Source organism: Setaria viridis, chromosome 2 (assembly GCF_005286985.2).
Source record: "Setaria viridis chromosome 2, Setaria_viridis_v4.0, whole genome shotgun sequence".
Taxonomy (NCBI): domain Eukaryota; kingdom Viridiplantae; phylum Streptophyta; class Magnoliopsida; order Poales; family Poaceae; genus Setaria; species Setaria viridis.
This window is the reverse complement of record NC_048264.2, coordinates 40973700-41042024: the sequence shown is the minus strand read 5'-3', so window position 1 is coordinate 41042024 and position 68325 is coordinate 40973700. Positions and strand designations below refer to the sequence as shown.

General features: G+C 46.2%; 9 protein-coding genes, 1 long non-coding RNA gene and 1 other non-coding gene across 21 annotated transcripts; 7 read left to right on the top strand and 4 right to left on the bottom strand.

Annotated features, from left to right (window-relative positions):
- Positions 1 to 12007: 12007 nt before the first annotated feature.
- On the bottom strand, positions 12008 to 15556 carry LOC117842881 (cysteine-rich receptor-like protein kinase 10). Of its 2 annotated transcripts, XM_034723406.1 has the most exons (8): positions 15401 to 15532; positions 14672 to 15298; positions 14200 to 14301; positions 13930 to 14111; positions 13370 to 13583; positions 13035 to 13272; positions 12652 to 12805; positions 12008 to 12555 (listed from the first exon to the last, which is right to left on the bottom strand). In XM_034723406.1, the coding sequence occupies exons 1-8, from the start codon at positions 15453 to 15455 to the stop codon at positions 12280 to 12282; spliced, it is 1848 nt and encodes a 615-aa protein (XP_034579297.1). In that variant the 5' UTR covers positions 15456 to 15532; the 3' UTR covers positions 12008 to 12279. The 2 variants fall into 2 exon arrangements, with proteins under 2 accessions (XP_034579297.1, XP_034579296.1); XM_034723405.2 differs by having other exon boundaries at positions 14672 to 15556.
- A 3663-nt stretch (positions 15557 to 19219) lies between these two features.
- LOC117843763 (uncharacterized) lies at positions 19220 to 25643 on the top strand. Its single transcript, XR_004637820.2, has 4 exons — positions 19220 to 20000; positions 20153 to 22747; positions 22840 to 22962; positions 25143 to 25643. It is a non-coding gene; the product is annotated as an uncharacterized lncRNA (long non-coding RNA).
- LOC140221725 (cysteine-rich receptor-like protein kinase 19) lies at positions 20469 to 22682 on the bottom strand. 3 transcript variants are annotated; one of them, XM_072291565.1, is made up of 7 exons: positions 22541 to 22682; positions 22307 to 22408; positions 22030 to 22214; positions 21603 to 21816; positions 21287 to 21524; positions 20975 to 21128; positions 20469 to 20878 (listed from the first exon to the last, which is right to left on the bottom strand). In XM_072291565.1, the coding sequence occupies exons 1-7, from the start codon at positions 22548 to 22550 to the stop codon at positions 20603 to 20605; spliced, it is 1179 nt and encodes a 392-aa protein (XP_072147666.1). In that variant the 5' UTR covers positions 22551 to 22682; the 3' UTR covers positions 20469 to 20602. The 3 variants fall into 3 exon arrangements, with proteins under 3 accessions (XP_072147666.1, XP_072147665.1, XP_072147667.1); XM_072291564.1 differs by having other exon boundaries at positions 21287 to 21816; XM_072291566.1 differs by having other exon boundaries at positions 21287 to 21816; positions 22118 to 22214.
- LOC117843762 (putative cysteine-rich receptor-like protein kinase 20) lies at positions 23381 to 25478 on the bottom strand. Of its 6 annotated transcripts, none has more exons than XM_034724461.2 (8): positions 25340 to 25478; positions 25123 to 25233; positions 24856 to 25031; positions 24559 to 24769; positions 24415 to 24468; positions 24231 to 24284; positions 24001 to 24098; positions 23381 to 23724 (listed from the first exon to the last, which is right to left on the bottom strand). In XM_034724461.2, the coding sequence occupies exons 1-8, from the start codon at positions 25347 to 25349 to the stop codon at positions 23428 to 23430; spliced, it is 1011 nt and encodes a 336-aa protein (XP_034580352.1). In that variant the 5' UTR covers positions 25350 to 25478; the 3' UTR covers positions 23381 to 23427. The 6 variants fall into 6 exon arrangements, with proteins under 6 accessions (XP_034580352.1, XP_034580350.1, XP_034580351.1 ...); XM_072291567.1 differs by having other exon boundaries at positions 23397 to 23724; positions 24005 to 24098; XM_034724459.2 differs by having other exon boundaries at positions 24001 to 24151; positions 24231 to 24468.
- A 3834-nt stretch (positions 25644 to 29477) lies between the features above and the next one.
- Positions 29478 to 29614, top strand: LOC117846647 (small nucleolar RNA Z247). Its single transcript, XR_004638376.1, has one exon. It is a non-coding gene; the product is annotated as a small nucleolar RNA Z247 (small nucleolar RNA).
- Positions 29615 to 33730: 4116 nt separating this feature from the next.
- Positions 33731 to 35445, top strand: LOC117843279 (aspartic proteinase nepenthesin-1). The gene has a single exon (XM_034723846.2). It carries the CDS (start codon positions 33776 to 33778, stop codon positions 35084 to 35086), a length of 1311 nt encoding a protein of 436 aa, XP_034579737.1. The 5' UTR covers positions 33731 to 33775; the 3' UTR covers positions 35087 to 35445.
- Positions 35446 to 36832: 1387 nt separating this feature from the next.
- Positions 36833 to 38525, top strand: LOC117845415 (aspartic proteinase nepenthesin-1). The gene has a single exon (XM_034726453.2). It carries the CDS (start codon positions 36941 to 36943, stop codon positions 38243 to 38245), a length of 1305 nt encoding a protein of 434 aa, XP_034582344.1. The 5' UTR covers positions 36833 to 36940; the 3' UTR covers positions 38246 to 38525.
- A 4359-nt stretch (positions 38526 to 42884) lies between these two features.
- LOC117843274 (aspartic proteinase nepenthesin-1) lies at positions 42885 to 44584 on the top strand. The gene has a single exon (XM_034723842.2). It carries the CDS (start codon positions 43093 to 43095, stop codon positions 44431 to 44433), a length of 1341 nt encoding a protein of 446 aa, XP_034579733.1. The 5' UTR covers positions 42885 to 43092; the 3' UTR covers positions 44434 to 44584.
- A 3429-nt stretch (positions 44585 to 48013) lies between these two features.
- On the top strand, positions 48014 to 50200 carry LOC117846517 (aspartic proteinase nepenthesin-1). The gene has a single exon (XM_034727720.2). The coding sequence runs from the start codon at positions 48030 to 48032 to the stop codon at positions 49383 to 49385; it is 1356 nt and encodes a 451-aa protein (XP_034583611.1). The 5' UTR covers positions 48014 to 48029; the 3' UTR covers positions 49386 to 50200.
- Positions 50201 to 51837: 1637 nt separating this feature from the next.
- On the top strand, positions 51838 to 53298 carry LOC117842180 (aspartic proteinase nepenthesin-1). Its single transcript, XM_034722550.2, has one exon. It carries the CDS (start codon positions 51863 to 51865, stop codon positions 53201 to 53203), a length of 1341 nt encoding a protein of 446 aa, XP_034578441.1. The 5' UTR covers positions 51838 to 51862; the 3' UTR covers positions 53204 to 53298.
- Positions 53299 to 53575: 277 nt separating this feature from the next.
- Positions 53576 to 59030, bottom strand: LOC117842178 (protein ACCELERATED CELL DEATH 6). Of its 3 annotated transcripts, none has more exons than XR_004637474.2 (4): positions 58228 to 59030; positions 57278 to 57903; positions 53921 to 54732; positions 53576 to 53830 (listed from the first exon to the last, which is right to left on the bottom strand). XR_004637474.2 is itself a non-coding variant. In XM_034722548.2 (3 exons), the coding sequence occupies exons 1-3, from the start codon at positions 58931 to 58933 to the stop codon at positions 53971 to 53973; spliced, it is 2094 nt and encodes a 697-aa protein (XP_034578439.1). In that variant the 5' UTR covers positions 58934 to 59030; the 3' UTR covers positions 53859 to 53970. The 3 variants fall into 3 exon arrangements, 1 of the variants encoding a protein (XP_034578439.1); XR_004637475.2 differs by having other exon boundaries at positions 53576 to 53773; XM_034722548.2 differs by lacking the exon at positions 53576 to 53830 and having other exon boundaries at positions 53859 to 54732.
- Positions 59031 to 68325: the final 9295 nt, after the last annotated feature.

Sequence of the window (68325 nt, the reverse complement as noted above, 5' to 3'; positions counted from 1 at the left end):
GTCATTTTTTTATGTACCAAGTACAAGATGATCCAACAAACTGAACCTTTTTGTTTGGCATTGTCTCATTGCAAGGCGTTTGCTAATACACATTTAGTCAAGTGACCAACCAGTCCAGCATAATCTCAGTGGATTAAGATAGGTTTTTTTTGCGACGATTAAGGTAGGCCTTTTAGTATTAAACAAACTCCGGGGGTCAGTGCAACATAAACAAATCAAGAACAGAAGGTGGTTAGAACGTTTAATTTATCCCCAAATTAATCCCAGCACACTTTTATAGATGCATGTTTGTTGAGTGGCCTCGTGTGTAGCAAAAATTCTTGTATATAGGAACGAACTTTTTACTTGCAAGAATGCTAGTATAACCGAGTGCCATCACGTCGAAAAAGACTGCCCAGCAGCCGCATATTTGATCTGTCACGCATGCAGACACAGATATGCACGAGGGCAGAGCAGCGTGTTGGCAGCATTCTGTATGCTGAAAACTATGGGTTCATATGGAAAGTTTGACTTTGTGTTTGAAATAAACAGCTCAAACATTTTCGTAATACAATAATACATGTGGGTTTATATGCTAAAGAACTGCTACATTAATTAGTGGTTGGAAACTCTGCTTGGACCTCGTAGCATCAACCATGCAGCTCACAAGGAGCTGTGCGGACGCTTGGCTTTCTTCACGGTGTTTTTTTTCTTTTGAAAAGCTTGCAGAGCACTGCATTGTCATTTAAGAAGAGAAGTAGAGTGCGAGTTCTCTTCACGAGGTTTCAACTCAAAATTTAACTATATCAACTTGAAATTGATGGGGAATTTGAAATTTTACCCTGACCTTCTGAACTCGATTAGAATTTGAATTAACAAACAGATAATAAGACGTTTTACACAATTTTCTCGACTATATTTTCAGGATCAGGTAACCTTGCATTTTGGCAAGGTCATTGGCAGTCGTACAAGACAAAACAATTACCCAACTCAAACTGAACCCCAAAAGGCGATTTGAGTCTCTAAACTAGCATCTTAACCTGCCCCACTAAACTCATAATTATTTGCTCATTAGATCAATGTGGCCTTGCTTCATACGATGTCCAATTTCTAGGTTCCAGCTTGAGAGCCTTCGCAGAAACCAACCTCTCTCTGAAACGTGAAAAGGATAGCTTTGAAAGCAAACGTTACATGCTGAATTGGGTCCTACTGCGCGCAAGCAAAGTGAGGCTCGTCGCTCGTTACCCACGCGCAGGTATTTGCCCAATTAGATGCTTACCGGCCAATTGGCCAAAAGTTGCCCGAATTCAAAGTCAAACTCACTTTCGAGTATTTTGTTTCTTAGGCTAAATGTCCCTCCACATGAAGAAACAGTAAGCTCAAAGTCCAATTCAGCCTGCAGTGTGTGAGCCGTTGATTGCCACCTTGATGGACAGTGGGCATGGGTTTAAGAGGAAACCCTAGCCTCTTATATACCTTACTCACGTGTGTGAGAGAGGTGCTGGAGAGCCAAGAGAGCAGCAGCCACGTTCAGCCCATAGAACAACGAAGGAGAGACTAGAGAAGAGAGGAGAAAAAGCTTGTCTAGATTGATGCGTCCTGAGTAACCATTGGTCAAGCTTGTAATTGGAAGTGCAAACGGAGTTGGATTGGTGCCAAATTTTATGAGCTTGTTCCACACTTGTATATCTCTTATCTGTATGGTCGGTTTGAGGATTTGGTTAGTGGAGCATCAGATTTGAGAGGGAGTTCGTCAGTTTTGTTAGCAACAGATTTAGTAGTGTGCGGTTTTGGTAGAAATAATAATTTGAGGTGTCAAACAGGGTCTGATTTGGCTAAAACTTTGTCAGCTCATGGGAGACTTGTTGAACTTCAGTTATACCAATTTTGAGGGTATTTGAATTTTTGGTTTGCTTGGTGTGAGCAGAACTATGAAGGTGACATAGCAGTTTTTCAGCAAAGCTGAAAGTGATATCTCTTGCTGTAATCTCATTTTGGTGTTGTTGCTAGTTACAATTGCCTTGTTGGTATTGGTACTGCTGAGATGTACCTCTAGATGTGTCGGGGATAGATCCCCAGTACCCGCAAGGAATGAAGAAGGTGGACTCCTACTATAATTTCCATGTAATCCTACTAGAACTTCTCCTTGTAACCGACTAGTAATCCAACCCCCTAAAGTATATAAAGGAGGGCAGGGTCCCTATATCGGTAGGTCAAGACCTCATAGAACTAGAACAGAGGACTAAATTCTCAATACCAAACAACACTAAGAGTAGGACGCAATATACAACATCTCAAACAGGACGAAGGGTATTATGCTACTCTGGCGGCCCGAACCTGTATAAACCTATGTCTTGTGTCCTCGCTTTTACCTTCAAGTTCCAGGTCCGACGATTCCCCACCAACCAATCTACTATCTCAAGATACCCCTCGATAGGTTCTAGAGAAGACTCCTTGTGGAAGAGGTTGGGAGTGGGCTAGTTGCCCCGTGGTTTTTACTCCTCTTGATTGGACGAGGTTTTCCACGTAAATCATTTTATCACTTGTGCATTGTGTGTTGATTATTCCGCTGCAAGTTGCTGGTTGCAATTGTCCTCAAGTTCAATCACAAGATGAGGGAGTAATTGTGCATTAGTGTTGCTTGTTATTCCCAACACAGTGGTATCACAGCCTGCAAAAAACTCAATTCACAGCACCACTGCCATCACCATGGCAACACACATCAAGCTTTTCGTGATTAACCTTCTTGACCCACTTGCTCCTCAGAGCCTTCTTCTTACCCTTAGGCAACTTTATCAACTCATCATGCGTGTGATTACCTATCCACTTCTTCTTCACTTCAACTACATCTGCAAAGCCTGTAGGTTTCCAACAATCAGATAGCACCACAAACATATCTAACGAATACCTAGTACAAGAACTTTGTTCATATTCCTCAAGATGAAAGGTTGAAACTTGATGCTAAGACATGGCAGTGTATCTTCCTTGGCTATGGATTGGATGAGTTTGGCTATAAACTATTAGATCCAATTGCAAAGAAGATTGTGAGAAGCCGTGATGTTGTGTTTGTTGAAGATCAAACATTGAGGATATTGTGAAGACAAAGGTGCAGGTGTAACAACCTGGGTGCTTAAGCGGTGTTTTAATCGTAAGAACAAGTCCTTTGTGCTTAAAGAAGAGCTTTGGCAACTTTCAGGCAAAGTCCAAGCTTTGGGGCTCTCTATTTCGAGGTTTCCAATGTCAACTTGAGCTGAGCCCTATACCAAAGTTTTAGAGCTTTGAAACCTTAACAACTTTGCTTTAAGGAGCAAGTTTGAAATCTGCCCCGAAAGCCTTCAAATCCAGGTCAAAGTCCCTTAGTTTGGTCAACTCAGCTTCCTTCAGCAATTCCGGCTAAGTCTGGAAATCAGCCCGACCTAGCGCCTTAGGGAGGGTTTATCTTTTGAAAGTTGAGTAGAACATCAGAAAATACCTTCTTAAAAGTTGGAGAACTAAGTTCCTACAACAACTTTGTTAATTGGACCTTGGTCCAATTCACCTCCGAAGCTTCCCAAATCTGCAGCTCAAGTCAGCCCCGAACCCTGAAAACCAGCCAAACCGTTGTTTTTCTCTAAGTCTCGGAAATCGGTGTTCCTCCAAACTTTGGAGCTTTGAATCTCCAAATCCACCATGTTTTTTAACTCAGTCAAATTACAAAAGTTGGACCTTGGTCTGTGTACTACAACTCTTGTAAAGGGAGTCAACATGGCGCAGTTTGAAAATCGGGAGATCAAGAGGCTTGAAGATGGGCTCGGCAAAGGATCTCGCGGATCCGTCGGCCAGACAGCGCCAGAGCGCGCGTGCGCCGCGCTCCAGAGCGCCGCCGCCACGTGGCGTGACCTCGCTGGTGAGCGTCGCCTTGCCCAGTCGCTGGTCATGACAAGATGGGTTGACGCGCCTCGCTCCCTAGTCGCGCGCGACAACAACCCGCGGTCCTCCGTTCTGTCCCGTCTCGTCCCACCCGAGGCCTCGCCGACCGCGCCAGGCGCACTGCCTGCAGCTCCGCCGTCGCCCCGGCCACTCTACGACCGAATATCGGCAGCTGCCGCACCGGTACCGCCTCGCCTCCCGCGCGCATCCGCCCCACCCGGATCCTCGACCGTGCGCCGCAACGCCTTCCGGCCCTCCCGTCACACCCCGGTCGCGCTGCCCGTGCGCGTGCCCTGCTACGCTGCCGTCTTCGCCAACCGCCGCGTAGGCAGTGATAGCCTTCCTCCGCCTCGCCAGTAGCGTGCTCCGGCAGAGCCACTAGTCCCGCGCATGCTCGCGTCACACCGCTCGCCCTGTCACCTCGCCTGCAGCGCCCTCGCCTGTAGTGCCCTTCCCTCCCTCTTGTTCGCTAATGGTGCCGCCGCCATTAATGGCCGCGACCACACACGCGCGCAGACCTAGCAGATTCGTGTGCCCAGCAAACCCACTTTGCCCCAGCTCCCAAATCCTTGCTGCCCAACCAGGGCAAGATTGCGTCCGAGCTCGCCAATGGAGGTGCCGACCAATCGCCGTTGCGACAGAGCACTTCCTTCTCCCTCGATCTTACCCTCTCACCCGCTTGAGCTCGCTTCCTTCCTCCGAACACTTCCACGTATCTATAAAAAGGTACTGAAGCCTCTTACCGGAGTTCCCTTCGCCACCACCGCCATCACCGCACTACCTGCTCTGTTCTTCTCCACCGCACTCGCCGCCGTACACTCCTCTGCTTCGTGCTCAAGCGCCGCTGCTTGAGCTCGTCGTGGAGCTCCCCCTTCCGTCCGACCCCGCACCTTGCCGACCCCACCAGCCACTCTGCTATCCTCTCGCGCAGCTCTAGAGCTTGCTTGTTGTCCACGAGAAACACCACCGCCGTCGGAGCACTGCCGAACCTCACCGCCGCACTTGGAGCTGCCACTACGGCCAGCCCCGCGTAGCGACTCCTTCACCGTCAGCTTCGCCTTGGTCACCTGGAGCTCGCCGACCCAATCGAAGAGCTCGCCGACCCGCACAAGGAGCCTCCGAGGCCCTTGTCTCGCCGGATCGCCGCCGCCTGAAGCATACCGCCTTCCATTGTTCCACCTCGGCTTGTTTCTTCCCGACCCCGAGACCTTGTCAGTAGGACTAGAGGTGAGCTGCCGACCCCTTTCCAGCTCTTCCCGACCCTGAATCGTCCACTGCCTCGCCCGAGTGCTGTCCGCCTCGCCCGAGGGCTCGGTTGTGTCCTTTTCTTTTGACCGAGGGTATCTGTGTAAAATTCTGAGGACTTCTCTGTGTTAAATCTGAGGATCCTGGTACAGTTATTCCTTAAGTCTAAGGGTCAGATCGTAAGTTTTCCCCGATCCGACGCCTTTAACTCAAATGGAATCGGCAGAAACTTGGAAATTACATCTTAAATCAAGGAAAAATCAGAAAAATGTGAAATCACTTTGGTTGGAATCCTTGTTTTGAGTAGAATCCAATAAAGTAGGTTTTGTACCTTTTTCTGTAGTTTTTCTACAATTTTGGTTTTAATTCCTTGCAAATACTGTTGAAATCACCGTCTAAGTGTCTTACCCTTGCATTGCATTTCGTGTAGAGCTGAACCTCGCAGACGGAACATCCGAACTTCACCCGGCGCCAGAAGAAGAAGTCGTAGCTGAGCCGTCGCCTGCAGGAGTCGAGCCCGTGCACATCGAGGACCAGTTCGCTACCGCCCTGCTTGAAGGCAAGCCCCGGAGCATAAAGTTCTATGTTTTAATCACTTGCAATACAATTGCTTGCCTTGTTTGTGGATTTATGTTCCAGGAGTTGATTGAAACCGTAGATGCATGACTTAGTACCTTTTGATCTGAATACTAGTATGATAAGCCGAGTAGTTGCAATGCTTAAATAGGACTCGGTAAAAGTCGAGTGATTTCCTATCACTCGCAAGTTATAGGAGTTGCTTGCTTTCTTTTGCAACAACTATAAGGATGATGGACGGGGTAGGGCTCTGTGAACTATTTTGGTGGTCAGTGGATTGCCCCGTCTGTCTACATGAAATTGGATTAAGGTCGAAAGGTGATGGTGTTCGTGATCAAAAGGTGATGGTGTTCGTGATCAAGTGGTCGAAAGTACTAATCTCATACCTAGTATGGGATGGGGAAGCCTAGTACCTGATTGACCCAGGACGTGAGCGGTTCGATCCACTGTCTCTGGAATGAAGTTCCCTTGCGGCCGCATGTGGTGACAAGTGCGATCATAGAACGGCAGAGGCTGTGTCTGTGGAGCCTTGTACCAAGGGAAGTGGGCTCGACACGGGTCTGGGAATTGATGGGGACGGCCGACAAGTGAAGCGACCCTTTGTGGTGCGTGGATGTCGTGAGATTAGGTTCGCCATGCATGGTTAAGAAAATTCGAATCGATTCGTCTGCCTCTCACAGTTTGGGGCTACTTGATCGCTATGCTACACTAAGTAAGAATGAAAGATGGTGATGATCTAATGTGATTTCCTGCATTAATTGTTTGGAAACTATGCTTGTTTAGTATAGTTGCTAACTTAGACAAGTAAATGAACTTAGAACCTATGGCTAAAATGTTGAAAGTAAGGACCTACTGTAGTCGCTTTTGGCAAAAACAAACCTCTCAGCCAAAAAGCCTTGCATGTCTAGAAGTTGGTGGATTCAGTGGCGGAGGGAGGGGGGCAGGGGGGCCTGGCACCCCCTGACCCTGTCGGGCATCGAGTGGCCCTAGTCCCCTGGCACCCCTTGGGAAGCGCAGGACGGCAAGTTCGCGCGTAGGCCATTAGGCTTGCCTGGCACCCCTTGCTTGCCGGCCTCAGACTTGGGCATGGCTGTGCACCTGTGCTGGCCCATTAGGCCATTAAAAAATAGGTCTGACAACAAGACACAAGTGACACCCCCATGCGCCAGGCGAGATGCATCGCGACGGGTGACAGCCTCTACCCCCCTCCATTCGTGAGTCGTGTTTTCCTGCCGCCGCCGGCCGCCGCCAGTAAAAAGGACGAGGAATCAAGGTGCGCACGTCTCGATCACTCCTTGGTTCTATCGACTGTCAACTATAGTTCGTTTGCACAGCTTGTTTTCTCCCCTCTTCATTTTTTAGGTTATAGATCTTGAGGATTTTTTTATGTGTTTCATGATGCATGTACAGATAATCAATATGAAGAAGATAAAGACCATCAATAGTTTTTTTAAGCCGATTGGTTCAAGTGCTCCTAATCTGGAAGGGGAAACTCATAATGATCATGTATAAAATCCTAATAATTAGAGTAATATTCCTGCTACCGCTAAACCAATTGAAGCCGAGGTTGCCGAGCATCCACCAGTTATTTTGCTACTAGATTTGATAGATATGTAATTTTATTTTAGTTAAGACTTGTGAAATATACTATTATTGTATCATTATATGTGACTGCAATCAGCTCACGTGGCTATCGGTTCTACGTTGCTTTATCCATTGCCCTCCTTACCTCAAATCCTGGCTCCGCCCCTGGGTGGATTAGTACCACCGGTCGGTTAAGTCTTGTTGAGCGTAGTCGCTCAGCCTTGTTGTGACATATCTCTTTCAGGTGATGTCAACGTCTCTGAGTTTGCTACAAGTGGCAGTTGGCCTCCCCAACTTCCTCCTGGGTGGACGGTTGAGTGGGATCCCTCCTCGGATGGCGAGGACAGGGACCATTGATGTCATGATCGGCCTCGTCGTGACGTCTGACATCGGCGCTAGCTTCTGTTCGTTTATTTTCGCTGCTTAAGAACTCTGCAAACTATTCTTGAATTTCGAACCTGATGTTGTAATAAATTAATGCACTGGTTCAAATTGGATGATCTGTTGTATTCTCTGGAACCACTCACTTTCGTGTGAGCTATGCTTTCTCGGTCCTGTGGAGTGGTTTATCGGATGTAATCCGACAGACTGCTGAGTTAACTTGATTAAAGCACATGATCGTGTGTGAGGCGACTTAATCGTGCTTTAGCTAAAGTTAATTAGGGTGGTTCCGCCATAGCAGGTTCCTCAGCAAGATTCATTGGTTGATTTAGATCCAATTTCTACAGCTCCAGCACATGCTGAAATTGATGTTGCAGATGATGCACAAGATGATGTGCATGGTATAGGTGATGAAAATGTTCCCCAACAGCATGAGTTTGATGCTGAAATTGATGATCCAGATCAGCAGTAATACTCGAAGATCCACCAACACTACCACTCAGAAGATCTAACAGAGATCGAGTTCCTTCCACCAGGTACCTATCGATATTTTAGACCGGCAACCCGCCTAGGGAGTACCCAAGGTGGTCTTTTGTGCGGTGGGTGTCGTCGGGAATCAAGGAGTTGATGGTGACGCAATGAACACGATTTAGACAGGTTCGGGTCGCTAGATCGCGTAATACCCTACATCCTCCATGTTGATTGTATTGAGCTTGTGTCGAGTTGTTCTTTCGTTGTCTGGAGGGAGTCCCTGCCCGCCCTTATATAGTCAGGGGAGTAGGGTTATAGGGTGGATTGTGTATGAGTCCTAGTCGAGTACGTTATAGAGTCCTACTCTAACTCGGTAGAGTAGTTTCCTTTTGACTTGACTAGTCTTCAGGGAGTCCATGAATCCTACGCGCCCTGCAGAGTAGTCTTCATGTTCGAGTAGGTTTCAGGTACGTTCCCTTGAGTGGGTCCATATAAGTCTTCTGGTGGGTCCGGGGGTGCCTAGCCGATAGTATCCTTCAGATCAGTATGTGGTGTTACTATCCGATGGTTCAGAACCTAAGTGTTTTGCAGATGTAATGGAAGATGAGCATAAGAAGGAGTGGATGAAAGTTATGCAAGAAGAAATGGATTCCTTCATAAGAATCATACTTATGAGTTAGTGAAATTTCCCAAGGGCAAGAAAGTTTTTAAAAACAAGTGGGTCTATAGAATCAAGCAAGAAGAGAACATGTCACATCCAAGGTACAAGGCTAGGCTTGTTGTGAAAGGATTCAGCCAGAAGAAAGGCATTGATTTTGGTGAAATCTTTTCTCCTGTGGTGAAAATGACATCAATTAGAGTGATTCTTAGCTTGGCAGCTAGCCTCAATTTGGAGGTTGAGCAAATGGATGTGAAGCCTTCGTGGTGATTTGGAGGAAGAGATCTACATGGAGCAGCCTGAGTTAATGGTATTTGAACTTTGATTCAGTTATGGGGGAGCAAGGCTACAATAGAAGTAGATCAAACCATTGTGTTTTCTTTCAGAGGTTCTCAGGTGATGATTTTATCATCTTGTTGCTCTATGTTGATGATATCTTGATTGTTGGCAGGAATGTCTCTAGGATTGCAACGCTGAAGAAATAGTTGAGAAAGTCTTTTTCCATGAAAGACTTGGGGCCAGCAAAACAAATTCTCAGGGTGAGAATTGAGAGAGATAGAATCTCCAACAGATTGTACTTATCTCAAGAGAAGTATATTGAGAAAGTACTTTGCAGATTTAAGATGGACAATGCAAAAGCTGAGAGCTGTCCACTTGCAGCTCATTTCAAGTTAAGTACTAAGCAATGCCCTTCTATTGATGAGATGAAGAAGAAAAATGCAGCATGTTCCTTATGCATCAGCAGTTGGAAGTCTGCTGTATGCTATGGTGTGTACAAGGCTTGACATTGCTCATGTAGTTAGTACTGTGAGCAGATTTATGTTTAATCCAGGAAGACCACATTGGGAAGCTGTGAAGTGGATTTTGAGATACCTCTGGGGCAGCACTAATCTGAAACTTTATTTTGGGAGAAATGAGTCTGTATTAGTTGCATACATAGAAGCAGATATGGTTGGGGATGTTGATAGTAGGAAGTCTACTTCAGGGCATTTGATTACCTATGCAGAGAGAGTTGTGTCATGGTAAAGCAAGTTGCAAAAATGTGTTGCATTGTCTACAACTGAAGCTGAGTTCATTGCAGCGACAAAGGCAAGTAAAGAGCTATTGTGGCTGAAAAAAATTGTTAGTGAACTTGGGTTTGATCAAGGCAAGTATGTGCTGTTTTTGTGACAACCAAACTGCTATACACTTGAGTAAGAATTAAAGTTTTCAGTCAAGGTCAAAGCATATTGATGCGCATTATCATTGGATTCGAAATGTGTTGAATTCTAAGCAAATACAGCTTGAGAAAGTCCACACCAATGATAATGGGGCTGATATGTTGACTAAGGTGGTGACGAAGGAGAAGCTCAAAGTTTGCTGCCAGATTGCTAGCATGGCTACCAGAAGGCAGTGAGACCCTCCATGATGTCGGGAGGGGGAGTTTGTTGGGCTATCCCTCCACATGGAAGATATTTTGGAGCTCATGAACTCAAAGAAAACAACCCACAAACCCAATATTTGTTGATTTGGTGCTTGAATCAATAGTGGAGACCACTCCAAAGGGAGTGCAAAGCATAAGAAAATCCTAACCCCAACTTCTCCTAGGTCAGGTCATCACTTAAGGTGAGAGAGAGAGAGAGAGCAGAACACACACAACACAACCACGAGAGAAGAGGAAGAAGAAGGAGAAGCAAATATGTCCAGATTTGGTGGCTCCGGGCAGATCGACTTTAAACTCGTGATTGGAAGCTCAAACGTGCTTGGATTTGTGCCAAACTTGGTAAGCTTGTGCTACACTTAGAGTACCTCGATCTGGTTAGTTGGTTTGAGGTTTGGTTCAGCAGAGCATCAGATTTCTAAGTGGTTTTTTCAGTTCGGGTGACTGCAGTTTTAACACTGAGCAGTTTTGGTTGATGATCAGTTTGGATGGTGAAATGGTGTCCGATTGAGCTGAAACTTTGTCAGTGGTTTGGGGACTTGTGGAATCACAATCCTATCAAAATTTGTGCACAATGGACTTGTAGTTTGTGAGATATGAATTGATTACCAAAGGGGATAGAATCTGTACATTCTCTTGTTAGTGGTGGTTGTTGTTGCTGCAAATGCCAAGTTGCATTACGGTGAATGTGTTGCTGCTGGTGTAATCCTCTAGAGATTGTAGAGAAAACTCCTTGTAACCATTTGTTGATTATAGTGGAAGCTTGGAGTGAACCGATTGGGGGGTTTTACTCCTCATCTTGAGAAGGTTTTTCCATGTAAATCGTTGTATCTTTGTACATGTGATTGTTATTATTCCGCTCCATATCTCTTGGTAGATGTTCTCTTATTGTTCATCACAAAATGAGGGATTAATTAGTATATTGCTGCTACCAGTTATCCCATCATCTCGATGAATTCAGACACTAGGGAAGCTTTGTTTTTAGAGTAGTACAAATTATGAGGATCAATACTATCAAAAAAATTATGAGGATCAATAGGCTCGGCCCGTTAGAATTCGGCCCATTTGGTCTCCTTTCGGTGTCCCGCAGCCGCAAGGGCCCCTCCCTTGCTCTCCCCCGCGCCGCTCCCTGCAGGGCTACCGGCTCCCGCCGGTCAGCATTCGGCGGTCGCCGCTCGCAGCGACCACCCACGCGAACGTGGGGGCAAAGCCAATCCAATGGCGTGGCGACCCGCACAAGCGCGGTAGTCACTGATCCACTGGCTGCTTCCGCGCATCTCACTGGCTCTCAACTGGCCTCGCAGGTTAGTGTCCTGATACTTTTACCACCGCAACTCTCGATTCCATTTCACAGCTCTCGATGACACTGCGCTGGTCGTTCTGGACCCTGGTAATGATGCAGAATGTAGAAAATTATTTCGAGACTTTGCGTTGGGGGCTTCGATTTAGGACGAAGTTGAAATCGACGAAATGTGGTTTCTCCTACTACTCACGAGTCGTTAGTGGTGACTGTCAATTTTTTATCCTTGCAACCCTAACTTTAGCCCAATTTGAATATGGCACTGAGGTGTTGTAGCACTTGCGCGTACTTCTCGGTGATAGCCTACTAGGATTTTGCAAATACAGTCATACAGACATGCCTAGTGTTCTAAACAGAAAGAAGTGCCTGATAAGCTGATGCGGCAATTTGTTACAAAAAAATAAGACATTAAGCTGGAATACTTGTTTGCGCTATTTATTGTCTTCTTATAATATGTTAGAATCTGGGCATAAAATATTGTGCATGAGCATTTGAAGTAGCTTGCATACTGTTTCTAGCTGTTGTCATGTTACATTCAATACAAGTATACAACTTACAGCACCCCAATGGCCCTTTTAGTTAGGACCATGTATTGTGGATACAGAGAAAATCATATACAATACAAGGACAGAGTTATATAACACATCAACACTAGTCAACCAAAGATCATATATACAGACAAACCACTACATTAGACTTGGAGCTCTCTTAGAACCACAGAAACATGGTTGTTTCACATTCTTTTGGATTGCTAGTCTACCTTGCTAATGTAATACTGATATTAATGTCGCACGACGAAGCTTCTGTCTTGCTAGAGCGCACAAAGAAGTAGGCTGGTTGCTTTGGCTTGGGCAGGCTCACATGCTCACTGTTTAGCATGCTAACCACAAGATCCATAGTAGGTCTGTCCTCTGCACTCTCTTGAACGCATAAAAGCGCCACCTGAATGCACCTTTCTATTGCTTCACAATTTTCTCCTATACGGCAACAAACCAGCTGGCGCCATTCTCCAACTTTCCAAAGTTTCCAAGCCTATCAGAAAAATAATGTACTTTTGTCAAGCACACAATGCTCTAAGAGCATTTACCAAGCAAGTGGGCATGCAGTGTTAGAGTAACTTCTACTTACATATGAAATGAGGTTGTATAATTTTCCATCATATGGATAGAAACCAGTAGTCCTCTTTCCACTTATAACTTCCAAGACCAAGACTCCAAAGCTAAAGACGTCCGACTTGATTGAGCAAACTCCATCAAAGGCATACTCTGGAGATATGTAGCCACTGAGTGGAAGAAGTGAAATTGTTATATAGTATTTACCAAGAAGCATATAAACTAAAATATATGTTAAATTGATAATATGCTTATCCAAGGAACTCTGCATTTACCAATGTGGCAGCTTGTAGCTTTACTTAAAGAACTGTCATATTTATATGCATTATTCTCATTATAACGTATAACAGAACTTCTCGATGTGATATGATCTTAAAAGCCAAGTGCATTTGTTCTTACTGTGTGCCTACTATTCTTGTTGTATTTGATTCCGTCATGTTTGAGCTGAATATTCTTGCCATCCCAAAATCAGAAATTTTTGGAGTCATGTCGCTATCTAAGAGAATGTTACTTGCTTTCAGATCCCTATGAACAACACATAATCGTGAGTGCTCGTGAAGATATAAGAGCCCCTGCGCTACACCATCAATTATGTGTAGACGCATGGACCAGCTTAATTGCACTCCTTTGTTAATATCTGCAAAATGTGAACAAAATTATTGAAAACGTTTAAAAAATTGTAAGCACTCCAAATTGCAGCATGTGAAAACAAGGAAAAGTTATGGCAGGCTTGCCGAATATGAACATGTCCAGGCTTTTGTTTTGCATATATTCGTAGACAAGCATCTTTTCTTGATCTCCTTGGATACAGCAGCCAAGCAACTTCACGAGATTTTTGTGTTGAAGTTTTGCTATCAGCTGAATTTCATTTTTGAACTCTAATAAACCTTGTACTGAACAAGCTGCAAGTCTTTTGACTGCTACTTCAAGACCACCAGGCAATAGACCCTGAAATTAATGATATTAGAAAGATCATATCTACTTCAAGACCACCAGGTTTGTTTTTTCTCTAATCAGTAATCACTTTATAACTTGGCCTACTTGGGAGAGTCACAACAAGATCATATCTACTAGAAGATATTTGGTTTTGTTTTTTTTCCTTATGAAGTATATGGGAATTAGTTTTACAAAATATCTTTTCTTTGTGTGGATGTTTTAACCAATAAAAAGAAAAATAAATGAGATACTCGTGAACTAAAACAAAAAATAGTTGATCTGGAAGCAACCGAAATGTAGCAAATATACAACAGGAAGAATTGGCTTAATGCCAATTCAACTATGCAGGTATATTTACCTTATAAACTGATCCAAAACCACCTTGTCCAAGTTTATTTTCACTAGAGAAGTTGCCTGTGGCTTCTTTTATCTGAGAGAAATCATAAAGTGAAAATCCTGAGTTGCCTTCTTCAATCCTCCACAGATTCATTACATTTTGTATTGCCATTGATAACAATTGTAGTTCGAATCTTGCTCGTTCTGAAAACAATGACAAAGTTCTTTCTTGTACTCATTGTTTACCATAAGATCAAATGCAAGGGTTAAATGCTGCGAGTTTAGTATTTACCTCTTTTCCTCTCTGTTTTGATCCAAATATGAACAAGCAGCCAAGAAATTGAAACCACGACTGAAAATGATCCAAGCGTGAGCCAGATCCAAAATTTGCTTGCTGCACGTCCGTGTATGTGAGTTATAACCGATGGCAATAATCTAGTGGTTAGTCAATGTTGGATTTGGAAAAGGTACTAATAAAGTAATAAGAGGCAACATGGTTGACAATTCTATAAACTATACACATTTTATTTATTCCACAATTGGTTTGGTTGATTTTTTTTACATGCAGTAGTATATGTATACCAGGAATTAATCTAAACCCTTCTGCAAAACAAATAAAGGAATATGCGATTTATCTTTTTGATGCCAGCAATCCTATTCTGTATTTGCCTCTGTTGCTTAGCTTTATTCTGATGGTTAAGTGGATGTGGAGATGAAAGATTATTCTAACCAAGTCATTCAAGCAATATTAGAGATCAACTTACGTGTGGGCATATTTAACGACACCAATGGTGTGCCAGCAAAAAACCGAACTTCTGTTTGGTACCAAAAGCTGCAGTGCACTCCGAGTATTGCACCACCCATCTGGCCACTTTTAACCATCTTCTCCCTCTTTGTGATGGCATTATTCAGGCAAGCCCGGCAAGCATCTGGCAGCATATCTGCTGTGCACTGCACAAGGCCATATACTGTCTGGCTCTTCTCAGTGAGCCAGCCCTGGCCTGTTTCGTATCTGTCTGTTTTCTTCACTGCAGCTTCTGTGAGCTTCATCATGAGCCTGGAAACAAGACTATCGAACTGCTCTGAAACATGACCTGATGGTGGAGGGTTCAGATTAGCTCTCACTATGCATTCCCGAGAGTTGCTGAGGTTGGAGATGAAATCCTGGTCAGAGAATCTTAGCTGGACCAGGTACCCATCATCGAATAAGGTTATGTCCTTCTGGGAAGAGTAAGAACTATTAGCCAAGTTGTTCATTGCTGCATCAAGGACCTCCTTGAGACGGTATGCACAGTCACTGCCGGGGGCTGTGTCTCCTCGGCATACCACTGCTCCATAGACCATGTCAGGACCTGTCCCAGCTGTGTCATGAGCTGAGTGCGAGTTTGAATCTGTAACGTTAGCAAATAGTGCTTCAGCAAGGGACTTCAAGTTGGACATGTAGGTACTGCTTTGCATGTACACGATGTTAGCATTGCTGCAGATGGATCGACCTTCAGCTAATAGCTTCGGGGAAGAAAGAAGTAGGAGAAGGGCAGCAAGTAGCATGATGTGTGATATTGGTACAGTGGTGGCAGTTGCAGAGAAACTTGTGTTTCTGTATGGGACATGTGGGTATGGATATATGGAGCATGGACGGGTGCATCTTAACTAATCTAGGCATTATCTTGACTTTTGGTCAGAAGAAATGTTTAGTTTAACCAGGAAAGAAATGTACAGCAGCCCTAGCTTAGACTTTGAGTAAGTTGTTTGACTAGTCCGAATGGAACAAGATAAGAATTGCAACAAACTTCCACAGGATACTGGATGTTTTCACTAATTTGGTCCATTCCTGTCACAATTAATTTATGACTTGGTTGATCTTCAATCCTGGGTGTTGAATCCGTCTGCTATGTCTTCAAAGAATATTATACACTGCAAGTCACTAGTCTATAGTCCATAGGATTCCCTTTCATTGAATTGTTGACATTTTCATTTAAGTATCAACAAGTCCATTGTATGTCTTGGTACTCATGTTGGAGCTTTGAGAACTAATACTTTGATGCTAATTCTTTGATTCCTTTTGCTAATTTTTTTAGTTAGAATGATTCAATGAACATAAGAATATCAGATATGTGGTAAAGCATTTTGATAATTTTAATTTCATTGAGTTCTGCCGGAAAAATTATGGAGCTAATATTGCAGATTTAAAATCAGGGGACATGAACATGCTTGAGCTAATGCTCACTATCCTTGCACTCTATGCCACCATACCACGTGATAAAATCAGAGAAAATTTGCTTGAGGTAACAATACTCCATCCTTTTTCTAATGGAAAACACCATGCCACTATAAAATCAGGGGAAGTTGCTTGAGGTGACAATACTCCATCCCCTGTTCTAATGAAAGCACCATCCCTTGTTACTTTTTTCCTTACACTTTATGCCGCTCACTGTTGATTTTTCTGTATATGCATCATAAATCTTAATTCACGAAATTGAGCCCTAGTTGATGTCTATCCATATTATAATTGAGAATCCTACTTTTAGTATTTTATTTAATATATATATATATATATATATATATATATAGAGAGAGAGAGAGAGAGAGAGAGAGAAGGCCAAATTGTCAGTTTCATAAAAAGTCAAAACAGAAAAGTCCTAGCATTCAGTTTCATGCTACAAGTAGCAGATTATCTCAAGTATTATGGTACATTGAATTGTATTTATTAATTTTTTGTTATTCTTCGAACCCAAGACCACATGAGTCAACCTTGGCAATGTAGAAGAATAGAAGATTTCTTGCACGGTTACACCATTACTGTTAGTTTTTTGAGCTGCATATGTAGACCCCCAGTATGTTATGTATGAACTGTAGAGGAAAATTACAAAATGAGATGTAGAATTAATTCCTAAATGCGTTGTATGTTCAGTTTTTGAATGCTCTTGCGGTTGCATGTGCATAAGGTGACAAATTCAAAGAAAGAAAAACGAGAAAACTATGTGATGCACATAGGTAGAATTCTTGGGAGGAGGGAGCTCACAAGTTCTTGCTCATGTCACACGCTTGAACGTCATGGTGATTGACCATGTAATGCCAGCTTTCACGGAACAGAGCATTTATTGAGATTTCCTAGCCACTGACCTTTGAGAGCCTATGCATTTATTAATTTCCTGCAGATGTTGATCTTTTATTGTGTCACAATCTCGAGACTTATTTTGATGAATTGATGTGGCACGATGATCACGACTCATCGCCATCAAGGAAAACAAAAAGAAGTTGGCTTACCGAGGGTCTGTTTGGATACCCTGTGTTAAAATTTAACAAGTGTTAAAGTTTTAACACTCTCAAATAGAGTGCTAAAGTTTAACACATTAGGGTGTTTGGATGATGTGTTAAACTTTAACACCTTTGGTGGGAAATGACTCCATTGCCCCCTCATTTATTGCCGGCGGAGAGAGAGGGAGGAGAGAGAAGGGGTAACCTGGGAAAAAGTGGAGAGGGGACCACTTTTAACACCTTTAGCAAGTTTTAACACCCCCTCCATGTGTTTATGAAAAATGATGTGTTAAACTTTGGGCCTGTTTGGATACCCTTTATTAAAATTTAACAAGTGTTAAAGTTTTAACACTCTCAAATAGAGTGCTAAAGTTTAACACATTGGGGTGTTTGGATGATGTGTTAAACTTTAACACCTTTGGTAGGAAATGACTCCATTGCCCCCTCATTTATGGCCGGCGGAGAGAGAGGGAGGAGAGAGAAGGGGTAACCTGGGAAAAAGTGGAGAGGGGGACCACTTTTAACACCTTTAGCAAGTTTTAACGCCCACTCCATGTGTTTATGAAAAATGGGGTGTTAAACTTTAACACCCCACTTTTAACACAAGTCTTTGGATAGGAAAGTGTTAAAAAGTGTTAAAAGTGGGGTGTTAAACTTTAACACCCCCTCCCAAACAGGACCTTTAACACTCCACTTTTAACACAAGTGTTTGGATAGGAAAGTGTTAAAAAGTGTTAAAAGTGGGGTGTTAAACTTTAACACCCCCTTCCCAAACAGGACCTGAGAAGGATTCACCAATCACCATATCCTCTGCAGTCTGCAGTTCACCATATCCTTTTTCTTTTGGCGCGGTATTGTGTGTCCGAAAAATATCCAGCCTGTTCGCTTCAGCTTATCAGCTGGCTTATCAGTCACTAATTATTTTTCTCTCACAACTAATCAGCTATTTCAATTTTTCAGCTGGCTTGTCACGTGTTTCAGGTCAAGAGCTGGAATACCGGTTGGTTGCGCTGTCATTTCGTTTTCCTTGGGTGGTATTTGTCAATGCTACCTTACAGCTCCCGTTTCGCAGGCAGGTCCCAAAGAGTTTCTCCCCTTGTTTACTTCCCTCCAAACTCCCAACTTTGACACTATGCAAAAAGAAGATTCCCCATCACATCAAACTTGCGATACATGCATGGAGTACTAAATGTAGACGAAATCAAAAACTAATTGCACAGTTTTGTTGTACTTTGCGAGACAAATCTTTTGAGCCTAATTAGTCAATATTTGGACAATAATTCACAAATATAAACGAAACGCTACAGTGTCGCATTTATGGCAAAATACCAATTTGGCACCTCCCAACTTGGGAAGTAAACAAGGGCTATCGTCTTGGTGAACCCTTTGATGTGACAAACAGGGTGCATGTTTTCACGGCAGAATATTCAACAGGAAGCTCTCAAACTGATGGTGAGATGCCTAGTCAGCAACTCTGAATTCACCTCACCTGTTCCATTCATCACAAGTCTCCCGCACGCGTAAGTACTTGAATTTTTTTTCCCCGGTGCCAGTGCAAGTGGCAGTAATACCAGTAGGAGCCACGCCCGGCACTGCACATGCAGATGGCTGCAAGGCAGTAGTAGCTGTTAGAGACTGCAAGAGTAACCGGGAAAGTCCTTGGTCCCTACCGGAGAGGATGAAACAGCGATGGTCAAGGCTGGATAGGTGGTTACCACGAGGGAAGATTTTTGACAATGTACAGACCGTGTGATGCCAGTATCACTTGCAGAGTTGAGTTCAGAGCTTTTGGCGCGCGATGCAAGAAAAGGTACCCCAACCAGTCATTTTGGGTTACTTTCAGCCTGCACCTTTAAACTTTTGAATGTTTTAAATAAATTTGAAAGTGAAAGGATTAGGTCTGTCTTCAAAAGTAGTTTCAAAATATCGTAAAATTTGCTGTGTTTGATACTATTGGTCAATGGCCAAACAAGGTACTGCTATGTCACTATGAGCCCTTCAGCTCCCAGGTTACAGGCAGCTTCCAAGAACGAGTCTTCTGGAGCTTACGCTGAAACATCCTTGATGCGGCGGGCAGGGTCACAATATTCTCACTGCACGCAGAATGTTCAGTTGGAAGGTCTCAAAACTGACGGTGAGATCTCTAGTCTGAACTGAACCCCTACATGTTCCAGCCGCCAACAAGAACCCCTACCTGTTCCAGAGCCACCAGGTCAGTCAGTGACGCGTAAATATTTCTCCAGCCAGTCCCGGGCGCCAATGCAAGTGGTGGCAAACTGGTAGTTCCAGCAGGAGCCGCAACCTTTCAGGCAGTCCACACGAAGCTACATGAGCATGAGCCTAGCAGGCACAGGCAGTCTTGTTGATCCCCAATGGCTGGTTGGTGCCTTGCAGTCTTGGCACCGGTTCCCACTCCATCCTGGTGGAAAATGTGTCCACGGCGATGGCTTTCTGTATCAACCAATGCATGGGCAGCGTCACGCATACCCGTCGCACGATGTTGGCATGTTGCCGTCGGCGCGTCGCACCGAGAGAGAAGGGAGATCGTGCCATTTATTTTCTGCTCAGTCCACTCAAGAAGACTAAAAAAGATTGAACATGCCCGGCCCATATTGCGTTCGGCTCCGCTCCATGAGCCCACCACAGCCAAGAGGTGCCCGGGGCAGCAGGAGGCCGACGGCGAGTCGGCGTTCAGCTTCAGTCCCTTGCGCGGTTGCGTTGCGCCGACGACCGCCAGGCGAGCGCCCTGTCCACGACGCGGGGTAGGGTAGCGGCTTCAGGGCCGCGCGCCTGGTGACCTTGCTTGCTCCAAGGGGAAGGGGAACCCAGACCCAGGTTCGGCTCCACGAGTCCTCTCTTTTCGCTTCTGCTTTCGAGTCAGAGCTAGCATTGGCTTCGGGATTCGTAGGCATTCACCAGTGGGCGGTGCCGTCTGTTGCTCAAATAATCTGTATCCCCATTATGTGATTCCCAATTCCCAATTGCAGTTTGTTTGTTTTTTTGAATCGAGGCTTCCCCCATTTCCATTGCGAAGAACGGAAATACCAGAGTCTGATTACAGAGTTAGGAGAGAAGGAGGGGGGAAGAGAAGCAAGTTCGTGCCCATGAATTTCGTCTAATCCAAGAGGACATCATTGTCATGTAGTATTACTTGTTGTGAAGTTCCTTCTAGGAATAAAGTAGCTCAAGAACACAAACCGGTGCTGTTGTTTCATGCTCAGGACGCCCTCATTTTGTTGTTTAAGACACAAGGTTGAAATTTCAAAGATTCAGCCCAGCAATGGTTTTACATATCCGAACAAATTGGTAAAAAATGTCTGTTCTATTAAAGAAATATCCATAACAATCAAGCTTACTCATATGATTATCAACGCAAATATGTTCATCTTGATGAAGATAATACCAGCATTTCTGTCAGAATTGATGACAATGTGGTTCTACCTTTCTAGCGTGATACTCATAGTAGCGCTGCATGACAAAACTTCTTCCTCACTAGGATTTACATGGAAGTAAGCTGGTTGCGCAGGATTGGGTAAGCTCACATCCTTAGTGTTTAGCATTGTGATAACTCGCTCCATATCAGGTCGATGCTCTGCACTTTCTTGGACGCATAAAAGTGCCACATGAATGCATCTTTCTATCTCATGGTGTCCATTGCCTGAAGGAGAATAAATCAACTCACCCAATTTTTCATCACTCCAAAGTTGCCAAGCCTGCCAAAGTAGCGTGTTTTGTGAAACAAGTAAAATGAGGCAAATGGGTCTGCATAGGTAAAAGTTCTGGATGGTGTTGAGATCAATTACACTCACATATGAGATGAGATTATATAGCTTTCCATCGTATTCATAGAATCGCGCTGTCCTCTTTGAACTTATTATTTCCAACGTCAATACGCCAAAGCTAAAAACATCCGATTTGATAGAGCAAATCCCATGAAAAGCATACTCAGGAGGTATGTAGCCACTGAGTGTCAGAATTTAAATTTGTGTCAGTAATGCAAAAAGGGAGGAATTTATAAATTAAGTTGATGATATGCTATCATACAATGTCCATTTTTTCCAAAAGAAGCGCCTCTATGAATATTTCGTGTACTTAAAATGCATAGATCCATATGTTCTTACCGTGTGCCCACTATTCTGGTTGTATTTGATTCTTTCACATTTGAGCAGAATATTCTAGCCATCCCAAAATCAGATATTCTTGGATTCATTTCACTGTCCAAGAGAATATTACTTGCTTTCAAATCCCTATGAACAACACATATTCGTGAATAGTTGTGAAGGTAAAGAAGCCCATGAGCTATCCCATCAATTATGTGCAGACGTTTTGACCAGTTTAGTTGTGCTCCCTTCACGTTTTCTGCAAAATATGTATAATTCATCAAAGCTGTTGACATACTATAAACAACATTACGCATGTAGAAGCGACGAGTCTTGCCAAATATGAAGCAGTCTAGACTTTTATTTTCCATGTATTCATATACAAGCATCTTTTCTTGATCTCCTTTAGTGCAGTAACCCAGCAGCTTAACGAGATTTTTGTGTTGAAGCTTTGATATAAGCTGAATTTCATTTTGGAATTCCAGTAAACCTTGTAAAGAACATGTTTCTAGCCTCTTGACTGCTATTTTAATTCCACTGCTCAATCGGCCCTGGGATTGATTGAAAGGAAAACAAGTTATTTTTCATAACTTCATAACTTATTCTACTGGAAATTGATATTCATTTTGTTTAGTCACAAAAAATAACTTATGCACCATCGCAGAAGATATCTCTACAACAATATAGAAGAGGCATTATATTTGTATCAACAATGTAATGTTAATTCATTTTAGGGGTCCATTTGCAATATAAGGACATAATACCTTGTATACAGGGCCAAAGCCACCTTGCCCCAATTTGTTATCAATCGAAAAGTTATTTGTAGCTTCTTTTATGTAAGAGTAATCATACTTTGAAAATTCCAAGTTGTTGCTGCCTTCCATCCTCCATAAATTTGTCACACTTTGTATTGCCAAAGACAGTTGTCGTAATTTTAATATTGCTTGTTCTGAAAAACAATATTGAAACTTTATGCTGTCGATACATGTAAGAGAACAATAATGGTTTATGCTGTTGATCTGCTGTTATGTTAATTCATACCTCTCTGTTGCTGTGTTTTGATCCATAGATGAAAAACCAAGCAAGAAATAAATATTACCATTAGGAACACTCCAACTCCAACCAAGATATTAGCTGTGTTGTCTGTACATCAATGCATAAGTCCAATGAGTTGTAGTTTGAGAAGACAACTAAAAGTGCATCTCTACAGTGCGGGCAATCAGTGTTTCAGCATGGGAGATCAGTTTGGATTTGTAGGTGTTGTATGGTATGTACCTGGCACCATTATGATTACTGCAGAAGGTTTGGCCAGCCAATGGTGCTGGGCAGGAGAGGAAGAGGAAGAGGAGAGATAACGGTAGCATATTGATTGGTAAGTGAAACTGAAGTACCATGGCCTTTGGTCTTATCCATATTGCAGGATTGCTCGTCAAGAAGTCACACATGAGTGCCAAGCATCATTTTGGCTTCATCTACCAAGAGGTAAAGGAATTCAAAAGTCAAGCGTAGGTTCCATTGAATCTGTTAGTGGAAAATGATTGCTAAGACTCATTCTTTGCTATATATATTGATAGATGGTGACATGCCCATATTTTCCACAGAAGACTGGTCCAGAGAGCTGTCTCGTGCGTTGGAAGCCAGAGGTAGACTAGTGGACCTGTCTACATTCCCTAGTGAACAGCAGACTCCATTTCATCGTGAGCATTGGACTTGACTACATTTTTTTTTGAAAACTTGGACTTGACTACATTCCAGGTGCTTTCATACTTCTTGATTACGCCTTCTAAAATTGCTCATGCTTAAAATATGTCTGACACTGAAAAAAAGAAAGAAAGAAAGACTGAAAAAGACCATGCACAGATTTATGATATATCCTAACAAATGCTATCTATTGTGTGGAATTGTGATTCATTGTAACAACAGAACGTGGCTTATGTGCTAGCGGTAGGCAGTTTGGAACTGAAATATAAATTAATTCAGTCTCACGCTGTTTGTACGGTATAATAAGAAAAATCTTGTTAGACACATAAAACCACTAGTCAAATCAGCCTAACAGGTTAACTGGTGAGAAACTGCGGAACCCAATGCCTTTACAGTTAATTAACACAAGGAGGATGGCCAAGACCTGTAGTTCACACTTCATGAACAGTACCCACATTCTACTATCTGCCATTTATAGTAGTGATGGTTACATCGTTTCTGCTACTCAATACAGTGACATTTACCGACTCATCTAATTTAGCATAGGAGTAAGCTGGTTGCTTTGGTTCTGGCATTGTGATGCCATCACTGCTAAGAAGTGCAACAACATCACGCATTGTGGGACGATCCATTGCTTTTTCTTGAACACAAATCAATGCCACAGCAAGATATTTCACCAGCTCTTCCATTTCATATTCATCACCAAATGATTTATCAATGAACTCACTCCATCTCCTACCTTTCCACAGTTGCCAGGCCTGAATAGAAAAAAAGATTTTTACATGCATAGCAGTGTATTATGGTATATCTTTATGCTGTTAGATCTAGCTACAAATGTAAGGGAATACAACAGGGAGATAGAGGAAACTGCACTATACTTGATGCCCTATACTTTATGGAAAGAAATAATGTAGGATGCAATATAACCACAGTATTAATGGTAACTGATATGTTTATATGTATACAATCTTATTATAAGGGAAAACAATAAATGTTCCACTGATTTTGCAGATTGTTAGTTCTTAGCTGCTTACATACTCAAGGAGGTTGTAGAATTCTCCATTGTACTGAAAACCCGAACTCCTCTTTCCACTTATAATCTCAAGAAGCAGGACCCCAAAACTGAAAACATCTGATTTGATTGAGAGAAGGCCATCAGATGCATATTCAGGGGCCATGTATCCACTAGAACAAGGTGGCATGTGAGAAGTCAGAAAGCAAACGCATAGAAACATTAGTAACAAAACTACTTTAATGCCCTTACAATGTGCCCACAAGTCTGCTTGCTGTTGCTTGAGTGGCATCTGACGGGAATATCCTTGCCATTCCAAAATCAGAAATCTTAGGGTTTAGTTCAGAATCTAACAGAATATTGCTTGCTTTCAAGTCCCTATGGATTATGCGTAGTCGTGAGTGATTGTGAAGGTACAGAAGCCCTTGGGATATACCTTCAACTATTTTAATTCGCATCTTCCATTTAAGTGATGCTCGTCTGATTGGATCTACAAGCAATGTGACAGAAGACCAAGTGTTAGTTCTGCATACCAGAACAAATGCAATTATGGAATAAGCATTTTAGAGTAAGCTCATGCCAAAAATGAAGTGGTCCAAGCTTTTGTTGGTCAGGTATTCGTAGACCAGCATCTTCTCTTCTCCATGGATGCAACAGCCAAGCAGCCTAACAAGGTTTCTGTGTTGAAGTTTTGTTATAACCTGGATCTCATTCTTGAATTCTATTAGACCTTGCTGTGACCGAGCAGACAGTCTTTTTATTGCTAGCTCTTGTCCATCAGGAAATACTCCCTGCAAAGTTCATCGCTCCATGTTTATATGTAGCCATCTAAATTTCATGATATTGGTGCCTGACCGTAGTAATTGCAAGGAAATACCTTGTAAACTGGGCCAAATCCACCCTCTCCTAGTTTACTTTTGGGTGAGAAGTTGTCTGTAGCATCAGCAATCTGAGAGAAATCATACAATGAGAACTCTGAACTAGTGTCTTCGGTCCTCCATAGCCTAAGTACTTCATCCATGTTCTCAGGCTCCTCTATTGTGTTTATTTTTCCTAAATATCATCTCTCCATTAATTTTTACATATAGTTGGAAATTTAGAAGAAGAAAACATTTGATTTTTCCTGTAAGGCTAGTATGCTTACTTCTTTTTTCTTTCCTCCAGACACTTAGAAGCCAGAAAAACAGCCTTGTACAGAGGACCGCGGAAGAGTAAACTGTTGCAATGATGAAGAATGCACGGTCTTGCTTTTGCCCTGAACATGATACATGAAATAATCAGTGACGGGGCTTAACAATTTCTCAATCAGTGTTTATGCAAGGGAGATCAGGTTGGATCTGTAGGTGTTGTTTGGCATGTACCTGGCACCATTATGATTGCTGCAGAAGGTCTGGCCAGCCAATGTTCCTGGGCAGGAGAGGAAGAGGAATAGGGGAGATAACAGTAGCGTAATGATCGTAACTAGAATCTCATGGCCTTTGGTCTATCTATATTGCAGAATTGCTTGTCAAGAAGTCAGATGCGAGTGCCAAATATCATGTTTGCTTCATCTACCAAGAGGTAAAGGAATTCAAAGGTCAAGCAAGCTTTGGTTCCATTCAATCTGTTTGTGGAAAGTGATTGCTAAGACTCATTCTTTGCAATAGAAATTAATTGATGGTGACATGCCCATCTTTGCAATAGAAATTGACCGGAACCGGATCCTCTAACATAGTTGGATTTTTGTAAGTGGGACGTTCCATGCACATCAACCATCCATTCAAGATCATATGCGTCGGACGACCGCACGCTCTCGTCAACGCTGAGTCCGATACTCCAAGCGCGAGTCCTCCGGACTCAGCGTACACGGACTCACCAACGCTCATGTACACGGCGGGGCCGCGGGCGCCTCCTCCGGCGAGGCGAAGGTCCTGCGCCACCTCTCGCACCTCACCTCTACAGTTTGTGTGGTTGACAGAAGCAGGGTCGCAGGGATAGCTGAAAACAATGCCCATGAGGTTGAAGAAAGGCTGGGTGCTGTAGATTGACGGAAATTACTAATCCATATCTTTACATAACAGAAAGATGCTGAGTTGAGGGAAATTATCGGATCTTGGGAGCCTGGTAGGCAAGTCGTTCGCCTCGTTGGTCCAAAGCCGGCTGGTGTGGATACGATAAGACTGTGAGTCTGTGACCAGCAAAGCTTGACCCACGGACTCGACGTTGCCAACACGGCGCACAACGACGACCGCCGCACGTCGTTGTCATCAGCCTGTGTGCAGTGCCTGACCGTACCCAGACGCGCTATTCGTGCGGTCCGTGTCAGCCGGGACTCATATGCCCCCAAGCTAAGGCCTCCCAATTTGGGAGTGGTCAAATTAGCATTTTACCATAAATGCGTAACTGTAGCATTTCGTTTGTATTTGTAAATTATTGTCTAAATATTGACTAATTAGACTCAAAAGATTCGTCTCGCAAAGTACAACAAAACCGTGCAATTAGTTTTTTATTTCGTCTACATTTAGTATTCCATGCATGTACCGCAAGTTTGATGTGATGGGGAATCTTCTTTTTGCATAGTGCCAAAGTTAGGAATTTGGGGGTAACTAAACATGGCCTAAAGATAAGTAACTCATCTTTAAAATCCAAAATAAATGCATGTAAAACAATTTTTTAACATACGTCAATATTTGCTTATATTCATTAATATTTTTTTAAAAAAGTTTGGTTTAATTGTTACCAACATTTCTTGACATTAGCCAACATTTCTTACGTGAAAAATATTAAGATAATTTGTTGACCGTTGTGGGCTAGTTATTGGAATACTGCTGCGCTATTGTTGTTTAGTTACCGATCTACGGAAGATAGATAGGAAAACTGGCTCATTTTTGGCTTGCACCTTCTCAGACCTGATCAGACTTGGGCTTACTATAATGTGTGATCTGGCCCACTCAAGAAGAAGGCCCGGAGAGAAAGAGATTTAAGGAACATGCCCGGCCCACATTGCGTCCGGCTCAACTGATGAGCCCACGGGCTGGCAGGAAGGGGTGGAGAGGAGGAGAATTGCTATCGCTAGAAAGATTTGGTGAGCATCATCATTCAACATTAGTTTGTCTTGGTTCCCTCACGTGCGAATTCAATTCAAAATGTTTGGCGCAGCATTAGTGCATTACAGAAATCCTAGCTATCAGATTCCCGCATTTAGACGACCCATCACTTACAAATATAGCAGAGCACACTTTACATATTATTGACAGGTACGTAGCAGAACTAGCTTAGTAGCTTAGCTGATCCGGGGCTACCGGTTGGCTGGCCAAGTTCGCCCGCCCCGTGCGTCCAAACCAGGTGGGCGCGTGTCCGATGCAAGTGCATCCACAGCTGCAAAGCTTGAGCCCACGGAACCTGCTGGGTAGAAGGCGCCCTGTGCAACTGCCAACACGGCACTAGCACACAAACCAACGGCCTCCTATATAGCAACCAGAAGCCAGATAAGCTCATAGCTTTAAAATCCAATACCTTTGTGCGGAAGTCCAAAACAGACATGCATATAGCACATTAGGTCCAAAATTAGATGTCTAAATTCAACATTTCAACATTTTTTTAGAAATGCATCAACATTTTGAAAAATATTAACTTAACATTTGGCATGAGCTGTCTCAACATTTTGAGGGAATTATTTCAAAATCTTCTAGAACCTAGCTCAACATTTTGAAAAAAAAAGTCTAGCCTTCTTTTCCGACCACAGCGAGTACGAGCCTCGATGGCCAGCGCGGGAACCAAGCCACCAACAGCCACGCGGGGCGGCGCTAGCCCTGGAGCGGCGGCGCACGTGACTGGAGCACGCGGCCGGTGGCGGAGCTCCCGTGGGGGCAGTGGTAAAGCTCGGTCGTGGAGGCAGTGGCGGAGCTCGGCTACAGGGCAGCAGCACCCGCCGCCGGAGTGCAGCACCGCGGGGCCAGCGGCGCGCGCGGCCGGAGCTCACGTCTGCAGGGACCGGCAGCGGAGCTCCTTGGCCGGGGTGCCGGTGGCGGACGCAGGTGGTAGATGGCAGCGACGGGCGTAGTGGCAACCAACGGTGGCTCCAGGTGGAGAAGAATGGAGGTTAGGGTCGAGAAAGATGAGGGTGCATCCAACGGATGGGGACATATGCACGAATCTCAAATTTTTTTTTCGGAACACAGGTAGGATAGGCGCAAACCACCGTCATACGTCGTCAGCCTGCCTGGCTTTGATAGAGGAGTGCTTTATTTGGCCCCGGACGCGCTCCTCAATCAATTCCTATGGAGGAACGAAGCTGAGACTGGACGCGCCGGGCCGTGGCAGATGTCGCAGCCGGAGGAGGATGACTCAAGTGCGACGACTGACCGAACAAGACTGACCGTGCGCGTGCAGTGTGATTTTTCATGCCCAACATGTTCAAAAAATCATATTTTTTAACCAACTCAAATAAGTATAACTTTACATGAAAATATATATTTCGAGAAGATCTGCAACTCATTGGATTCATATAATTCGTGCCTCTGATGTTCTCAAGTGATCCAATGACAATAAGTTCCGTTCAATGGGAATGCAGGCTTGAATGCTTTTTTTCGCCTCCACGTCGACCAAATACCCCCCTAAAATTCAGCGCCCATAAAATCATAGACACCAGCGTGTTGATGTGAACGTGACAACGGTGGCAGGATATACTTGTTAGAACGTGGCTAGAACTACAATTGTATTAGGATAGGACTTATCCTGTAAATGAGATTCTTATGCTGTAATCTATTAGGTCTTGGTATTGTAATCGTGTATCACACGATCTGTTGTATGAGCTGAATATATAATGAAAGGTGCGGCCCCTTGAGGGTTAATGCTTCCAAATATTTCTTTCATGGTATCAGAGCCACCTTCCTCCGATCAAGTTGTCATTGGGAGATTGTTCTGGTTTGATTCAAGAAGTCGTCGAGTTGTTCTGAAGCATTGCCGAAGTATTCTTGCAGATTGATTGTTGCTGTCTTTTTCACCAACAAAAGCTGTCGAATTCTTTTGCAAGCAATGGCTTCAACCTTGTCGTTTGCTTCGTTATCTGGCTCGCTTGGCGGCGTGGTGTCAGAGAAGCTCATCAGAGAAAATTTTTTGGTCTGGAAGGCTTAAGTCCTTCCTGCTGTGCGTGGAGCATAGCTTACTGGTTTTCTGGATGGTTCAGCTGTCAAGCCGGCATAAACTATTGCTAAAGCAGCGGACAAGCCTGATGAACGGATTGAAAATCCAGAATATGTGATTTGGATTGCAAAGGATCAGCAAATCTTGGGACATCTTATGTCCTCTCCCTCTAAAGAAGTATTGGTTCAGGTAGCACACTTGGACACTGCTGCGAGCGTTTGGCACGCAATTTCAGAGATGTTTTCCTCTCAATCTCGGTCTCGTATTGTTTAGCTTCGGGCCCAACTGTCTAGAGAACAGAAGGGTGATCTATCCGCTACTGCATACTTTACAAAGATGAAGAGCTTAGTGGATGAGATGGCAGCTGCCAGCAAGAAATTGGAAGATGATGATATTTTTGCTTCCATCCTCAATGGCCTTGATTCAAGATTACAATGCCTTTGTCTCTTCTTTTATGAGCAGGGATCAAATTACGTTGTTTGATTTATACGCTCAGCTGCTTGCCTATGAGGCACGCTTGGAGCAACAGAACAATGGATGGTTCCGTTCTTCAGCAAATACAGCTTATCAAGGCGGCCGTGGTCATGGAGATTTTGGCCGAGGTGGTGCTTCTGGTCGCAACGGTTGTGGAGGTCGGAACAGTGAAGGAGATCGATATCAACCTACATGCAATTATGTGGTAGAGAAGGCCACATGGTTCAGACATGTTACAAGCGGTTTGATAGACGCTTCACTGGTGAAGAGATAGTACAAAGATTGGCTGCTGCATCGACTAATTCCTATAACTCATACGGAGTGGATACTAATTGGTATATCGACATCAGGTCTACTGATCATATCACGAGAGAGTTAGAGAAATTAACCACAAAAGAGAAGTATCGTGGGCAGGATCAAGTTCACACGGCTAGTGGTGCAAGTATGAGCATTAATCATATTGGTCATGCTATTTTACATACCCCCTCTCGTGGTCTTCAACTCAATCGTGTTTTACACGTTCCTAATACTAAGAAAAACCTTGTTTCCGTTCATCGCTTTACTCGAGATAATAATGCTTTCTTTGAATTTTATCCCAATTCCTTTTTTGTTAAGGATCAAGCCACGAAGAAAATTCTTCTTCAAGGTAGATGTAAAGATGGTCTTTATCCAATTCCCAAGACAAGTCAAGCTCTCGGTGCTGTCAAGCCTTCCTCGTCCAGATGGCATAGTCTCTTAGGTCATCCTTCATCAGTTATTGTTCAAAAAGTCCTTGAGTCTCATAGTCTTCCTTTTGTTGATGAGTCCAATAAAGATTATGTGTGTGATGCTTGTCAAAAGGGCCAAAAGCTATCAGCTTCCTTATCATAAATCAAATAGTGTGTCTTCTGTCCTTTTGGAGCTTGTTTGCTCAGATGTTTGGGGCCCTGCTCGTCAGTCAGTTGGAAGATTTAAATACTATGTGAGTTTTATTGATGACTATAGTCGCTTTACTTGGATCTATTTACTTAAGAACAAGTCCTATGTTTTTCAAGTTTTCTTAAATTTTCAAAAATTGGTAGAGTGTCAGTTCATCAGGAAAATTATCACACTTCAAATTGACTGGGGAGGTGAATATCAAAAGTTAAATTCTTTCTTTCAAAAGGTTGGAATAACTCATCATGTTTCTTACCCTCATTCGCATCAACAAAACGGAATTGCCGAACGTAAACATCGGCATATTATTGAAGTAGGTCTTACTCTTCTTGCTCAAGCCTCTATACCTCTTAAATTTTGGGATGAAGCCTTCTCTACAGCTGCCTACCTTATTAATCGTCTACCTAGTCGTGTCCTGAATTTTGATTCTCCCTTGAAGAAGCTGTTTGGTGAGGAACCAGATTATCTTTTTCTTAAAACTTTCGGTTGCGCTTGTTGGCCTAATTTAAGGCCTTATAATACACGCAAGCTTGAGTATAGATCCAAACAGTGTGTTTTTCTTGGCTATAGTAATATGCATAAAGGGTACAAGTGCTTGGATGTACAAACTGGCCGTGTCTATCTTTCCCGAGAGGTCATCTTCGATGAGTCTATGTTTCCGTTTGCTAATCTCCATCCTAATGCTGGTGCTCAGCTAAGAGCCGAGATACATCCTAATGCTGGTGCTAAGCTAAGAGCCGAGATTTCATTGTTGCCTGATTCTTTACTCAATTCTTCCACTTCTGTTCCGGGGGTTATGTTTAACCATGACCAAGATGGTTCTAATGCTTGTGCTGATACAACACGTGAGAATTTTGTTCCTAGTTCACAGGTTTCAGGAGGTGTCGTGGAGCATACTGAAGCAATTTCACCCAATCTTGGTGCAACTTCAGATCACGGTGTCGATGCTTTCTTGCAATCAGAAGCGGGAAACTCCAGTACTGATCATCTGGCGATTAATATTGATACTAGTATTGGTCCGAGGATTCCTGATGTGCGGGCAGGCATCTCCTCCTTGGTGTATGAAGCAGATCCTGCCATGTCTCGAACAACTTCTCATTTATTACCTCCTCTACTATTTCCGCATGCATCGGAAACTGATGTGTCCCCTGCAACTCCGCCTCCTGCTTCATTGCCTTCTGGTTCACCTACTGTTTCTCCTGAAGCCTCAACTCCTATGCAAATTTCTCGGCCACGGACAAGATTACAGAACAATGTTTGTAAGCCCAAGCAGTACACAGATGGTAGTGTTCGATATGGAATGCTCACGGCTATAGGACAACCCTCTACTTTCCAGGAAGTTCTTGGCAATGCTGATTGGAAAATAGCCATGGATGAGGAGTTCTCGGCACTAACAAAAAACAAAACATGGCATCTTGTGCCACCATCTCAAGGTACTAATATAATCGATTGCAAGTGGGTATACAAGATCAAACAAAAGTCGGATGGTTCGATTGAAAGGCACAAAGCTCGCTTGGTGACCAAAGGGTTCAAGGAATGCTATGGAATTGATTATGAAGAAACTTTCAATCCAGTAGTGAAAGCCGCGACAATTCGACTGATCTTGTCTATTGGTGTGTCAAAACATTGGAGTATACGTCAACTAGATGTGAAGAATGCATTCCTATATGGTGTTCTGGAGGAGGAGGTTTATATGAAACAACCCCAGGCTACGAAGATCCTGATTGTCCCAATTACATTTGCAAGCTTGATAAAGCGTTATATGGACTAAAGCAGGCCCCTCGAGCATGGTATGCTCGGTTAAGCAGTAAGTTGCAGCAACTCGGTTTTATGCCTTCACGAGCTGATACATCTCTATTTTATTATTCACGAGATGGTGTGGTTATCTACCTTCTCATATATGTTGACGACATTGTGGTAGTAAGCTCAAGTGAGCAGGCAACAAAGGCCTTGTTGTGCGATCTTCAAACTGAGTTTGCATTAAAAGATCTAGGGGATTTGCACTATTTTCTTGGTATTCAGGTTGTGCCCCATAAAGATGGTCTCCATTTATCCCAGACAAAGTATGCTTTGGACCTTTTAGTCAAGGCTGGTATGAAGGGATGTAAACCAATGACCACACCTTTACCTATCTCGATAAACATGTCAATGCAAGATGGTGTACTATTAGGTTCAGAAGAAGCTACGAAATATAGAAGCATAGTGGGAGCCCTACAATATTTGACTTTAACAAGGCCTGATCATGCATTTGCAGCTAATAATTGCATTTGTAGTTAATAAAGCTTGTCAGTTCTTGCACTCACCAACAATTATTCATTGGGGCAGTGGTAAAATGAATATTGAGATATATTAGTGGTACTCTTGATATTGGACTTGTGTTCACCGTCACAGTCTTCAACTATTGGTGCCTTTTCGGATGCCAATTGGGCAGGCAATCCAGACGATAGGAGATCCACAGGAGGTTTTGCGGTGTTTTATGGAAGTAATCTGATATCATGGAGTGCTTGAAAGCAAGCAACAGTTTCAAGGTCTAGTACTGAAGCTGAATATAAATCATTAGCCAATGCAACCGCAAAAGTGATTTGGGTGCAAACCTTGCTGAAGGAGTTGAATATTCTACAGCCAAGAGCCGCTATACTTTGGTGTGATAATATAGGAGCTACATATTTATCCTCTAATCCTATTTTCCATGCTCAAACTAAACATATTGAAGTCGATTATCATTTTGTTTGAGAACGAGTTGCTGACAAGACATTGGATATTCGGCTCATATCATCATCTGACCAGGTAGCAGGTGGCTTCACAAAAGTACGAGCCATACGACATTTCAGGAAGTTCAGATTCGATCTAAACTTACAGAGTTTAGATCGAGGGGGAGTGTTAGAACGTGGCTAGAACTACAATTGTATTAGGATAGGACTTATCATGTAAACGAGATTCCTATGTTGTGATCTATTAGGTCTTGATCTTGTAATCGTGTATCACACGGTCTGTTGTATGAGCTGAATATATAAAGAAAGGTGCGGTCCCTTGAGGGTTAATGCTTCCAAATATTTCTTTCAATACCACTTGCAGACTGTATCGGCTCTTCCAGGCAATTCACCAAATAAGACCGGCACAGGATGCCGTCGTGCTCTGACCAGCAGGTCAACATTACCGTGTTTGGAGCTAGCCTGACACAGCACAGGGGGACAAGATCACCAGCTTATATAATGAAAGCATTCCATGATTCCAATCCCTCATCCTGCAGCTTGCTTACTTGCTAATTGCCATCGACGACACAAATGGCGTCGCTCACCGTTCTCACTGCCCTCGTCTGCGCGACGCTGGCCGCCGGCGGTGCCGCGGGCGTCCGCGTCGAGCTCACGCGCATCCACTCCCACCCAGGCCTCACCGCGTCCCAGTTCGTCCGCGACGCCCTCCGCCGCGATATGCACCGGCACAACGCCCGGCGGCTAGCCATGTCTGGTACGGTTTCCGCACCGACCAGGAAGAGCTCGCCCGGCGGCGGGGAGTACCTGATGACGCTGGCCATCGGCACGCCGCCGCTGTCCTACCCGGCCATCGCCGACACGGGCAGCGACCTCATCTGGACGCAGTGCGCGCCCTGCGGCGGCCAGTGCTTCAAGCAGCCGACGCCGCTGTACAACCCGGCGAGCTCCACCACGTTCGGCGTGCTCCCGTGCAATAGCTCCCTGAGCATGTGCGCGGGGGCTCTGGCCGGGGCGTCGCCGCCGCAGGGTTGCGCGTGCACGTATAACTACCCGTACGGCACCGGGTGGACGGCGGGCGTCCAGGGGTCCGAGACGTTCACGTTTGGCTTGTCGCCGGCTGACCAGACCCGTGTCTCCGGCATCGCCTTCGGGTGCAGCAACGCGAGCAGCGACGACTTTAGCGGCTCGTCGGGGCTCGTCGGGCTTAGCAGGGGGTCCCTGTCGCTCGTCTCGCAGCTCGACGCCGGCAGGTTCTCCTACTGTCTCACGCCGTTCCAAGACACAAGGAGCACCAGCACGCTCTTCCTCGGCCCGTCGGCGTCGCTCGACGGCACCGGCGTCCACTCCACGCCGTTCGTCGCCAGCCCGGCCATGGCGCCCATGAGCAACTACTACTACCTCAACCTGAAGGGCATATCTCTTGGCACGACGGCGCTGTCCATCCCGCCCAACGCCTTCTCCCTGAACGCCGACGGCACCGGCGGGCTCATCATCGACTCCGGCACGACGATCACATCACTGGTGGACGCGGCGTACCAGCAGGTTCGTGACGCTGTCGTCTCGCTGGTGACGCTGCCCACGACGACGGACGGGTCGGCGGCGACGGGGCTCGACCTGTGCTTCGCGCTGCCGTCCCCGACGTCGGCGCCGCCGGCCATGCCGAGCATGACGCTCCACTTCGACGGCGCCGACATGGTGCTCCCGCCGGACAGCTACATGATCACGGTCACCGACGACAGCCTGTGGTGCCTGATGATGGGAAGCCGGAGGAACGGCGAGATGAGCACGCTCGGAAACTACCAGCAGCAGAACATGCACATACTCTACGACGTCGGGAAGGAGACATTGTCCTTTGCTCCGGCCAACTGCAGCATGCTCTGACCAGAGCTTTACAGAACTACAAATTAAATACATGCGTGCATAGGCGGGATCATTATTCGAATTTAGTGGTCCGTCGAAGAAAATTTCAAATTCAAAGATAGTACATACGTTATACGTACATAGCATTGCCCCGTGGCATTGCTATGTATCTTGTCCTTGTGATTGCAGTCTAGCTGTCGTTCCATGTTTGCTCTTCCCATCCGTGGGTTATACATAGTCTGTGTTGTTGTATGCTTATATGTGGGGTAGAGGTGTTTACCTTTGAGGTCGGTGTATACTCATTACGTGGTGACGCGTGGCATTGTCGTTTATTGCCACCACGCCAGCCTGGCTTGGGAGAAACAAAAATGTTCTGCATCCATCCGCGTCTAGGTTATGGTCGATTTTGCATCTCGTTGGCTTTACTAATGGGTTTGACCAGGCAACCAAACATGTGGCCCACGTGAAAATCTTGCCCTAGCCGCGCGGGTTGAGGGTCACCCACTTTACCAATCACGAGCATATTAAATTATTATATATATATATATGCTTTTCTAATATACCGTGCTAGCTCATTGATAAAAAAATCATTCATTTTACCAAATTCCTTCGGTATTTGATTCTTTCTTTTTTTATAAAAATGTGTTTGACTCAATAACCTAGGAGGAAAGTTTATGAACACTGTCATCAAGATTGGTATGTGTGCATTTCAATAAATGACAACAAGAGAAAGGCTACCAAGACTCCAAGAGAACACTAGCGTTATGCGTTTTGCTAATTATTAAGATGGACCGGCTTGCTTTGTTTTGGTGCTGCATAAGGATTCTAGATGATGAATTACACAAACCTTAGTATGAAGTACTCCCTCTATCCTAAATTATAAGTTGTTTTGGCTTTCTAAATTCGTAACTTTGCTATGCACATATATATAGTTTTTGTTGAGCACATTATGCATTTCTTCCTTTTCTATAATTGCTTTCAAACTATTTTTCTGATGGTACTATGGGAGTAAGCATTTTATTGATTATGCCTCACTATTTTAGTTATTGTAACTTGCTAGTTTCTTCATCTATCTTTTAGACCTTTCTGTTATTCAAAACATATTGGCTGAGTTCAAACTAGCATTCAAAAAATCGGAAGTTAGGCAAGCTCGGCCCTGAGCCCCCCGATCTCAACGACGGATGCCTATATGGAAGCGACAGAGCAGAGGAGGAAGACTTGAGTCTGGAGTGTGAGTGTGTGCGGCGGAGGAGGATAAGGAACTAGCATGTAGGGTATACTTTTTTTTTCGCGAACTAGCAGGAAAGCTGCTCGCTATATTAAAATGGAGGATGAGGTACGACGATCCAAAATTTTTATGTAAAAAAAAAGAAGATAGCCCGTCGCGTCGTCAAAACTCACATTCTACCTACTAGACGTGTTCTCACCTTTGCTGATTGGATTCAAACAGTTCGTTCATCTCTGAACGGGACTTCTGGAAGCTGAACTGCTTTTGGACCAAGACCGCGACGCAAGTTCGTCACAGTGATCCAACGACCACAAGTTCGGTCCGTTCAATTTAGTACTCAACGAAGACAAATACCTTGCCTAATCCCTTTTTTCAGCGCTCATAAAATCGTCGTAGACGCCGCCGTGTTGATGTGAACGTGGCAACAACGAGAGATACTGCTTGGGCTCTTCCGGGTTCCGCAATTCACCAAATAAGACCGGCACATGCCGTCGTGCTCTGACCAGCAGGTCAACATTACCGTGTTTGGAGCTAGCCTGACACAGCACAGGGGGACAAGATCACCAGCTTATATAATGAAAGCATTCCATGATTCCAATCCTTCATCCTGCAGCTTGCTTACTTGTTAATTGCCATCGACGACACAAATGGCGTCGCTCACCGTTCTCACTGCCCTCGTCTGCGCGACGCTGGCCGCCGGCGGTGCCGCGGGCGTCCGCGTCGAGCTCACGCGCATCCACTCCCACCCAGGCCTCACCGCGTCCCAGTTCGTCCGCGACGCCCTCCGCCGCGATATGCACCGGCACAACGCCCGGGGGCTAGCCATGTCTGGTACGGTTTCCGCACCGACCAGGAAGAGCTCGCCCGGCGGCGGGGAGTACCTGATGACGCTGGCCATCGGCACGCCGCCGCTGTCCTACCCGGCCATCGCCGACACGGGCAGCGACCTCATCTGGACGCAGTGCGCGCCCTGCGGCGGCCAGTGCTTCAAGCAGCCGACGCCGCTGTACAAGCCGGCGAACTCCACCACGTTCGGCGTGCTCCCGTGCAATAGCTCCCTGAGCATGTGCGCGGGGGCGCTGGCCGGGGCGCCGCCGCCGCAGGGTTGCGCGTGCACGTATAACTACACCTACGGCACCGGGTGGACGGCGGGCGTCCAGGGGTCCGAGACGTTCACGTTTGGCTCGTCGCCGGCTGACCAGACCCGTGTCTCCGGCATCGCCTTCGGGTGCAGCAACTCGAGCAGCGACGACTTTAGCGGCTCGTCGGGGCTCGTCGGGCTTGGCAGGGGGTCCCTGTCGCTCGTCTCGCAGCTCGACGCCGGCAGGTTCTCCTACTGCCTCACGCCGTTCCAAGACACAAGGAGCACCAGCACGCTCTTCCTCGGCCCGTCGGCGTCGCTCGACGGCACCGGCGTCCACTCCACGCCGTTCGTCGCCAGCCCGGCCATGGCGCCCATGAGCACCTACTACTACCTCAACCTGAAGGGCATATCTCTTGGCACGACGGCGCTGTCCATCCCGCCCAACGCCTTCTCCCTGAACGCCGACGGCACCGGCGGGCTCATCATCGACTCCGGCACGACGATCACATCACTGGTGGACGCGGCGTACCAGCAGGTTCGTGCCGCTGTCGTCTCGCTGGTGACGCTGCCCACGACGACGGACGGGTCGGCGGCGACGGGGCTCGACCTGTGCTTCGCGCTGCCGTCCCCGACGTCGGCGCCGCCGGCCATGCCGAGCATGACGCTCCACTTCGATGGCGCGGACATGGTGCTCCCCGCTGACAACTACATGATCCTGGACTCCGGCGTGTGGTGCCTGGCCATGCAGAACCAAACCAATGGCGCGATGAGCACTCTCGGCAACTACCAGCAGCAGAACATCCACATCCTCTACGACGTTGGCCGAGAGACATTGTCGTTTGCTCCGACCAAATGCAGCACGCTCTGACCACAGCTAACTACACAAGCTATTTAGTTTATTTTTTTAATTAACTGGCTTCTTCTAAACATCATTAAAACACACGGAGTATATGCGTGAATATATAGATAGGTTCATCATTTTTATATAGTGGCCCGTCGAAGAAATGAAATATTCTAATTCAGAGATGCATAGAACTGGCCTGTGGCATTGCTACGTGTCTTGTCCTTTTGATTGTCTAGTGTACGTATGGTCTTGTTGAGTTGTTGTTGTATACTTATACGTGGATTGTGGAGGTGTTTCCCTTTTACATCGGTGTACTTTATTCTTCGTGTTGAAATGAATGCCAAAGCTCTTGCGCTTGGTTTCAAAATAAAAACGAAAATCCAAACATGTTCAAAAGTTGAGTTGTCTTATAGTACCAAGAATTTCAAACGTTGGTTACATATTATGTGTTAAATTTGGATATTTGAAAACAGTACAATCAGTTTTGTCTCGAAATGTAGTTTCATAAAAGCGCACTTGTACTAATATTTTGTAAATATTTTATAACAGAAACACTACTAGAAATATGGATATTCATCCTCAACCTTAGTATCGGTTGGTTTTTGATCCGGTATTAATACTCACATTAGTACCAGGTCTAACATGGAGCCCCCCGTGACCCCCTTTAGGTCCTGTTTGGCATGACTCCAACTTTGGGTGGAGCTGCTCCACTCCAGAACTCCAGGTGGAGCCAGCTCTGGGTGGAGTTGGAGCTGTCTGGTGAGGGTGTTTGGCTGGGAGGGTGTCCCTAGCTCCAGAAAAGAGGAGTTTGAGGGTAGATTGACTTTCTTGCCCCTGGTTCGACTTGAACTACTTATCACAAATATAAAATGAAACTACATGCATTGAAGTCCAAAATAATAATAAAAATTACATGTTCCAAAAATTTAAAATTTCGAAATAAATTCATAGTTCCAAAATAAGGTCGTTACAATAATCATTGCACTAATTCCATGCTAGGGCAATTGATGTAGCCATACTATCACGAAAGGTGTCCATAGTCACAAAGCTTGATTCCGAAGTTGATCCATCGGAGGCATGTTGAGACACAACATACTTGTTGTATCTTTCCGGAATAGTAGGCATGTAGGTAGGATCTCTATACTAAAGGTCACCCATTAGTAACGGGTGGAGGCTCCACCCCTCCACCCCGTACTAATGTGCATGAGGCTCTTTAGTACCGGGTGAACTTCCCACCCGGTACTAAAAAGCTCCATCCACCTTTTCCGTCAGTCCCCCGGCCCATTGGCCCGCTTCCCTCTCTCCTTATCCACTCCCCTCCCTCCCTCCTTCTCATTTTGGCCCAGCACCAGTCTCCTTATCCTCTCTCCCTCCCTCTCTCATCTTCGCGCGCTGGTGGTCGAAGGGAGACGGGAGGGTGGCGGGCAAGGGGCGGGGGGGGGGGGGGCTCCCTCCTCTCTCACTCCCTCCCTCCCTCCCTCATCTGCGCGCCGGTGGCCGAAGGGAGGTGGGAGGGCGGCAGCGACCGAGTGGGAGGGGCGGTGGGGGCTGGGCGGGCGGTGGTGGCGGAGAGCAGCGGGGGCTGGGCGGGCGGCGGGGGCCGAGCTCAGCGGGGTGATTTCCTTTTTTTATTTTTTAATACCCTTTAGTACTGGTTGTTGCACCCGGTACTAAAGGCACCCCCTTTAGTACCGAACTAACCATACCGGTTGCGAAACCGGTACTAAAGGAGGGTTACCAACCGGTACAGCCCTTTCCCTAGTAGTGAAAGTACTAGCCAAAGTTGTATTTTAATTTGGAGATTGTGTCAGATGTTTAAGTGTTATCTACTTGAGACTAGATGGATTATGAAGTTCAACATGCAAAAGAAAATTTATACATGAGCCGCTCCGACCTTTACATGAGCCGCTCTTTTACTTATACGTTGGGCCATTTCCAAGATGGGGGTGCCATATGAAGCCCATTTCCTCAATAGTAGCCTCTCAGCTACTTTGGTTTGGCTGGTACAACTACACAAAGCAGCTGAATTCATAGGGAAAAGGCCAGCTACAAATTTCACTTCGGCCATGAGAACATGCTCCCCTACCACATCTACTTCATCGCTAGACTCTGCTTCACTAGTCATCTTCTATTCCTCAACTTCAGTTTCGCAGCTTCGCCTTTTAGCTTCCGCTTTAACCAATGTAGTTGTAGTAGAAAATTCTGTCGAAGTAGCGAAGGTAGATGTAGCAGAAACATGCTTCTTCCGTGTAGTCGAAGTAGTTATTCCATCTCTTGTGTAGTCGAAGAAGAAGTTCCATTTTTAATTGCGGTTGACGTAGTCGAAGTAGAAGAAGCAGAGAGCCACTGCTTTTATCCCACCGAATCCACCAACACCTTTAAATCTTCGCTCACATGCGTCGGGCAATACTTGAATCCCAGGTGAATTGGTTCTCCACGATTCCACCGTAGCCCCTCTTGGCCGATGCTTGTGGTGAAGATGGTAATGAACTTTTGCATGTTGTCAAAGTGGTGATAAAGGCGACTAGACCGAAGCTCTTTAAGTTGAGGTAGCAGCAAAGCTCTTAACCTTGTGGTTGTGGGTTCGTGCCCTATGGTGGGCACTAACTGTTGGGGATTTGACTCCACCAGATAGAGAAGAGAGAACTAATAGAGGAGAAGACATAACTTCGGGAGAAAGTGTAGGAGTGCTCCAGGTTAGTCCCCTCCTCAAGCCTCCATAAGCCCTTTATATAGAAGGGCCCCCCGAACAATTTACAACTAGACCTTCTGAGCTTTACATGAGCCGCTCTTTTACTTATACGCTGGACCGGGCCGCTTTTACTTATACTCTGGGCCATTTCTAAGGTGGGGGTGGGGCCATTTCTAAGGTGGGGGTGCCATGCGAAGCTCTTTCCCCGACACAGAGCTCAGAGCAATGAGACGTTCCACAATCGATTTAGCAGAATGATTTCTTATGATAAGCTCATGATGGTCATTCAATTCTTGCCATGTAATCATGTGGAAATCCGCTCCAAGTACGTGCCATAGTTTTCCCTCCTGTACCTCCGCTGGTGTAATACACGCTGACTTGGTGGGAACTTAGATGAAGTCTTTTTGTCTGTCAATTCATCCTCCGTAACTTCTTTGTAAAGCCGAATCATATGTGGTCTTTGACCTAAAATCCGTTTTGTGGTCTTTAAAATCACGCTTCGCTCACGGTAGCTGTAGCATCATCGTTACATCAAAGCGATCTTTCATGGATTGCCATAGAACTGGAACCCATTCAAACATTGAAAATGCTTTCCATCCAAGTGATTTCAACCATTAGATCCGACTTGTGCTCAAATGATTGTATGTGTAGCAGTACTCTTTGAACATATGTTCAGATTTGGAATCTTAGATGGCAAAGAGCATGTGCTGAGAGCTTTTTTACGGTGCACGATACTACAACTTAGTGGTATATTGTTTAGAGAAGACTAACCGTTTATTATTATAAGTAATTTAGTAATTATTACATCGTAAAAAGTGAGATTCCAAATGGAATGATCTTATAGACTTTATGCCAGTGTAAAAAAAATATTATAGTGATATCATTTGTGTTCTTTTACTACGATACCCTTATACTACCTATACTCTCCTCAAATCAAGTAAATGCTACACTTGCAGGGTACAATTGAAGTATAACCATATTGTCCACACTTTTCATACCAACTTAGGGTCTATTTGCTTGAGCTGCAGCTTTTGAGCTTTTCTAAAAATCTGCTGCTGGCTTTTTGTTCTAAAAAGGCAACACTAGCTTTTAGAAGATGTGTTTAGCTTTCTAAGCTAAAAAGCTATGAAAAACTCATAAAACTGAGCTTTCCAGCTTTCCATATAAACTCAGCTTTTCTGGGTTTCCAGCTTCTCAAAAGCTGCACAAGAAGTTTACTGTTTGTTTGAGCTTCAGACTTTTCACGCTGAGAAGCTGTCAGGAAGCTCAAATAAATAGGATCTTAGTCTTTTTTTGCATGTGACTTAATAGATGGCTTTTAGGGCGTGCTTGGTTGCACGCCACCAAAAGCCACGCCACTATAGTGTGGCGGGTGCGGCGCTCTTTTCTGGCGCCACAACCCTGTGGCGTGGTGTGGCTTGGCTGTGAATCAAGCACACCTTTACACTATGTAACTCTAACACCCTCTTTTTCATGCCACGGTCTCGGCTAACTACAAGGGTTAGATCATAGTATTAAAATATTAATTTTAAATGTGTTCAGATTTTTAAAATTGTCACTAAACCAAAACGGCTGGTTCTCTTTGAACAAATAAACACTTATTAACCTTTTCCTACACCCAAATTTTTTTTTCGTCATCTGTGTGTTGTATTGCTACTGATCTCGTAGCATACATAGGTGGTTAATTTGCAGGCGATAGCCGCGATACCTGCACGCGGTTTTTAGCCCATTTGGTCTGGTCTGATCCAGTCAATCCCTGCATCTGACCTGCTTTTGGACCATGACGGCTGCTCCTTGGAGAAAAAGCGCCTAACAGTTATCCAACGACCCCAGGGTCCCGTTCAATTTATTAGAGCCATGTTTGAACGAGCTTATTGCCTGCACGCCGAACAAATATCTCACCTAATCCCTTAAAAATTCATCACCCATGCACTTGTAGGTGACACCCTCTTGGCATGAGCGCGACAACAATGCCGGAGCTGCAGACTGTTTCACTTCTTCCAGGCAACTCACCAACTGAGACCGGCACAGGATGGCGTGCTCTGACCAAGTATCAGAGGGTAGCTTAGAGCAGGCCAACAGAACGGGCCATGATCACCTTAATAATTATTTAAAGCTCACATTTCCATGCCATTCTTGCATAATTCCATTTCCATCTGCAACTACGTCTTGAGGTCAGATGTCATCGACTTCCCAAATGGCGTCGCTCGCCGTGCTCGTCTTCCTGGTCTGCGGGACGCTCGCCTCCGGCGCCGCCAGCGTCCGCGTCGGGCTCACGCGCATCCACTCCGGCCCCGGCATTCCCGCGTCCCAGCTCGTGCGCGACGCCCTGCGCCGCGACATGCACCGGCACCATTCCCGGTCCGGCCGCGAGCTCGCGTCCTCCGACGGCACCGCTGCTACCACGGTGTCCGCGCGCACCCACAAGGACCTGCCCAACGGCGGGGAGTACCTGATGACGCTGGCCATCGGCACGCCGCCGCTGTCGTACCCGGCCGTCGCCGACACCGGCAGCGACCTCATCTGGACGCAGTGCGCGCCCTGCGGCGACCAGTGCTTCAAGCAGCCGGCGCCGCTCTACAACCCGGCGAGCTCCACCACGTTCGCCGTGCTCCCGTGCAATAGCTCCCTGAGCATGTGCGTGGGGGCGCTGGCCGGGGCGCCGCCGCCGCAGGGGTGCGCGTGCATGTACAACCAGACGTACGGCACCGGGTGGACGGCGGGCGTCCAGGGCTCCGAGACCTTCACCTTCGGCTCGGCCGCCGCCGACCAGGCCCGCGTCCCCGGCGTCGCATTCGGGTGCAGCAACGCCAGCAGCGACGACTGGAACGGCTCGGCGGGGCTCGTCGGGCTGGGCAGGGGGACGCTGTCGCTCGTATCGCAGCTCGGCGCCGGCCGGTTCTCCTACTGCCTCACGCCGTTCCAGGACACCAACAGCACCAGCACGCTCCTCCTCGGCCCGTCGGCGGCGCTCAACGGCACCGGCGTCCGCTCCACGCCGTTCGTCGCCAGCCCAGCCAAGGCGCCCATGAGCACCTACTACTACCTCAACCTGAACGGGATATCCCTCGGCACCACGGCGCTCTCCATTTCCCCCAACGCCTTCTCCCTGAAGGCCGACGGCACCGGCGGGCTCATCATCGACTCCGGCACGACGATCACCTCGCTGGTCAACGCCGCGTACCAGAAGGTCCGCGCCGCGGTGAAGTCCCTGGTGACGCTGCCGACGATCGACGGCTCGGGCTCCACGGGGCTCGACCTGTGCTTCGCGCTGCCGTCCCCAACGTCGGCGCCTCCGGCCATGCCGAGCATGACGCTCCACTTCGACGGCGCCGACATGGTGCTCCCCGCGGATAGCTACATGATCTCGGGCTCCGGCGTGTGGTGCCTGGCGATGCGGAACCATACGGACGGCGCGATGAGCACGCTCGGCAACTACCAGCAGCAGAACATGCACATCCTTTACGACGTCCGGAAGGAGACGCTGTCGTTCGCTCCGGCCAAGTGCAATACTCTCTGACCAGAATTGTACAGATACAACACGTGTGCATAGGACTTCAGATTTTTTATATAGTCAACTAGTATTAGAATTCAATTGCTGAAAACTGAAACTTGTTCAGAATTTAACTGAATATATAGTACTCATTCATAAATAATTCAGAATTTGTTCAGATTTGTAGTGGAATGATTCCATGAATGAGACACCCAGTACGTGTAGTTCAACACAAGCAAACACGACATCGACGACTAAATTAAGTAGCATACATAGATGTGATGAGGACAAATGACCAAACGATATACTAATTCATAACCTATATATATAATCTTCAAAGTCATTATTATAATGTCATCACGGTCACGTCATATGAGGTCCCGGGCTAAGGAAAGAGATGTCACTCAATTGAACCTTCGGCTCCGACTGCATCTTCTTTTTCTCTTGGAAGGCACCCTCTGGGTTGGACCGGCGTAATGATTTCTCATAGACTCCGGATCGTCCTGCGAAAGTTTGCCGCCCTGAGCTGGAGCATAAGCTGACTTGGCGGGAACGTGGACAAAGTCTTCTCGATCATTTCCTCATCTGTAATTTCCTGGTCACAGATCTTCAATTCAGAGACTCTGCGTCGCAGGGCTGAATCGTACGCGGTCACAGAGCCAAAGTCTGTGAGAAATACAAGCGTTCCCAATCAGACTTCGCTCGAGGTAGCTCCATCGGCTTCATCCTATCAAAGTGATCTTTCAGGGATTGCCATAGGACGAGTGGATCCAGTTCCGAATTGTACTCGTATCTGAAATCTTCGTTTAGATGGCGCCTCATGTACAATAGAGCCTGTGCCTCCTTCTGCTGATCACTGCATTCAGTGCCCGTGAAAATTGTGCCTAGGAGTTCATTCTGGGCTAAATAATCCCTAACATTACTAGCCCACATCAAGTATTTTCTTCGCGCGCCATATGGTACGAGCCTTGGAAAGTCTGGTCTCACAACGTTAGACATGTCTTCCTACAATTCATAAGCAAATATTTAGTGAAATGAAGGACATATATATCTAAGAAAAAAAAGAATCATTTGGCCAAAGGACAAATACCTAAAAAATAGAATGTATAAAAACGCATAAACCATTATATCTATATTAACTAGGACTTTCAATAATTTTTTTCTCGAATAAGGAGTTGTATTACAAAGCATTTCTAGAACACGGAGCCGCTTGCACTCACACCCTAACACTATTTGAAGTTGCTTGTACAGATAGATAGACATCCAAAAGAAACAGCAAAATTAGACAACTATACTACTCGCAAAGGGCTTGCAATCAAAAGGATTGAAAACTTTCACATGAAGTTCAACGAGAAAAGTTTGTTGACAGGAATGAAATTAAAGTGCAGATATTCTGAAGCAACATACTTTCTAGGGTAGATTCAAACAGATACAGATAATCAGTAGTGTAGATCTGGATTGGAACTGATTGTACCAAACCCCAGGGCATCAACTAGGAATACAAGTACTGTCGATCTAGAATATATGGCGACATAGCACGCAAATCAAAGAAACAAACAGCGAGATGCGGTTTCCAAGACAGAAAGAGAGCGATCGAGGAAGAGATGCATGGACTCACGCGATGTTGTTGTCGTCGACGGATGCAGCGGCGCAACGTCTCGCCGACGGGGGCTGGACGTTTAGTCCGAATTAAATTCAAGTCACACCAAATATCCGGAGGCAAATTAGAAGGACTAAATATAAATTAATTATAAAATTAATTATACAGATGGAGGCTAATTCCCGAGATGAATCTATTAAACCTAATTAATTCATCATTAGCACATGTTTACTGTAGCATCACATTGTCAAATCATGGATTAATTAGGCTTAATAGATTCGTCTCGCAAATTAGCCTCCATCTATGCAATTGGTTTTGTAATTACTTTATATTTAATATTCCTAATTAGTATCTAAACATTCAATGTGATAGGAATTTTAGAAACTCCTAACAAACCAAACGGGACCTAATCCTCCGGCGGGGGAGTCGAAGAGGCGCCGAATCGATCATGATGGGCCCAACTTAGTTGACTTGGAACGCGGTCACCTCACCGTGGAATTTTTTTATTTATATATATATATATATTTACGATTTTTGCAGAAATAAATAGTCAGTCGAAAAATTTGCAGAAATGGAACTATGCCGCCGTACGAAACGGCGGTAACTTCGCTACCGCCAGTTGAAACGGCGATAGGAGGGCCGGACTGTTGTACAGCCATGCCATTTCGTATGGCGGTAGGTAGGTACCGCCGTTTCAAGCGGCAGCAGGCTCCAACAACCTGGTTTAGCTGGGTTTATTTGGGTGGTGGATAGACGTTTCAACCGGCTATAACTCTATTTTAATTTTGATTAGTTATTTTTCGTGTAATTTTATCGATATATTAAAAAGTGGAATTTGTAATTTTTTTCTCCAAAAGTAGTAATCTTCTTTCTTTGTGTCAGAGCTACGAGGACTTAATCTTTGTGCTGGACAAGCTGGTCTGAATACCTCTATCTTCAAAGGATCCAGCAGATCCTCTGAGCATCCTAGCACGAGACCACTCTTTGTAGCATCATCCCAGAACTCTCTTCCAAGCTCAAATCTAACATTCCTACAAAACTTTTCTATAAACAGGTCATATATACGTCCACTAACTCACAACTCTTCATGAGCCGATCATATCAAGAGCATGGTCAACTTGCTCATTTCCACAAAGGACACCTATAAGGCCATGGAAAAATTTAGCAGTTGGAAACATCCCACTTTGAAGCATAGCATCTACAAGCCTCTTCCCTCCAATGATTCCCAGTCAAATAGAAGACCCTGATCACAAGATAGTAGCTAACCAAGTCGCGTGAGCATCCTGCCGTTTGAACCGGCTATAACTCTATTTTAATTTTTATTAGTTATTCTTCATGTAAGTTTGTCTGATATTTTTAAAAGTGAAATATGTAGTTTCATTGCTGTGGCAGAACCACCCAAATTAACCTGACTAAACTGTACTCAACTTTGCTTCATATGCGAGCATATACTTTAATCAAGTAAAAATGGTAGTATGTTAGGTTTCACCCGATAAAACCACTTGTCTCGGATCGAAATAAAGCATACTCACGTGAAGGCGAGTACAGAGATTACAACAATCCAGACAGATTAATACAGGTCCCAACTTCAATTATTACAAGCCGAAAGTTCAAAAGTAGTTTCAGAGTTTCAAGCAGTAGAAATAGAACGGTAGTCTAACATCGATACAAGATACCATAACGAAGCCTACTATAATATCAATTACCACGTTGTGCCCTCGCCGCGGCCGCCGCCAGGCGCTCTCGTCGTCGTCAGCGCCGCTGCGCCGAGAGCACGCCACTCAGTTCTGCCAGTGGCGGCGCTGGCTTTGCGCTACCACGGAAGAATCTAACCGGCGACACGAACGCGGACAAAATAATTATAAACTTGTAACAAAGTTGCGCCGACGTGCGACGCACTCCGCAGCCACCAATTCAATCATTCAAATACACATTTGATATTCGAACGATCACATATCTAGATCAAGTTCGTCAAGAATCGATCCATACAACAGGAATGACCAAACCCTTCGTACCGCCTCTAATGGCCTCCAAGCGATGGCTTCTCCTCTGCCTGCTGTTCCCGTTGCCATTCTTCGCCGTTCCCAGCAAGCCAGGCCGTGGCATCCGGCTTGAGCTGACGCACGTCGACGCCCGCGGCCTCCTCGCGGGGGCCGACCGCGTGCGCCGCGCCGCCGAGCGGAGCCACCGCCGGGTGAACGGCCTCCTCGCCGCGGTCACGGCGCCCTCCTCCTCACCGACGCTGCGGAGCGACGGCAGTGGCGCTGGCGCTGGCGCCGCGGCGGCGTCCGTGCACGCGAGCACGGCGACGTACCTCGTCGACCTCGCCATCGGCACGCCGCAGCTCCCGCTCACGGCCGTGCTCGACACGGGCAGCGACCTCATCTGGACGCAGTGCGACGCGCCGTGCCGGAGGTGCTTCCCGCAGCCCACGCCGCTGTACGCGCCGGCCAGGTCCGCGACCTACGCCAATGTGTCCTGCGGCTCCAAGCTCTGCGAGGCGCTCCCGAGCCCGAGGTCCTCCCGCTGCTCGGCGTCGGCGCCGGAGCCGGGCTGCGCGTACTACTTCTCCTACGGCGACGGCAGCTCCACCGACGGTGTCCTCGCCACGGACGCGTTCACGTTCGGCTCGGGCGCCACCGTCAACGGCGTCACCTTCGGGTGCGGCACGGACAACCTCGGCGGCACGGACAACTCCTCCGGCCTAGTCGGGATGGGGCGTGGCCCGCTGTCGCTGGTGTCCCAGCTCGGCGTCACCAGGTTCTCCTACTGCTTCACGCCCTTCAACGACACGACGACGTCGAGCCCTCTGTTCCTGGGCGCGTCCGCGAGCCTCTCGCCCGCCGCCAAGTCCACACCGTTCGTCCCCAACCCGGCCGGCCCGCGGCGGGGCTCCTACTACTACCTCTCCCTGGAAGCGATCACCGTCGGCGACACCCTGTTGCCGATCGACCCGGCCGTGTTCCGGCTCACCGCGTCGGGCCGCGGCGGGATCATCATCGACTCCGGCACGACGTTCACGGCGCTGGAGGAGCGCGCGTTCGTGGTGCTGGCGCGCGCCGTCGCGGCGCGCGTGGCGCTGCCGCTCGCCAGCGGCGCCCACCTGGGCCTCGGCCTCTGCTTCGCGGCGCCCGATGGGCGGGGACCCGAGGCGGTGGACGTGCCGCGCCTGGTGCTCCACTTCGACGGCGCCGACATGCAGCTGCCCCGGGCGAGCGTCGTGGTGGAGGACAGGGTCACCGGGGTGGCGTGCCTCGGGATGGTGAGCGCGCGGGGGATGTCAGTGCTCGGCAGCATGCAGCAGCAGAACATGCACGTCCTGTACGACATCGAGAGTGGCGTCTTGTCCTTCGAGCCCGCCAACTGCGGCCAACTCTAGGATTGGGGACGAATGGACTGTGTCTGGAACATGAGCCCGTAAATGGTGATGTTTGAGAGGTGGTTTCGCGGTACATTTTCTGTCTTTACCAATTACCATCAGCTTGAACTTTGGGTGACATTGTTAGTGTTAGTGTACAAACGAGGATTGCTTGACATCAAAGTTACCATATACTCATATAAGGCCTGCCGTATATTCATATTCTCATATGGTATAGAACCGGCATGGTTCCTGAGATGCCACCCTCATGGCTTCCGCAACGCCGCCCCTGGAGATGATCCCATCTCTCTCTCCCGAGGACTGAAACTGTAGTTTAGGGTTCATATGTCATTGACTAATGACTGATTATTGACCAGCCTAGAGTCTTTCCGGTCTTCTTTTAGATCCAATTTTCTCAATTTCTTTCAAGTCATAGATCCACTTTTGTGTTGCACTTCTCACCCGTTGGCGCTCCACGTCTCGGCTTTGACCTCTCCGGCGCCTCCTCCCTCACGACGATGGGCCTGTTCGCTTCAGCTTATAAGCCGGCTGAAAAGCTGAAACGGCTGATTTGTTGTGAGAGAAAAACACTGTTTGGTGGCTGATAAGCCGGTTGAATAAGCTGAAGCGAACAGGCCGGATGTGATATGACCCTTGTGACCTTTGTTAATGTGGCTGAATCCTCTACACCGTACCAATCCAACTGTCTACCTAGTAATCGATCCATTTTTGCTAGATCTATGCTTATCATCAAATATTACTTCTCAGGAGGTAATATGATAGATATGTATTTATCTATTTGTTATTTTTTTTAGAAATAGAAGAATTAATCAAAATATCTTCAACTAGATCTAGTTATCTGTTTTCCCCCAGGAGACAAGTGACATAGTAACATGTTTTCTCACGATGCAACGTGACATTTTGTTTTTCTCAAGATATGAGATGACGTGACAACGCGACATCTTTCCCTTTTCTTTTCTAACAACGTGAGGCAACGTGCGAACTGAGCGTAGGTCAGCTGTGGTAAGCACAACGTACCTGTCAACAGCGAGACCTTAGCGGTGACTTCATCAATCTTGAGGATTTGTAGGCTCAATCTCTTGAAGGTGCTTATAAGGGTAGGGTTGCATGCGTATATTCGTAGGGATGAATGTACATGCGTGTATATGTCACCGTCTGTATCGTGCGATTCAAAAAAAATGTGAGGCAATGTGGCATTGGGTCACGTTACGCATCGTGATATGTATAAATTACTTACTACTCCAGATAAAACTTCATAATCTATATTCTCTAGATGAAACTGCATACGGTGTTTTGTTTCTCCGTGCGTTAGGAGCTGCGTGATTGCCACGATCGAAATGCCCAGCGTTTGTTTCTCTACGTGGGCGAGGAGCTGCATGATTACCATGATTTTTTCTGATTATTTTAATTATTTCATGGTTTCATTTATTTTAAAAATTGACGGTTGTGATTTTTTTAGCTCTTACCACTTTGGAGGTAATCGGATACTTTGGCAAAGCCTGACGCTAAATCATCATTATTGGACTCTTGACCATGATTTTCACGAGTGGCCGCTTCCTGGAGTATCGACTTCTATAGCCGCAACATTGCTTGAGATTCAAGGCACTGTATATTCTATGTAAACAACACACGAGGCTCGATATAAATCATCCAGTTTTCGCAATATATAATTCATGGGTCAGCCGGGGGCCATAGCCCCCCCCCCCCCCCCCCCCCCCCCCCCCCCCCCACCCAAAAAAAAGGAGCAAAGCAATTTTTTCCACTGAAAATTGAAATTTCAAAAAACTTTAATACTATTGGCCTCTCCTAACAGGATAAAATTTGAATTTTTGCCTCCACCACTGCTCACAGTTAGCATGAGAAATTTAATAGGATACCATAACCAAGAAGACCTGTACAAAATACATTACCAAGCAACTACTTTGGATGAAAAAGATGTTTCTTTATTATGGAACCTATGCATCCTGGGTTAAGTACAACAGTAGGCGATTTGCCTGTGGATAGTGTGCTTAAGATGACCTTACCGATCTTAAAATTTACTAGATTAGTGTTTCAGAGGTTTTGCATAGGAGTAGAGTGTGCCTGCGTGCCTTCAAAGAAGTGAAATGTCCACGTGTGTACGTGGCGCTCGCATCCAGCTGTTTGATGATGTCATTAGCTGTGTTATCCACGGCACGCACACCATTAGTTTTGCTGCCAACGGCATGCACATTTATCCAGCGTTGGCCAGCTCCGGCAAGTCCCACTAGTTTTGCTGTCCATGGTGTGCACATCATCATTTCCAACTTATTCTAGATTTGGGCTTGAGATACAAATATATATTGAATTAGCCTGCGTATTGTGGAAAGGAATCGTAATATTACTCTGGAGAGATCAAATTCAATTCGGTCACCATCATACAATGTTCGAATGCTTTGGTGCTGACAAGGTCAATGGGTCCTTGCTTTGTTTGATCGAAGCAAACCAATGGATAGAAAATGGAGATGACATCGGACGACATGGCGTGCAAACCTGTTCTGCCTCTGCTCACGCTCGCTGCTGTACACATCGCCGGCCTCCTCCCGCCGGTGACTTTCGCGACGAGCCCTCACGGCTTCCGCGCCACCCTCACTCGCGTCCACCGGTATCCCTTCAACTACTCCGCCGCGGCACGCCGCGACGGGCGCCGCCTCGCGTCCCTCTCCAACGCGGCCGCGGGAGGCGCGCACACGAGCACGAGCTCCTCCCGCGGTCTCCTCCAGGCGCTGGTCGAGAACGGCGCGGGGGCGTACCACATGACCCTGTCCATCGGCACGCCGCCGCTCGCGTTCCCGGCCATCCTCGACACCGGCAGCGACCTCACCTGGGCGCAGTGCGCGCCGTGCACCGCGTGCTTCGCGCAGCCGACGCCGCTGTACGACCCGGCCGCCTCCTCCACGTTCTCAAGCCTCCCCTGCGCGAGCCCCCTCTGCCAGGCGCTGCCGGGCGCCTTCCGCGCCTGCAACGCCACGGGCTGCGTCTACGACTACCGCTACACCGTCGGCTTCACCGCCGGGTACGTCGCCGCGGACACGCTAGCCGTCGGGGATGCCTCGTTACCCGGCGTCGCGTTCGGGTGCAGCACGGCGAACGGCGGGGACATGGACGGGGCCTCGGGCATCGTGGGGCTCGGGCGCGGCGCCCTGTCCCTCGTGTCGCAGCTCGGCGTCGGCCGGTTCTCGTACTGCCTCCGCTCCGACGCGGACGCCGGCGCCAGCCCTATCCTGTTCGGCTCCCTGGCGAACGCGACGGCCGGCGACAGGGTGCAGTCCACGCCGCTGATTCAGAACCCCGTGGCGCGACGCGCACCGTACTACTACGTCAACCTCACCGGCATCACGGTCGGCGCGACCGACCTCCCCGTCACGAGCGGCACGTTCGGGTTCACGGCGACCGGCGCGGGTGGGGTGATCGTGGATTCCGGCACGACGTTCACGTACCTTGCCGAGGCGGGGTACGCGATGGTGAGGCAGGCGTTCGTGGCGCAGACGGCCGGGCTGAGCACGGTGAACGGCGCGCCGTACGACTTCGACCTCTGCTTCGCGGCTGGTGCGGCTGTCGTCGGCGACGTGCCTGTGCCGAGGCTGGTGCTGCGCTTCGCGGGCGGTGCGGAGTACGCCGTGCCGCGGCGGATCTACTTCGACGCCGTGGACGAGCGCGGGAGCGTGGCGTGCCTGCTGGTGCTGCCGACGAGGGGTGTGTCCGTGATAGGCAACATGATGCAGATGGACCTGCACGTGCTCTACGACCTCGACGGCGGGACCTTCGCCTTCGCGCCGGCAGATTGCGCCAACCTTTGATTTTGCTGTTCTCCATTCACAGCTCGGGAATTGTGTTTCATCTTGCGCGTATTCTTGCTTTAACCTCTGGTTTGTTGTTCGCCATTCAGGTGTTCTTTTGTGCCGTGCAGTGCAGAGACTGAATTTCGTTGGTTATTTATAGCTCCCTTGACATACAACTCTTGATTATGAAAACAGAACAAGTAAGGAATTGTTGGAACTTTTCTAGATTTACTCCCTCTATTCAAAATGTAAGTTCTTTTAGTTTGACCTTAAATCAAACTTATTTAACTTTCACTTAAGTTCACAGAAAATATCTTAACGTCTACTACAATACTAATATATGCTCTATAAAAACATATTTCAAGATGAATTTAATAAAACTAATTGAACTGAGGTTGTAGATGTTATATGCATTTTCTATAAATTTAATCGAAGTTACATTATTACAAAATGGAGGGGGAGTAGTTAAGGAGCTGGTAAAGCATGGAGTTTGCGAGGGCACAGACTGGAAACTAATCTCAGAAGTTTGTCCACTTTCCTTTCATCTTTTATCAGCCATCCCATTTCTCCATCGGGTCCTTCACATCCCTTTTCCATTGAAAGTCATTAAAAAAACTTGGTATCAAGAATTACTCAAAGATGTTTCTGAAAAATATATCATTACCAAAATATGTTAGTGGAAAGCTACTTAGTGAAAATGAAAATATTATCAAAGACTTGCAACATGACAGTTACCAATTGAGTACTGCAGATTAATGATTGAAAGACTGAGACGAAGACATCAGTCAGTAATTCGGGAGAGCAATGTCGAGGGCTACGGCGAGGGCGAAGGCGGCACAGATGAGCACCACAAACAATGGGGCTGCAACATATGCGCTCGAAAGGACTCGTATAATTCCCAAACATCCAGCTCGCCGCCTTGCCGCTCTCACCATCCCATATAGCGGTGCATTCCAAATGTCAGGGATGGATAGGATGGAAGCCGAGGACACCATGTACAGAAAGACAATAAGCCCGCGATTGGCATTACCAAGCACCAGGTGAAACCCGAAAGGGAACGCCGCGATAGTGAACAGGCCTGACAGGGGCAGCAACGTAGACGCACGCGCCTTGTGCAGTACACGTTGCGCGCGTGGAGCTTCCTTAGTGCCACCATAGATAAGGCAGAAGGTCGCTACGATGGAGCAGAAGAAGGCCATGGCGTCCGACACGACGAATGCTCTGAAAGCAAACCGTCTCGCCATCACGGCAGCCCCTGAACCCGGGCGGTCATCTGCGACGACACCGCCCGGCACGGTGAAGGCTGCCGCGAATGCCACGGTAGCGATCAGGACCGATCCAATCGTTCCTGTCTTGGAGAAATCTTCTTCTTCTTTGTCAGAGGATGCTTGTTCCTTGGTGGGCTTCTTGTCTGCAAGTAGAGGGTGGACCGATTTGGAATTGTCTGTTTTTTCCTGTGCTGACCGTTCTCTGATACGGTCAGCACGATATGGACTAACTTCAACTCCACAATATCTCAGACAAATTGACACAATGGTATTTGGACTCTGTGGACAAAAAGAAGAAACCAATTTAATAGGGGTGAAGATGACCATTTCACAACGAATTGTTAGTGCGCATGCAGTGTTACCCTAGTACTGAAAGTGTGAAATTACGAAAGAACGCCTGAAACATGGTAATTTTGCTCCTCATCATGGAAGCCATCGTTTGTATCAAGCCATCTAGGGTCTATGAAGAAATTTATACGCTGTTGCCTTCGCTGCCCCTGCGCCCGGCCTGGGCGGCGAGGTCGGCCGGGCGCTTGGTGGTGTCGAGAGCGCGGCCGGCGAAGCCTCCAAGTCTACCATCGGCGTTGAGCTTGCCCTGCTGTCCTGAATCTTTTTTCCAATCAAAATGAAGACTCGATCTCTCTTTTCAGCTTGGATCTTGATGCATCGAGTCCAAATCCACCATCAGAGTTGAGCGTGGGGAGGGGATGCGCAGGGAAGGGGCTCCGCGCCTTCGCCCATCGGGAGCGGAAGACGCCTGCCACCGGGAGTACGCGCCCTCCCCCTCTTCCTTCGCGCCCGTGCTCGTCTCGCAGCCGAGCCCCCTCCCCAGTCCCCCCACGCGCTTGGACTTGGGCTGCCGTGCGCGAGTGCGCTGCGGCCAGGCCTCCTGAATCAGTCGCCGCTACCGCCGCCGTGGGCAGTCGCCGCCGGGGAGAGGCGCGCGGTCGCTGCGGAGGAGGCGCCGATTTGTTTCTCGCGTGCAAGACGAGGGGAGGATGGGTTTAGCCGATTGGGCAAAGTCGGCCGCAGGCAAAAGGATGCATAGGGTAGCGGGCGGCGGAGAGGTGGCGGCGGAGCAGGGGAGCCCCTCGCGGCGGCCGGCGGCAGGGAGCGGCCGGCTTAATCCCCAAACTAATAGCTGATCTGAACAAATTGAAGGACAAAGCCTATCTTACTCTGGTGCTGCAGTTGTGGGCGCCAGCGTAGCATTATCATGCTTCTTGCAGCGCTGGTAGGTCTGACCAGCAAAGGCGTACACAAATCACGATCCGTCTACTTTATGCTTTATTTTATTCAAATCTGCTATCTATGTTGTTCCTATGATCTTATTTTGCTTGGTTATAGCGTATTGATTTGTGTTCCTTCCATTTTGTTCAATATTTCGCAGGATCAGTTGACTGCTCAGATGCCCAGTTCTCTGTGCAGCACTTGTTCCGTAAGTTAGGGAATGAGGAGTTTATTGGTCAGCGGATAATCCTTGCAGTTTCTCAAAAGATCTCGAATGCATCAGAAAGATTACTTCTGGTTGATCCTTTTGATGATGCTTTCCCTGAGATCCATGGCAATATATTCATCATGTAAGCTGACTGTCAATTCATTCTGATTTAGATTTCATTGGAAGAGTCTTGACTACTTAAGTCAATCTTGATTGTCCATTGTATTCGTTTTAACTTTCTCACTTGGGAGTTAAGAAACAAACATTTGACTTCCTTGGCGTTGAATTATGGATGAAAACGTGATCTACTTCAGCATTTTACACATTGCCTGCTTCCTGATTTCATATATGGAGGATGTGTCAGACTGTCACTAATCTGTTTCTCTGTATGTATTTGTAAGGCTACCGGTTTTACTATTTGGCTAATTCTTTTCAAGTTTGTTAAGATGCACTCAAGTATCTGAATATTATTTCCTTTTTATTGGCTTTACTCATTAATTTTCATCCAAAACAAGCTATACTCTGATACTTGTTAGAGCCATGAAATCTCTGAAGAAATTCTATTGATGGATGATTGATAATTGTTTATCTTGATTTAATTCTTGTTACTGGACATAATAATTAGTTGCTGTACTTTACTATATCACTGTACTTTGTCCCATGTTGCAGGATTCAGTTAATCGAGTTCCTAATAACTGATTACATGAAAGATTGGCTTTGTTGCGAGCATTTTGACAAAAGTTAGTGCTTTTGTGCCCTTGACGGTCCTATTTTCTATTTGCTATGCTGTATGAATTGCATCAGTACTCAATATGATAGTGTAGACATCCTCACTTGAGCTGAGGAGGACACACCAAATCCATTGTTTTTTACTGTGCTAAATCTTCTGGTTCAAATGGTTGCAGTCAAATATCTTTCATTGCTTTATTATGCTGCTGTACTACATAGTTGAGTGCTATATTTTGATGTACAGCCCGTAGACATCCAATAAGTGGAATAAAAATTTAGTGATGGAAATAAAAAATGTTATTAGTTTGAAAAACACAATTGATCTTTTACCGTAGCAACGCATGTGTATTTTGCTAGTAATTAATAAAACTGTATGAACACAAACACAATCGGAATGACATGACAATGTAGGCTGAGTAAACTGGAAGTAGCTCTACAAATTATAAGGGGAAACATACATAAGTAATAATAGACTCCGCTTTTGAATTTTCCATGCCCTATGTGTACTCGTTTCCTTATTTTTTGTGTTCAGATTCTAGGCTGATGATGATGTAAGAATTTGGCTACGTGCGATCGCAAAGGCAGGAAACTATTTTCTTTATCTAAAAAAATTAAAGGGGAAAATATGTAGAAAGTCGGTACAAGATATAAATTTACCGGGAAGTATTCGTAGAGCGCTGCAGCAAGGTCTCCAGCAGTCAGACCATCCTTGTTGACGATATTCGTGTCCACGCTCATCGTCTCCAGTAGTGTACTGACGATCCGAATAAATCCGTACTTCACTGCTAAATGGAGCGGTGTGTTTCCTTCGTAATCCGTCCCATTTAACAATGTAGCAATGGTGTACTTTTGGCAGATAAAGCGAACCAGCCGGTAACTATTATGCTCAACGGCACAATGAAGCAAGTTTCTTCCTTTGTCATCAACCATTTTGTAGTAGCCGGGGCATTTCTTGAAGAGAGTATCAATAATTAGCGTCGCCCGACCATTCAAAAGTAGCTGCTTCAGCTTTAGCCACGTGAATTCTCGATATTCCTTTGTATTTCTCATCAAACGAATGGCATCTTCTTCTGGAAATATAGCAGCAGTATGCACCGGAAATAGACCATGGTTGTCACTAATGCGGACTTGCTCTGCAGATGTAATGTCATCTAGGAACAGTTGAACAGTACGGAGTCTTCCATACATCACTGCAACTTGGAGAGGCGTTCTCCCTGTAGAATCAACTCTGGTAAGCAAAGTTGGACCTTGAGGCTTCCAACTCAGTATTTCTTGAGCCATTTCTGAATGAAAAGTAGCAGTTTGTCACAAAGAGATATATAGATAGACCACAACTTACTCGGAACAAACCCCCCGAAACGAGCCATTATTTCTCAATTTTAGAAGAAATTCTTTAGCAAAAAAAAAATAAAGGAGTCGAAACATTGTAAACGTAAATGTTAAACATAAACATTCTTAGTTGTCTGTTCAGACTAAACGACCATTTAAATGGAATAAACAATGACTGATTAAACTTACACGGCTAACCACTTTAGACGAACAAAGATGTCATAGAAGTATATAATAAATAACAAAAGAGGGGGCGGGCATTGTAAATTCTGTTGTACCATGGCTAGTCGCTGCAGCGGCGGCATGCAAAGCAGTCCGTCCTTCGGGACCAGAAAACGACGCCGGCGACGGCGTTCCATCAGGCGACGCCCGTAGAAGCGTCCGGACCAACTCCTGTGAGCGTATGGACGCCGCCAAGTACAACGGTGAGGAGCCGTCTTCAGTTTCTACCGATGCTAGCTCGGGAGCCTCCGTCATAAGCAGCTCAACCACCCCGGCACAGCGGTGCCGAACAGCTTCATACAAGGCGGTGGCGGCCAGGCAGTTCCTGGCCCGCAGCGCCGCCGCCAATTCCCCCGCTCGGCCGCCGGCGCGCATCGTCGCCACGAGGCAGGCCGCCGCCTCTCGGTGACCTTCCCTTGCAGCGCAGTGCAGAGGCGTGTCGAGGAACGTGTTGCGTGTGGCGGCGAGCGAGGGCGTCCTCTCGCAGATGAGCGCCGCCAGGTCGGCGTGGCCGCGGCTGGCGACAAGGTGCAGCGCCGTGTTCCCGTTGCTCGTCACGCCGAGGAGGCAGCTCGTCCCCGGGCACGGCTGCGCCGCCAACGCGTCTGTCGGCGCCGTGGCCTGGACGTTTACGGCGACGTGACCGCTTGTCTGATCCTCTCTTCTTCTCAGTAGCTCCTGCAGAGCCGCTGCGTCGCCGGCGGTTAACACCCGAAGCAATTCTAGGTCCAGGGACATGTAGCAAGGGCCGGTTCCCGCCATGGTTGCTTACGAACTTGGATCGCGGCCAACAGTGCTGCTTTCTTTAGAATATAGGACTCACGTTATGTTCTCTTTGCTGCTGAGGTTTCTAGAGATAGTGTACTTATAGAAGATGATGGAGGAATATATGCATAAACCCTAATGTCTGGGGTGGAATAAAGAGCACGCGTCAGCCACCAGTCTTTCTTTTTAGATGAACAAGCAAAGCACCCGCCCGGGCCCGACACTGGGAATCCGATCCTGGCCACCCTCTAGCGTGGGTATCCCGGGAACCCGGGCCTACTTGCACGTGATGCGTTTGGCCACATCGAATCTTTGTGTTTGGAACCGGACCAGGGTTTGGCCAGCCCAGCTAGATAGACTTGCACACGACGTATGAACTGCTTTCTGCTTTGCTCTTCAATCTTCATTGTTGAGTCATCATAGTAGGGACGAAAGATTGCCATGGCTCGATGATCCAGTGTCACTACCTGGCATTAGGGCGACACGGATAGAATCATGTGTGAAAGATTGTTTTCAGTTACTATACCTAATACCTGCATCGACTTCTTCCTAACATATTCCGCTTTTGTTTACTATATGGACCGGTCTCAACCATTTCATGTCATAACGACTTGACTGGCAGCATGGATGCTCTCGGATGTTCCTTGTCGGTGTCCTCCCTCCATTTCAAATATATAGACGTTGTTTGCTCTTAATTTCTCTCATATACTATATTTATCCATATGGTTTCCAAAGAAAAATGTTGCACAATATTTGTCCATTGAGCATGTCGAGGGTATACACTATACCCCTAATTAAATGATTTGATAGAAGATAACTGTTGTATTATGATAGTTACTAGGGGTATGTATGATCATTTCACAAACTAGTAGAGTATCTAGTAAACAAAATATTTGTATCAATAGAGATTTAGTTAACTTCAATTGTATATTTATAGAAAATAAATACATGCTGCAATGATATATTTCAAAACACCTAGTAAACAAGAATTTTAGATAGACACTTAGCATCATGTGAATTTTCACCTTTTTTTCTTCCACTTCTAGTAAACAAAAATTTAAATTCATAGAAAATCTAGCAGAAATTAAAATCATTGACATATGAATGACATTTTTCAAACAAAAAATAGATGCAATAACCACCCACAGTTAATACATGCAATGATAAATGAAATGAGTAAGACGTTCTCCAACACGGCAACATGGAGGAAATATAATACCATCATCTGAAAATGCAGATATGCCAACTGACGATGGATCAATCAGACAACCACACTCTCTGCTAATATCCCCCACCATCGTTGTAACATCCCGCTTTTTAGAGCATCTAAAATACACACTTTTAAAAAAAATTCCTTTAAACTAAGCATATACTCTTCTCCCAAATATCCAAAACCCTTTCTACAAATAAATCTTGCATAAAATAACAACATATGTGTTGCATAGTTTTGCTCTAGGAATATTTTCTTAATAATATTCTTCCTAGAATATATTTGAATTAAACCCATCCAAACCCTATTCAAAGTTCTTTCTGAATATTATTCAAATATTTGACCCAAACTCCTTCCATCATGAAATCCTTTAGACCTCCAAAACACTAGAAAAATATCTTCATAAATCCCTTTCCCTAAAATCCTAGGGATTAATAATCAAATTTAATTTGAATATTAATTCCAAACCAAAACTTTACAAAAATATTAGCTACTCCTAGACATACAACTTTTCTAGACCTCAAATCCCTCCAAAAGGTTTCAACTTCATGTCTCATCAAAGCCCCACCTCAAATCCTATTCAAATTTGAAATACAAAATCCTCATAAAACAAATGAAAAGCCTTCCCATAATAAAACGGGCTGCCAACCTCCCATCTGGCCCGCTCATTCTTTCGGCCCGGCCTCCCTTTTCCTTTGCCCCGCATTCGCTTTGGCCCACCAGAGCGGCTCGGCCACTCACTCGCTCGCCTCGGCCCAACGCACGCATCGGCCCGCCAACACGTGCGGCCCGGCCTGCCCGGCTCGCCTGCGCACACTGCTCGTCGCGCCGCTGCCGGCGAGGAGCGAATACCTCCGCTCAGCTGCGACCCGCCACCGCGGTGAAATCCCGCCACCGCCGCAGTAACTCCCCGCCACCTCCCATGCCAGATCCACCCCCCTCGTTGCTGCTTCTCTTGCCTCCCACAAAACCACCTCGCCCCAAACCCCGCTGCCCATACCGCCTGCCCCGAGCTAGTTTTCCCCTCCGCCTCGCCATGCAAAACCGGCCATCCCCCCTCACCAGCAGTGCAACCCCCCTCCCCTCCCCCTTTTCCTTACCGCCAAGCAAACCCGAGCTCCCCGCGCCTATAAATAGCGCGCCACCCCTCTCCCTTGCTCCACACCGGGCCGGCTGCTCCAAACTCCCCTGCTCATCGCGGCCGCGCTCCTCCTCTCACTTCTCCACCACCACGACACCACCAGGAGACTCCTCACGAGCTCTGCTTCCTCCTGGTGGTGCTACTATCGCCGGAGGTGGCCAGAAACGCCGTCTCGGCGTGGCTCCAGCGAGCCACCTGACGGCGCGCATGGCGCACGGTGGCGCCGCCCGGCCACCGAGCCGAACCGGTATGCCACGCCGTCCCCTCCCGTCCCCCTCCATCTAACCCCCTCTCTCTCACTCGCCCTGACGTGCGGGCCTGGCCCCAACGCCATCCGCCCCACCGTCCCCTCCTCCACTTCCCTGCCGCATACACCCAGCGCACGTACAGCACACTCATCCGCACCCCCGGTCTACGAACCCGTGGTCCACGGACAACAGCACAGTAACCAGCGGAACCGGCTGCTTGCGCCAGCCGCTTTAAAATTGCTACGTGCACTCGGACAAATGCACACCAAAGTTCACTTTAAGTCCTTCCACATCTCCAAAACTTCCCCAAAAATAGTAGAAAATATTCCAAACCTATTAATGTACTCCATTGCCAATGTTCATCTCAAATTCATATTATTTATACATATCACCCTTTCTTCTAAATAGAAAATCCCTTCTTGTGTACACAAGAATTTGCACTTGAGCCATCCATCTTCCAAAAAATCTCAAAAAATTCCTAAAAACACTACAAAGCCACCCAAACCCATTTCCATAACCATCTTTGGTCACCTTGCTAGGCTCCGCCCTAGTGGTCGAAGTGATTCTATCGAGCAAGCTTTGGCCTCCATCCGCTTGATCTTGCCTAGCCCCATCTATCGCCCTGTGACTATCCTCGAGCACCGGGCTAGGTCGAAGTGGTGTCCGTCGAGTGAGCTCTCAAGCCATTGACCCCAAGCAACACCCAAACCCATAGAAACTTGTCAAAGCTCCACCCATCACAAGGCACACCCCGGGATAAAGCCGAGCTCATCGTACAAGTTTCCTCTCACACCCCAGATCCATCCAACACCCAAGCTACATCTAGGATATGTCCCACAACTCGGTCGTTATACTCAAACCCTACATATTGATCTAATCTAGCCATTATGCCACCCAATTGAAACCCCAAATATCGTCTCCTCCTAGCCGTTATGCCGCCCGATTGAAACCCTAATTCTTGACCAACCTAGCCGTTATAATGCTCAACCAATATCCCAAATATCATCCAAATTCTAGCCAATATGCTGCCCGATCAAAATCCTAGATATCGATAAAACCTTGTGTGGCAGAACCGGCCAAATTAAACTGGCTTAAGTGTGCTAACCATCATCTTAATGGTTAATTCGGTCACACGTACTTAAAACGGTGTAATCCAACAGTCTGTTGGGTCAAGCCCGATTCAACCACTGAATATCTCGATCGAAACAACATGCAACAAATCTCACACGGAGGTGAGCGCAGATGATACAACATGATATTTCAGTTCACAAACATAGAGTTCCTGTCTTAATTTAAAAACCGAGTTCGAAATTCATAACAGATTACAAGCCAGAGTTCTCAAATAAAATACAACGGAAGTCTAAATGATAGAGCGCGAATAAAGATACATGACAACATGAGTAGCCTGCCAACATGTCATCCAACACGAGACCACCTCAAGGAGAGGTCGAAGACCACTCAATCGACCACCCTTCAGGTAAAGGATGGCCATCCCAAGGTTGACCGGCAACCAGCTCTATCGTTTCTTCACTAAGACCTGAAAGTAAACAACAAAGCAAGACTGAGTATACTAATACTCAGCAAGATTTACCTGACTATGGTATATACTTAGCCGACTCCTAGTATGCCAGGCTTTTGGCTGAGGGGTTTGTTTTGCCAGAAAGCAACTAAGAATGGATCCTTACTTTCTAATTTTAGCATCCAAATTAAAGTTGAGCTAACCATTCTAAGTGAGCAATATTTTCAAAACTTTTTAGCGTGGAAAAAATAATTGATTAGGTAACAATATCAACATCATTCTTATTTCTTTTCGTTCCACTTCTTACTATGATGTGACACGGTGATCAAGATTCTCTTAACCGAGAGCGGTGGTGAACTGATTCGATTTATTAACCTTGCAAGGTGGACCTATACACATGACATATGCATGCCCCGTCGCGCCGCATATGGCAAATAGTTCCCTTAAAGAGCGATGGCATTTGAGAACTCCTACGACCCTTGAGTGCTAATCCCCACCGGTACCTCCCCGGACCAGCCATGAGTTACTGACTAGCACACGAATAGGAAACAAGACCAACTCAATCTACAATCGCGCAATAAGGTACTAGGTTTTACCAATTTCAACTACCTCTTACTTCCAGCATGTGTATAGTACAGTCCAAACTCGATTAGCCGGGCCACAACGAACGGAACTTAATTGACACGGGCGGAGCACAACCAACAACGCTAACTTCAACTTCATATCTATCTTCGCCTGGTCTCCAACTTTTCTTTCTTCAGTGATTCATTCTCAAGTAACTTGCCATAATATCAAAAGGTCCTATGTCTTGCGAACGATAGGCAATCACTTGACTTCTACCATTCTTAATTAAGCATGTCACTTTTATCGACCTACACATGCTAGTATTGACCTGGGAATCCTAGGGATCATGCAACTAAGGTTTCATTCAACTCCTAGGAACCTAATGCATAAAAGTAATACGCAAGTAGTAACATTGCATAGTTTTGAAATTATTGGTCATGCTCTAGTGCTTGCCTTCCAAACTAGCATTGGGCTCTTCTGAACTTTGGTTCAGGTCTTGTGGCGCTTCAACTGGGGAGGCTTCGAGCTGCACACTCTCGGATGCGACGATCAATTCATAAAGATCGTCGACTAGCGGGTTATCTACATGGCAATGCAAATGTATGAGTTGATTGAAAGACGATGACACATGCATAACATCCATTTTAAAGAGTGCAGCAACTCAATCATACAGGATTAAAAGTTCAAAGGAGAGCATCAAGACATAGTGTTACCTACACAAGAAACATGCTCATGGCTAAAACCATAGCAATACACACTAGAGGCTAAACAAAAAAGCTTATGCAGTAACCATAATGATTTTGCTAGTGAACTTTTCAGAGATGAATATACTACTGATAGAGAGCATAAAGACTAATTTGTGGGCCTACAAAACCTAGCAGCAAGTATCTTTAAAAAAACTAACTTTCAATAGGAATAAGTGTTCAGGAAGCATCTGTTGGTAAACGATCATGAATGGTTTACAGGAGCTTTCTCCCTACACAAGCAATTTACTGCAAAAAGTTTAGCTTTCTTGAACTACTACAGAATTTACTAAAAATCATACATGATAAAGCTGCAGATATGAAGAAGGGATTATAACTAGAGTTCTATCATCTGTTTAGTGCTATAAACTTTCCAGAATAGTTTTCAACACTAGTATATATTACTGTGAATTTATCAGGATTTTATGAGTAAGAGAACTATTTATTCCAAATTAAAGAGATTAAACAACATGCATTTTAATAAGCAATAGAAACACATATTTCACAAGAACAAGTATTTTTACAAGGTAGATATGAGCATCAGGAAGCCAACAAAGTTTATTTTGTATTTTATCATTTTTTATGAGTTTATACGGATTTCCAAAGTTTCAGCCATTTCAACTAAAACTAAATTAGAAAAAGAAAAAGTTACTTTCGTAGATAGGTCCTCGGAATAAAACTATCCTAGCGGATCTACCCTTTCTTTTGCACTAAAGCCCCTAGATCTAGCACTAAGGCCCCTTGAACTTTTCCACCTTAGCACTTAAACCCAACACTTAATGAAAAACCCCTTGGAACTTCTTTTGCTCTCAGACATAACACCCCCACCACCTTCCTCCTCGGGACAGCTCACGGCCGGCGGCGGCAGCACATCGATGCTAGTGTGGTGGCGCATTCCCCCACCCCGATGACTACCCCTTCGCCTTCCCCATGACCTGGCGCACCTTCTCCCCCTTTTTTCCCTCAAAACTCTAACCCTAGCCTATCCCTTGACTAGCGGCGGCGCACAGCCGGCAGCGAGCTCGAAATCGAGCGTGGCAACTAGTCTAAATCCAAGAAAACGTGAGCGCATCACGGCCAGGAGCTTACCACGGGTTGATTTTAGCTTTTGGTTGGAGAAGAGGAGGCTGGGAAGGTGGGCGTCGACGGTGAGGTGGGTGGTGGTGGGTGGCGGCACTGGCGGTGGCGGGAACTTCAACCTCCAGTGATGAGGGCCATGGTGGCGGGCAAGGTGAGGTGGAGAGGGTAGCTGGGAGGGTTGGCTAGGTGGAGGCGGCGATGATTTGGAAATGGTGGGGCAGAGCTCGCGGATTTAGCCGGCAGGTGGAATGGCTAGCTCGGCTTGCTCTGTTTAGGGGAGGAGGAGAAGGAAGAAAGGCGAGGGAAGTAAAGAGAGCGAGAAGGGAGACATGAGGCGAATGCCGGGCGAGGATAAGGGCAAAGTTCTTGGACGTGCTCTGGCCAGCAGTGGCGGGGATGGGCACGAGCAATGGTGCGGCCAGGCGCGATAGTGGTGATGACGATTGAGGAGGTGCTATCGTGTCGTCAGCAGTATGGGCGGCGGAGTCGGTGGTGACGGAACGGCAGTGGTATAGCGCGCGTAGATTTGACGGCACACGTGCGGTTGACTGCGAAAACATGGGGTAGAGGGCTCGACAGTGTGGGCGTGATGCAAGCGGCGGCGTGCGCTCCGTCCTACCACCCACAGCCGAGGATAGAGGGAGTGAAGGAGGGAGAAGACAGAGTGACAAGTGGGCCCATGCAATTTTTCTGAAAATCACTTGGCATGTAATTTTGAGCTGCTTCACACAATTTCATTTGATCAATTTAACAACAATTAAAGTGCTCAAGCAATGCAATGCCATGATGCTCCATTATGCGCTATTGAAGTTTTCTAATCCTAATATTAACACTGGAAGTGTTACACCTTGCCGTTATGCTACCCATCCAGAACTCTAGGAAACCCATTAGTAATTTCCTAGAAATTCTTTTAAGCTCCAACCATTCAATCCATTAATTATTTAGAAATCCATTTCGAAATAATTAATGAATTATTCTTCTTTACCTGGGATTATTCATTAAATATCGGATAATTCCCAAAACCTCCATTGTCTATTATTTCCTAAACTAGATATTGATTGTTAGAATTGTTTGCTTGTTTATATGCTTGTGTGAGCCGAGGATACGCCTAATCGGAGGCCTAGGATCAAGAAGGCTTTAAGTCGAAGGTCGAAGTCGTCCAAAAGATGAGTAGAAACATTAGCTTGATCAGGCTCTCCGATGAAGACTCCAACAAGAAGCCAAGGATCTAGAAGACGAGAAGCCAAGGCCTGGTCAACCTAGGAAGCACAATGAAGGCAAGTCCTAGCACCAACCTCCTTGATCATATTTTCATCCTATTTTTATAGATAATAAAATATACCAAGATAACAAATTGCCTTGCATATCTTATAAAACCATAGGGACAACCTACCTCTATTTTCTTCCTCACCTTGACTTAAAGCCATTTCTAACCAAAAATCCTATTAATGGTCTCGATCATGACTAGATCGATGACCGAGCGTCATTTAGAATTAGATTTCTTAGGAACAATATAAATGCAATGCTTTTATGAAAAACCCTCAAAAGGCGTGAGTTTTTATGTTTAATCTAAAATAAACCAACTAAAGAGAGTTAGAAACCATTAAGGACATGACATGAAAGTAAGAGGAGAACCTCAGTGGAGGATCTTGTCCCAAGAGCTTACTTTGGTCGCATAAGGACTGGTTCACGGGCAAGTCTTTCTAGTGAAACGTGCAACCTTATGTGTCAAAAAGGTACAACCTTCGAGGGTACCTATTCATGTGAGGCCTTGATTCACACCCCACTAGTTGAACCTAGAAATCCATCCCAAGGGGCCACGGGTGGGCAACGGGTAGACTGGAGCAAGACCTTCGCTTCGCCCTAGGTCTTGTCGGCATGGGTCATAGGTGGAGGTCTAGAGTGGTCTGGTGGTATTGTATACCACATTTATGATGCATCTTTTGCTCGGGATAATGGATGATGTATGACCCCTGTTTAGACCCCAGTCGTATCCGTGGATGTACCTAGGGGATATTGTCTAGAGATAGACACCGACGGGTACGGGTCTCGTAGGTCAGTACCGCTTTACGGATGGTATGGGCTGATCGAATGTACGGTTAAAGTGTACAAACTTTCCAGAGTATAAATCTATCTGGATAGTCGAGGCTCACAGTTACAAGCCCACATAGTCAAAGTTCCTGTTGATTAATAATCATGTGTTCATAAACATGTGTGTTGGTGAGATGGAGCTAAGGCCCTAAGAGAGTAATTTGGAGAATGAGGCGTATGCCGGCTCAGGACCCTGACGGTCTTTGAGGCTCCTTAAAATATGGGAACTAGTAGGGGAGGTAACATTCCCTCCAAGGCTAACAACTTAATAAAATTGTTTCCTTTTTTTACCTCTTTCCGAAACTCACCTCACCTTGCACAAAATAGGTTTATTGATAGAATCAAACCTCATACCCTTTCCTTGATTTTCCCCTGCATTTAATATAATTTCAACGCTAGGATTTGCTGAGCACCAACCATAAGTATACTCAGACTGCTTTCATTGTACAGAGATAGGATTAATGGTGCTCTAAATTTATTTTGCTTGTGGAATGGGTGACCGCTTCGCTCTCCTCTACGTAGAGGTGAAACCCTTTTTATATGATTTTATGCATCTTTTATTGTTTTGATGCTAAACTGTAGTGATGACTGTATCAGTTACTGATCCAGGGACTGATATAGGTAATCAATGGGATTTCCGGAAGGAGGTCCCTGCAATCGTTTAGGTCAAACTCGTTGAATAATCCTATAAATACAAAAATAGAGAAAGACCACAGTCAAAACAGTTTGAAAGCACATAGTCATTACCACATAACAAAGGAATAACTTATATCACCAGTCTGGGTGCTTCCAA

Coding starts and splice junctions, on each gene's coding strand:
- LOC117842178 (XM_034722548.2), bottom strand. CDS start 58,933: ATGGCGGGAACCGGCCCTTGCTACATGTCCCTGGACCTAGAATTGCTT. Junction 57,904..58,227: donor CGCTGCAGCGACTAGCCATG/GTACAACAGAAT, acceptor CTTTTCATTCAG/AAATGGCTCAAGAAATACTG. Junction 54,733..57,277: donor CGCTCTACGAATACTTCCCG/GTAAATTTATAT, acceptor TTTTGTCCACAG/AGTCCAAATACCATTGTGTC.
- LOC117845415 (XM_034726453.2), top strand. CDS start 36,941: ATGGCGTCGCTCACCGTTCTCACTGCCCTCGTCTGCGCGACGCTGGCC.
- LOC117842180 (XM_034722550.2), top strand. CDS start 51,863: ATGGAGATGACATCGGACGACATGGCGTGCAAACCTGTTCTGCCTCTG.
- LOC117843274 (XM_034723842.2), top strand. CDS start 43,093: ATGTCATCGACTTCCCAAATGGCGTCGCTCGCCGTGCTCGTCTTCCTG.
- LOC117846517 (XM_034727720.2), top strand. CDS start 48,030: ATGGCCTCCAAGCGATGGCTTCTCCTCTGCCTGCTGTTCCCGTTGCCA.
- LOC117843762 (XM_034724459.2), bottom strand. Junction 24,770..24,855: donor GATTTGGCCCAGTTTACAAG/GTATTTCCTTGC, acceptor TGAACTTTGCAG/GGAGTATTTCCTGATGGACA. Junction 24,152..24,230: donor AGCAGACTTGTGGGCACATT/GTAAGGGCATTA, acceptor ACCTTGTTCTAG/TGGATACATGGCCCCTGAAT.
- LOC117842881 (XM_034723405.2), bottom strand. CDS start 15,455: ATGCTACTTGCTGCCCTTCTCCTACTTCTTTCTTCCCCGAAGCTATTA. Junction 14,302..14,671: donor GTCGTTAAATATGCCCACAC/GTAAGTTGATCT, acceptor ACGGACGTGCAG/CAAGCAAATTTTGGATCTGG. Junction 13,584..13,929: donor GTTTTGGATCAGTTTATAAG/GTAAATATACCT, acceptor CATTAATTTCAG/GGTCTATTGCCTGGTGGTCT.
- LOC140221725 (XM_072291564.1), bottom strand. Junction 21,817..22,029: donor GCTTTGGCCCTGTATACAAG/GTATTATGTCCT, acceptor AATCAATCCCAG/GGCCGATTGAGCAGTGGAAT. Junction 20,879..20,974: donor TATATAATCTCATCTCATAT/GTGAGTGTAATT, acceptor CTACTTTGGCAG/GCTTGGCAACTTTGGAGTGA.
- LOC117843279 (XM_034723846.2), top strand. CDS start 33,776: ATGGCGTCGCTCACCGTTCTCACTGCCCTCGTCTGCGCGACGCTGGCC.